This window comes from Cherax quadricarinatus, unplaced genomic scaffold (genome assembly GCF_038502225.1).
Source record: "Cherax quadricarinatus isolate ZL_2023a unplaced genomic scaffold, ASM3850222v1 Contig762, whole genome shotgun sequence".
Taxonomy (NCBI): Eukaryota; Metazoa; Arthropoda; class Malacostraca; order Decapoda; family Parastacidae; genus Cherax; species Cherax quadricarinatus.
In genome coordinates this window covers 8,981-81,069 of record NW_027195788.1, presented here as the reverse complement: position 1 = coordinate 81,069, position 72,089 = coordinate 8,981, and the positions used below count along the sequence as shown (strand labels likewise).

General features: G+C 43.8%; 1 protein-coding gene across 1 annotated transcript; it reads right to left on the bottom strand.

Annotated features, from left to right (window-relative positions):
- Positions 1–28,348: 28,348 nt before the first annotated feature.
- Positions 28,349–43,684, bottom strand: LOC138851481 (uncharacterized). The gene is made up of 2 exons (XM_070080652.1): positions 43,469–43,684; positions 28,349–28,628 (listed from the first exon to the last, which is right to left on the bottom strand). Exons 1-2 carry the CDS (start codon positions 43,631–43,633, stop codon positions 28,446–28,448), a joined length of 348 nt encoding a protein of 115 aa, XP_069936753.1. The 5' UTR covers positions 43,634–43,684; the 3' UTR covers positions 28,349–28,445.
- Positions 43,685–72,089: the final 28,405 nt, after the last annotated feature.

The following is a 72,089-nucleotide window of genomic DNA, read 5'->3' as shown; positions in this document are numbered from 1 at the left end:
TGTAGTGTGTGTGTGTGTGTGTGTGTGTGTGTGTGTGTGTGTGTGTGTGTGTGTGTGTGTGTGTGTGTGTGTGTGTGTGTGTGTATGTGTGTGTGTGTGTGTGTACTCACCTATTTGTACTCACCTATTTGTGGTTGCAGGGGTCGAGTCTTAGCTCCTGGCCCCGCCTCTTCACCGGTTGCTACTGGGCCCTCTCTCTCCCCGCTCCATGAGCTTTATCAAACCTCGTCTTAAAACTGTGTATGGTTCCTGCCTCCACTACGTCATTTTCTAGGCTATTCCACTGCCTGACAACTCTATGACTGAAGAAATAGTTCCTAATATCTCTCTGACTCATTTGTGTCTTCAACTTCCAATTGTGGCCTCTTGTGTCTGTGTCCCCTCCCTGGAACATCCTGTCTTTGTCCACCTTGTCTATTCCACGCAGTATTTTATATGTCGTTATCATGTCTCCCCTGACCCTCCTGTCCTCCAGTGTCGTCAGACCGATTTCCCTTAATCTTTCTTCCCCTAATCTTCTTGTGTGTGTGTGTGTGTGTGTGTGTGTGTGTGTGTGTGTGTGTGTGTGTGTGTGTGTGTGTGTGTGTGTGTGTGTGTGTGTGTGTGTGTGTGTGTGTGAGTGAGTAACTTATAGCTACAAACATTTATATGATAAAATTGGTTAACATATATAAGATAAAACTGGTTGACATGAATATTAAAGTTTACAATCTGTGACAATAACTCAAACAATTTGGGTTATGAGTGATTTTTTTTTCTTAACGAAAATTTTTTATGCATTTGGTGGCTATGGTGAATATTGAGATATATAAGTGGCAGAGAGAACAGAAATATACACACTAAAAATATTTAGATAAACACAGCTGATGCTGATAAATTGTGCTTTAACATAAGTCTATGTAACATATCTCCACTTCCCCCTCAAATTACAGCCACTGTACTTCTCACCTCCAGGAATCCAGCTAACTAGTTTCCCTGAATCCCTTCATTTAAAGTTACTTGCTCATACTCTAACAGCACGTCAAGTCACAGGAAAACATTTGCCTCCACTTGCTCCACACAATTTCAGAGAGTTTTCTAACTTTCTCCATCATAGAGTTCAGAGCTACAAATCCTAAGGGCTCTCTAAAACATAGAAGTGAATCCACTCTGTGTGGATATCTGCACATCATCCACATACCTAAACTATTTGGTGTTTGGAAGAAAGATATTTTTGAGTATTGTGGTTTCAAAATACTCCATGTACAAATAGGTGACAATGGATTACCTAGTGGGATGCCAGATTTATCTATGTAGAATTTGTAATTGAGCACAAATTTACAATCCAAAATGTACAATTTAATCAACTCAATTATTTCATCAGTGTTTAAGGGAAGATCATATTTTGGAAGGTTTCTGCAAGAAAATCCAACTGGTCATCTACTGGTATGTGAAGACTTACTCAGCCCTGTAATAACTTCAGACAGTATTACCCAGGCTGGCTCCTCCTCAGGAAAATTAATGAATAGAAAAAGAAATAATAACAGACAAACATAAACACTTTATTATATAGAAAATATAAAATATAAAACACTTAAATATGAAATATTAATCCTACATTAAATAAAATAAAAAATGAAAAATATAAATGATAACTGAATTCAACGCTAATTTAAAACTTGGGTGTCTGGTGTTGGTGACACTGCTTGTTGAAGTCGTAGCCGTTGCCGATGATGGGGGGGGGGGGGGTCGCGGGTGTTGGTTACAACTGGCTAGTTCTTCACAGTATAGCCTTGAGTATTCTATCCCGATGACAGGAAAGCAGGTTCTTTACCGCTGCAATGATGAGGGGTTACGTCCTGCAATTTCATACAGGTGCACAGGTAATTAAATCCAAAAAGGGGAAGTCTCAGGACGTTAGTCCATCTCCATCAGTTCTTCTCGTTGATTGACAGGTGACCCTCTCTGTCATCCAAGAGTAGTGCTGGGAGCTGTGAGTCTAGTGATTACTGTTTGGACCTGTGCCCCACACGTCACCTTTCGGGGGGGGGAAGATGGAGGGGAAGGGATAGCGGGAGCTAGACTGACCCTACCTTAACAAGCAGCCGGCAATCAAACTATCACTTTCGGGGTGGGGGAAAAAAGGCGGGAATAGCGAGAGCTTGACTTACCCTACCTTAACAAGTAGCCGGCAATGAAACTATTGTTACTATATACTCCTTCGCTACTCCTATCTATTGAACTTTTCCCTCACATGGTAGTTTAGTAAACAATGATGTAACATCAATGCTAATGAGTTTGAAATCATTAAACGTTGAAATCTAGAAGTATATTTAACAAAAAAAAAAAAAAAAAAGGCACAATACCGTGACTTTGTAAATGGTCCAAGTCGGACTGAAACGTAGTCGTAAGTTCCTCTCTTCTACGTGCGGACTATTTTTGTAGAAGTATATTTACCAAGAGGTGTAAATATCTTAGTGTACAGTATATATACAGATTGTTTGCTTTCTTTTTCTATGTTATAGGCGTTTTAACATTCTTCAGTTTTAGAATTAGGTAACTTGCAGACTTTATTTCCCCACAAACTGAAGACATAGAGTTTGTAGTCATAACTCTTGTGTTAATTAGACGTTGACGCATTTAACCCATTAAGAGGAACCACTGGTCTCCAGGTGGCAGGGTCTGGTAACTCAGAGATAACTAACTCTGACAGTGGTCGCAAACTTGTCTTTGTCACTTTTAGATTGCTTGTGATGAGTTATCAATAATACCTCTTCTGATTCCCTTCAAATTTTAAAAGGTCATATTTTTGTCGCACTAGCGTTCAATGATGTCCAAGTGACAGAGGTTATGAAACACTGGGATATCTTTCTCCGATCCCACTGAAACCGAAATTAATCTATTTTTTGTTATGTTGGTCCCTATTTCCTTTTTTGTTTAATAGATGAATCTGTCAGCATTTTGATACAGGTTTCTATGCGATAATTTATAATTTCATTGTTAAACTGCCTTCACCTTTCAGTGCTGGTAACATTGTAATTCAAATTGTGACTGACTTCAAACTTAATAACTTGAGTATTTTAGTATATTGATCACTTTGAGATAAAAGTAAAATTTCTCTTAAAGTTGACGACAAAGTTGCTGTTACTTAGAGTAAGTTAAGCTGAGAGTTTTATCTCTCCTAATTCGCATATTTATTGAACAAAATGACTTACAGATTTCTGGAGTTATGCAGTACGAGGACCGAAATACATCTGGTTAACATAAGTTGTAGATTCATTATCTTAGTTCTTGAGTAAAGTGAACGAAAAGCAAAAAACTGGAGGGAAAAATTCTGGCATTTACTGGACGGTCCGTATTGATAATACCCAAGTGTTACTGTCGGACACAACAACGTCTTCAAATGTTGGTACATAGAATTCTGCAGCTACAATGCTTGAATGGTTCACTTTCCTTAATGGCAACTGCCCACCTGTGACGTAACCTCCAGCTACTTCACCTTACCTGTCCCCAGTACATAGCTTCTTTCCCCTGCATATGCTCACATGCTAATTATCCGAAACTCCAGTATCACATCTTCCACAATTTTTTCTCTATTTTCTATTGATAAAGTCATTGGTTGTCAAAACATTTCCACAATAAAGACACCAAGTGCTGCACAATTGTCTCTTTCTTCTACTTAAGGATTTTATAAACAATTTATATACATGTCTGTCATCGAACAGATTTAAAATATAAGATAGTTTGCCTGGAAATAATAGTGAGAAGCACTGTAGCCTAACAGGCGCACACCAGGTAACTCATAAGATGTTGAGAAATGTTTGAATTGAGTCAACAGATATCAGAACCTACTAGAAGTCTGCTACAACTGGAACAGTTGCCCAGTCTTCTGACATGACCTACTGCCACTAGTGAACTCTGCCCACCTGTGATGCCGCCTCCACATGCTGTATCTAATATACAAGAACTTTCCCTGAGTAAATGCTGTATTTTTTTTCAAGACTCAAGTAGTTCGGATATTACCGCAAACTTTCTTCTAACATCCATCATCGTCTTTCTCATGGGTATCTTCACTGTGGAAACGATTCGCTAACCAGTGGCTTTATTTGTTTTAATAAAATCAAGCAATTTGGATAAAGCCAAACATTTTTTTATAATAATTCCTGTCTAATATGGAGCATCTTGGAAAGTGGACAGAGAGAATTCTTTTAACAACTCCCGTGCATATGTTACCTACTACCATAACTTACTTTCACTAGTTGACTATCAACCCATAACGCCATTTCCAACTGCTTCGCCTCAACAGACTTCAGCATATAAGCCCCTTCCTGGTGGATATACTGTTCTTTTATCAAGACTGGTGGACTGATTACCTCATCTCAAGGCTAAGTGACTGATTACCTCAGGTTCCTTCTTCACGTTCTCGATAATTTTTCCCTGTATAGAAGTGATAAATCCTCTGGTTGACGAAACCAGTGATTCATTCTTCTACTTCCCCTTGTCACAACCACTTAATAATATCTACATAACAAAGAGTCTTTGAATCTTGGTACAGAGATATTTGCCTAACGTACTGGCATAACTTCTGCTAATGGACTGTGTCCACCTGTGACGCGCCGCCTCCACTGCCTCGCCTCATTTGTCTCCACTATATAAGTCGTTACCGTCAGCATTTACTCTACTTTTATCTAGGATGATGGACTGAACACCTCAAACTCTCTTTTCACATCTTCCAACGTTTTCTCTGCAATAGACTGATAAAGTAGCTTGCAGGCGAAACGTTCTCTCAGGAGAGCAACAGAGTGTTGCACAAGTGTTTCAGTTACCTACTTGTCGGTTTTTTAATAATTTAAATAATAATACCTGTCTGACATAGGCATATCTTAAAATCCTGGAAGAATGAATTTTTCTTCGTCTCCAGCTCCTGTCTTAGTATATAACAAGATCTTCTTCCACTAATGGACTCTACAGATCATTGACTCCGACGTCAACTGCTTCTCAACATCTGTCTCCAGTATATGAGACCTTTCACTGTGCACGTGACGTTCTCTTATCTCGAGGCTCAGGAAATTATTTACCTCAAAATTCCCTTTTCATATTTTACTATTTTTTCTATGTATTGCACTGACACAGCTGCTTGATGAAACGTTTCCACATTGAAGATTCCCAATTGTTGCACTAGCAACATGTATGTCAGAAAATATCTTCTCAGTCTTAGAGTGGTACGTAGGTGAACTGAGCCAGTGTGAGTGGTGGAGGAAATCTCCGCACTCAGATACAAGGACACATATGATTAGCAACAAGACTCCAGTGAACCACAATTAAGAGATAGGGCCAGGATCTGAAACTCAGCCCCCGCACACACACACACACACACACACACACACACACACACACACACACACACACACAAAATGGTGGGGACTCGACACAGCATATGAAGCTGCGAGGCTGAACAGGAAGGAAGGAATTATGAATTATGCTAAGGTCACATCAATCTGCCAAGGAGGACCAAGGAGTGAAAGGGAAGATCAACTGGTTGCAGATGGAGAGGGTGATAGGTCGAATGCTGAGGCACAACAAGGCTATCAAGAGCCACTGGAAAAATCAAGGGAGAAACTGACCACATACAGGCAGGATCCAGAGCCACAGAGGGTGAGGCAATGCGAGGAAGAAAGGGCAAAATCAGTGTTTATCCATGGGCTTCAGGAGAGAGAGGAAAGGACACACACTGAAAGGAAGCAGGAAGAAAGGAAGGAGATTGAGAAAATCATAACAGAAATAGGTGAAGAGAGGGACGAGATTGTAAATTTTCAGAGAATAGGGGGGTACTCGAAGGTGAGAAACCGACCAATCAAGCTGATTCTCAGGACGGAAACAGTGCGGAACAGGATCCTCCAAGAGAAACCACGATTGAAATACTCGGAAGAGTACAAGAGGGTGTTCCTAGACAGAGACAGAACAAAATCAGAACGACAGCAGCTGAGGGAGAGGACAAAAAAGCGAAAGGAGCTAGGAAAAGAGACAAGGAGGGAACCAGCAGAGGTCAGTCAGAGCAGGACAGAACAGCAAGGGCAAGCACACACACAACTACTCTCAGAACCATACAACCTATCACACCATCCCAACACACCCTACAATCCATACCCACAGCCTCCACCCAACACCAAGCTATAGAACCCCACAGTATGCCACCAGGTCTCCCACCCTCACAGGCCCCCCAAACCACAGTGTTGGAAAGGAAACTGAAGGTATGGTACACAAACGCTGATGGAATAACAAATAAGTGGGAGGAGTGGCAAGAAAGAGTCAAAGAAGCATCACCGGACATCATAGCTCTCACAGAAACCAAGCTTACAGGTATGATAACAGATGCCATCTTTCCAACGGGATACCAAATCCTGAGGAAAGACAGAGGGAACAGGGGGGGTGGAGGAGTGGCGTTGCTGATCAAAAATCGCTGGAATTTTGATGAGCTGGAGAGAGAAGATAGCGGAGAAGAAAGTGATTACATAGTGGGAACACTTCACTCTGGAGGTCCCAAGGTGGTAATAGCAGTGATGTATAACCCACCACAGAACAGCAGGAGGCCAAGGCAAGAGTACGACGAGAGCAATAGAGCGATGGTTGACACACTGGCTAGAGTGGCCAGAAGAGCTCATGCATGCAGGGCAAAGCTCCTGATCATGGGTGACTTTAACCACAAGGAGATAGATTGGGAGAACTTGGACCCACATGGGGGCCAAGATACTTGGAGGGCTAAGATGATGGAGGTGGTACTGGAGAACTTCATGTACCAACACGTAAGGGACACTACAAGAGAGAGAGGAGAGGATGAACCAGCAAGGCTGGACTTAGTATTCACCTTCAGTAGTGCAGATATCGAGGACATCACATATGAAAGACCCCTTGGGGCCAGTGACCATGTGGTTGTAAGCTTCGAATACACAGTAGAGCTACAAGTGGAGGGAGAAGCAGGAAGGCCAGGACGAATGAAGCCAAACTACAAGAAAGGGGACTACACAGGAATGAGGAACTACCTGAACGGGGTTCAGTGGGACAGAGAACTGGCAGGGAAACCAGTTAATGAGATGATGGAATATGTAGCAATAAAATGCAAGGAGGCTGAGGAGAGGTTTGTACCCAAGGGTAACAGGAGTAATGAAAAAGCCAGGATGAGCCCATGGTTTACCCAAAGGTGCAGGGAGGCAAAAACCAAGTGTGCTAGGGAATGGAAGAAATATAGAAGGCAAAGGACCCAGGAGAATAAGGAGAACAGTCGTAGAGCCAGAAATGAATATGCACAGATAAGAAGGGAGGCCCAAAGACAATATGAAAATGACATAGCAGCGAAAGCCAAATCTGACCCGAAACTGTTGTACAGCCACATCAGGAGGAAAACAACAGTCAAGGACCAGGTAATCAGGCTAAGGAAGGAAGGAGGAGAGACAACAGGAAATGACCGGGAAGTATGTGAAGAACTCAACAAGAGATTCAAAGAAGTGTTCACAGAGGAGACAGAAGGGACTCCAGAAAGACGGAGAGGTGGGGCACACCACCAAGTGCTGGACACAGTGCACACAACCGAGGAAGAAGTGAAGAGGCTTCTGAGTGAGCTAGATACCTCAAAGGCAATGGGGCCAGATAACATCTCCCCATGGGTATTGAGAGAGGGAGCAGAGGCGCTATGTGTACCCCTAACAACAATATTCAATACATCTATCGAAACAGGGAGATTGCCTGAGGCATGGAAGACAGCAAATGTAGTCCCAATCTTTAAAAAAGGAGACAGACATGAAGCATTAAACTACAGACCAGTGTCACTGACATGTATAGTATGCAAAATCATGGAGAAGATTATCAGGAGAAGAGTGGTGGAACACCTAGAAAGGAATGATCTCATCAACAGCAGCCAGCATGGTTTCAGGGACGGGAAATCCTGTGTCACAAACCTACTGGAGTTCTATGACATGGTGACAGCAGTAAGACAAGAGAGAGAGGGGTGGGTGGATTGCATTTTCTTGGACTGCAAGAAGGCGTTTGACACAGTTCCACACAAGAGATTGGTGCAAAAACTGGAGGACCAAGCAGGGATAACAGGGAAGGCACTACAATGGATCAGGGAATACTTGTCAGGAAGACAGCAGCGAGTCATGGTACGTGGCGAGGTGTCAGAGTGGGCACCTGTGACCAGCGGGGTCCCGCAGGGGTCAGTCCTAGGACCAGTGCTGTTTCTGGTATTTGTGAACGACATGACGGAAGGAATAGACTCTGAGGTGTCCCTGTTTGCAGATGACGTGAAGTTGATGAGAAGAATACACTCGATCGAAGACCAGGCAGAACTACAAAGGGATCTGGACAGGCTGCAGAACTGGTCCAGCAATTGGCTCCTGGAGTTCAATCCCACCAAGTGCAAAGTCATGAAGATTGGGGAAGGGCAAAGAAGGCCGCAGACGGAGTACAGTCTAGGGGGTCAGAGACTACAAACCTCACTCAAGGAAAAAGATCTTGGGGTGAGTATAACACCAGGCACATCTCCTGAAGCGCACATCAACCAAATAACTGCTGCAGCATATGGGCGCCTAGCAAACCTCAGAACAGCATTCCGACATCTTAATAAGGAATCGTTCAGGACCCTGTACACCGTATACGTTAGGCCCATATTGGAGTATGCGGCACCAGTTTGGAACCCACACCTAGCCAAGCACGTAAAGAAACTAGAGAAAGTGCAAAGGTTTGCAACAAGACTAGTCCCAGAGCTAAGAGGTATGTCCTACGAGGAGAGGTTAAGGGAAATCAACCTGACGACACTGGAGGACAGGAGAGATAGGGGGGACATGATAACGACATACAAAATACTGAGAGGAATTGACAAGGTGGACAAAAACAGGATGTTCCAGAGATTGGACACAGTAACAAGGGGACACAGTTGGAAGCTAAAGACACAGATGAATCACAGGGATGTTAGGAAGTATTTCTTCAGCCACAGAGTAGTCAGTAAGTGGAATAGTTTGGGAAGCGATGTAGTGGAGGCAGGATCCATACATAGCTTTAAGCAGAGGTACGATAAAGCTCACGGCTCAGGGAGAGTGACCTAGTAGCGATCAGTGAAGAGGCGGGGCCAGGAGCTCGGACTCGACCCCCGCAACCTCAACTAGGTGAGTACACACACACACAGCAACCACTATCTACCACCTGACTCAGCAGTGTTGCAGCAACCACTATCTACCACCTGACTCAGCAGTGTTGCAGCAACCACTATCTACCACCTGACTCAGCAGTGTTGCAGCAACCACTATCTACCACCTGACTCAGCAGTGGTGCAGCAACCACTATCTACCACCTGACTCAGCAGTGGTGCAGCAACCACTATTTACCACCTGACTCAGCAGTGGTGCAGCAACCACTGTCTACCACCTGACTCAGCAGTGTTGCAGCAACCACTATCTACCATCTGACTCAACGGTGTTGCAGTAACCACTATCTACCACCTGACTCAGCAGTGTTGCAGCAACCAATATCTACCACCTGACTCAACGGTGTTGCAGTAACCACTATCTACCACCTGACTCAGCGGTGTTGTAGCAACCACTGTCTACCACCTGACTCGGCAGTGTTGCAGCAACCACTATCTACCACCTGACTCAGCAGTGTTGCAGTAACCACTATCTACCATCTGACTCAACGGTGTTGCAGCAACCACTGTCTACCACCTGACTCGGCAGTGTAGCAGCAACCACTATCTACCACCTGACTCAGCAGTGTTGCAGCAACCACTATCTACCATCTGACTCAACGGTGTTGCAGTAACCACTATCTACCACCTGACTCAGCGGTTTTGTAGCAACCACTATCTACCACCTGACTCAGCAATTTGGTGTTGCAACAACCGCTAGCTACCACCTGACTCAGCAGGTTGGTGTTGCAACAACCACCATATGGTGGTGGTTGCAACACCAAACTTGAGTGATCAGTTAGGAGATGCAACAATCACTACCACTTGACTGAGCAGTTAGGTGTTGCAACAACCACTATCTACCACTTGACTGAGAGGTTAGGTGTTGCAGCAACCGCTACACCACTATCTACCACCTTTGGACTCACAGGTAGTAGATAGTGGTTCCTGCAACACTGGTGAGTCAGGTGTTATATAGTGGTTGCTGCAACACTGCTGAATCAGGTGGTAGATAGTGGTTGCTGCAACACTGCTGAGTCGGGTAGTAGTGGTTGCTGCAACACCGCTGAGTCAGGTGGTAGATAGTGGTTGCTGCAACACAACTGAGTCAGGTGGTAGATAGTGGTAGCTGCAACACTGCTGAATCAAGTGCTAGATAGTGGTTGCTGCAACACTGCTGAGTCAGGTGGTAGATAGTGGTTGCTGCAACACTGCTGAGTCAGGTGGTAGATAGTGGTTGCTGAAACACCGCTGAGTCAGGTGGTAGACAGTGGTAGCTGCAACACTGCTGAGTCAGGTGGTAGATAGTGGTTGCTGCAACACTGCTGAGTCAGGTGGTAGATAGTGGTTGCTGCAACATTGCTGAGTCAGGTGGTAGATAGTGGTTGCTGCAACGCCGCTGAGACAGGTGGAAGATAGTGGTTGCTGCAACACCGCTGAGTCAGGTGGTAGACAGTGGTTGCTGCAACACTGCCGAGTGAGGTGGTAGACAGTGGTTGACGCAACACTGCTGAATCAGGTTGTAGATAGAGGTCGCTGTAACACTGCTGAGTCAGGTGGCAGCGGTTGCTGCAATACCGCTGAGTCAGGTGGTAGAGAGTGGTTGCTGCAACACAACTGAGTCAGGTGGTAGATAATGGTTGCTGCAACATAGCTGAGTCAGGTGGTAGATAGCGGTTGCTGCAACACGGCTGAGTCAAATGGTAGATAGTGGTTGCTGCAACACTGCTGAGTCAGATAGTAGATAGTGGTTGCTAGTAGATAGTGGTAGTAGATAGTGGTTGCTGCAACACTGCTGAGTCATGTGGTAGATAGTGGTTGCTGAAGCACTGCTGACTCAGGTGGTAGAGAGTGGTTGCTGAAACACCGCTGAGTCAGGTGGTAGATAGTGGTTGCTGCAACACTGCTGAGTTAGGTGGTAGATAGTGGTTTCTGCAACACTGCTGAGTCAGGTGGTAGATAGTGGTTGCTGAAACACCGCTGAATCAGGTGGTAGATAGTGGTTGCTGCAACACCGCTGAGTCAGGTGGTAGAGAGTGGTTGCTGCAACACAACTGAGTCAGGTGGTAGATAATGGTTGCTGCAACATAGCAGAGTCAGGTGGTAGATAGTGGTTGCTGCAACACTGCTGAGTCAGGTGGTAGATAGTGGTTGCTGCAACACTGCTGAGTCAGGTGGTAGATAGTGGTTGCTGCAACACTGCTGAGTCAGATGGTAGATAGTGGTTGCTGCAACACTGCTGAGTCAGATGGTAGATAGTGGTTGCTGCAACACTGCTGAGTCAGGTGGTAGATAGTGGTTGCTGCAACACTGCTGAGTCAGATGGTAGATAGTGGTTGCTGCAACACTGCTGAGTCAGGTGGTAGATAGTGGTTGCTGCAACACTGCTGAGTCAGGTGGTAGATAGTGGTTGCTGCAACACTGCTGAGTCAGGTGGTAGATAGTGGTTGCTGCAACACTGCTGAGTCAGATGGTAGATAGTGGTTGCAGCAACACTGCTGAGTCAGATGGTAGATAGTGGTTGCTGCAACACTGCTGAGTCAGATGGTAGATAGTGGTTGCAGCAACGCTGCTGAGTCAGATGGTAGATAGTGGTTGCAGCAACACTGCTGAGTAAGATGGTAGATAGTGGTTGCTGCAACACTGCTGAGTCAGATGGTAGATAGTGGTTGCAGCAACACTGCTGAGTCAGATGGTAGATAGTGGTTGCAGCAACACTGCTGAGTCAGATGGTAGATAGTGGTTGCAGCAACACTGCTGAGTCAGATGGTAGTTAGTGGTTGCTGCAACACTGCTGAGTCAGATGCTTCACACTTACAACACTCTACAGTTTTTCCAACAACTTCTCTTCCTGTGATATAGATAAACATAAATGCATCCTCTGTTTTTTTCATTATTACATATATGTGAATACTGACCATAGAGCACTCACATATATGTGAATACTGACCATAGAGCACTCACATATATGTGAATACTGACCACAGAGCACTCACATATATGTGAATACTGACCACAGAGCACTCACATATATGTGAATACTGACCACAGAGCACTCACATATATGTGAATACTGACCACAGAGCACTCACATATATGTGAATACTGACCACAGAGCACTCACATATATGTGAATACTGACCACAGAGCACTCACATATATGTGAATACTGACCACAGAGCACTCACATATATGTGAATACTGACCACAGAGCACTCACATATATGTGAATACTGACCACAGAGCACTCACATATATGTGAATACTGACCACAGAGCACTCACATATATGTGAATACTGACCACAGAGCACTCACATATATGTGAATACTGACCACAGAGCACTCACATATATGTGAATACTGACCACAGAGCACTCACATATATGTGAATACTGACCACAGAGCACTCACATATATGTGAATACTGACCACAGAGCACTCACATATATGTGAATACTGACCACAGAGCACTCACATATATGTGAATACTGACCACAGAGCACTCACATATATGTGAATACTGACCACAGAGCACTCACATATATGTGAATACTGACCACAGAGCACTCACATATATGTGAATACTGACCACAGAGCACTCACATATATGTGAATACTGACCACAGAGCACTCACATATATGTGAATACTGACCACAGAGCACTCACATATATGTGAATACTGACCACAGAGCACTCACATATATGTGAATACTGACCACAGAGCACTCACATATATGTGAATACTGACCACAGAGCACTCACATATATGTGAATACTGACCACAGAGCACTCACATATATGTGAATACTGACCACAGAGCACTCACATATATGTGAATACTGACCACAGAGCACTCACATATATGTGAATACTGACCACAGAGCACTCACATATATGTGAATACTGACCACAGAGCACTCACATATATGTGACTACTGACCACAGAGCACTCACATATATGTGAATACTGACCACAGAGCACTCACATATATGTGAATACTGACCACAGAGCACTCACATATATGTGAATACTGACCACAGAGCACTCACATATATGTGAATACTGACCACAGAGCACTCACATATATGTGAATACTGACCACAGAGCACTCACATATATGTGAATACTGACCACAGAGCACTCACATATATGTGAATACTGACCACAGAGCACTCACATATATGTGAATACTGACCACAGAGCACTCACATATATGTGAATACTGACCACAGAGCACTCACATATATGTGAATACTGACCACAGAGCACTCACATATATGTGAATACTGACCACAGAGCACTCACATATATGTGAATACTGACCACAGAGCACTCACATATATGTGAATACTGACCACAGAGCACTCACATATATGTGAATACTGACCACAGAGCACTCACATATATGTGAATACTGACCACAGAGCACTCACATATATGTGAATACTGACCACAGAGCACTCACATATATGTGAATACTGACCACAGAGAACTCACATATATGTGAATACTGACCACAGAGCACTCACATGTATGTGAATACTGACCACAGAGCACTCACATGTATGTGAATATCATATAAATATGTCTCATAATTGTATCTCAGAAATGCTTAACCTCAGACACAATCTAACTTTGTAATTTTTTAATTACATTACCTAACAGAATACTCTATTCCAATGATTGCTCAGCAACACAGTAAATGACCATATGATCTGTCTTTGTAATACTCATTTGTGTTTAATTGTTATCTGTTTACAATAATATTTTACCACTGAATATATCATTGCTTAATTAATCTTAAGTTAATTTTAAGCCTGCCCATAATGCTCTGTATACAAGGGGCTTTGGCATGCTGCACTTTACTGTATTCCTTTTTTACTTCTCTGTATCATGTTCAAATTAATAAATAATTAAAAACAAATAAATATAAAAATATTGACCACAGAGAACTAGCATATATGTGAATACTGACCACAGCGAACTCACATATATGTGAATACTGACCACAGAGAACTCGCATATATGTGAATACTGACCACAGAGCACTCACATATGTGTGAATACTGACCACAGAGCACTCACATATATGTGAATACTGACCACAGAGAACTCGCATATATGTGAATACTGACCACAGAGCACTCACATATGTGATTACTGACCACAGAGCACTCCCATATATGTGAATACTGACCACAGAGCACTCACGTATATGTGAATACTGACCACAGAGAATTCACATATATGTGAATGCTGACCACAGAGCACTCGCATATATGTGAATACTGACCCCAGAGCACTCACATATATGTAAATACTGACCAGAGAGCACTCACATATATGTGAACACTGACCACAGAGCACTCACATATGTGTGAATACTGACCACAGAGAACTCACATATATGTGAATACTGACCTCGGAGTACTCACATATATGTGAATACTGACCACAGAGCACTCAAATATATGTGAATACTGACCACAGAGCACTCACATATATGTGAATACTGACCTGGGAGAACTCACATGTATGTGAATACTGACCACAGAGCACTCACATATATGTGAATGCTGACCACAGAGAACTCACATTTATGTGAATGCTGACCACAGAGCACGCACATATATGTGTGTGCTGACTACAGAACATTTACATATATGTGAGTGCTGACCACAGAGCACTCATATATGTGCGTGCTGACCACACAACTACACACACACACACACACACACACACACACACACACACACACACACACACATACACAAATAGGTGAGTACACACACACACACACACACACCTACACACAGACACACACACACACCTACACACAGACACACACCTACACACACACACACACACACACACACACACACTCACACACACTCACACACACACACACACAGAACACAAGAAGAAAGGACTTCACTGAAAGAGAGGGTACAGAGACGCAAGGAGGAACGATAGGCAATGACGAAAATGAGCAGGACCCAGACACAGGAGGAAGGGCAAACACACCCCACAGAATATCCCACCAAAAGACTCCAACCGCGACATTCCCAACGCAACTGAGCAACCTATACTACAACCCACTCACTGTTCCCTCTGCCACCAACCCTCATATCACAAACCTCTGCCCAACAGCTGTCCTTTATGGGCATTCTGACCCCACCCCCATCATCACAAACCCCACCTACACCACAGCCCCATATAGGCCCCCACCAAGGCTCTCGCTCCCCCAACCCCAATATTCTTGCATGACCACAATGATAGAAAAGAAACTGAAAGTTTGGTACACAAACGCGGATGGAATAACGAATAAACATGAGGAGTGGAACGAAAGAATCAGTGAAAAATCCCCAGACATCATAGCAGTCACAGAAACAAAACTCGCTGAGACAATAACAGACACAATCTTCCCAACAGGATATCAGATCCTGAGGAAAGATAGAAGGAGTAGAGGGGGAGGAGGGGTTGCACTGCTCATAAAACACCGATGGGGATTTGAGGAAATGGAAGGCATGGACATGATTGGAGAAAGAGACTACATTGTAGGTACAATTCAGTCCGGAGAACATAAAGTAGTCATTGGAGTGATGTATAACCCACCACAGAACTGCAGGAGGCCAAGAGAGGAGTACGAAGAAAACAACAGGGTGATGGTGGACACACTGGCTGAGGTGGCAAGAAGAGCTCACTCGAGCAGAGCAAAGTTACTGGTAATGGGCGATTTCAACCACAGGGAGATCGACTGGGAAAACCTGGAGCCACATGGGGGTCCCGAAACATGGAGAGCCAAGATGATGGATGTGGTACTTGAAAACCTCATGCATCAACATGTCAGGGACACAACCAGAGAGAGAGGGGAGGATGAGCCAGCAAGACTGGATCTTGTGTTCACCCTGAGCAGTTCAGACATTGAGGACATCACTTACGAGAGGCCCCTTGGAGCTAGCGATCACGTGGTTCTGAGTTTTGATTATATAGTAGAGTTACAAGTGGAGAAGGTAACAGGAACTGAAGGGGACAGGCCAAACTATAAAAGGGGGGACTACACAGGTATGAGAAACTTCCTGCAGGAGGTTCAGTGGGACAGAGAAATGGTAGGAAAATCAGTAAACGAGATAATGGAATATGTGGCAACAAAGTGCAAGGAGGCAGAGGAAAGTTTTGTTCCCAAGGGAAACAGAAATAATAGGAAGACCAAAACGAGTCCTTGGTTTACCCGAAGGTGTAGGGAGGCAAAAACTAAGTGCAACAGAGAATGGAAAAGGTACAGGAGCCATAGGACCCAGGAAAACAAGGAGATTAGTAGAAGAGCCAGAAACGAGTATGCACAGATAAGGAGGGAGGCCCAGCGACAGTATGAAGAAGACAACAGTCAAGGACCAGGTGATAAGGCTGAGGAAAGAAGGTGGAGAACTCACAAGAAACGATCAAGAGGTATGTGAGGAGCTCAACACGAGATTTAAGGAAGTATTTACAGTAGAGACAGGAAGGACTCTGGGGGGACAGGCCAAATGGGGACACCAGCAAGGAATACACCAACAAGTGTTGGACGACATATATACAGATGAGGAGGAGGTGAAGAAACTGCTAAGGGACATCGATACCTCAAAGGCAATGGGACCGGACAACATCTCCCCGTGGGTCCTTAGAGAGGGAGCAGATATGTTGTGCGTGCCACTTACCACAATCTTCAACACGTCCCTGGAAACTGGGCAACTACCTGAGGTATGGAAGACGGCAAATGTAGTTCCCATTTTTAAAAAAGGAGACAGAAAAGAGGCACTAAACTATAGACCTGTGTCATTGACGTGTATAGTATGCAAAATTATGGAGAAGATTATCAGGAGGAGAGTGGTGGAGCACCTGGAACGGAACAAGAGTATAAATGCCAACCAGCACGGATTCACGGAAGGCAAATCCTGTGTCACAAACCTTCTGGAGTTTTATGATAAAATAACAGAAGTAAGACACGAGAGAGAGGGGTGGGTTGATTGCATCTTCTTGGACTGCAAGAAGGCCTTTGACACAGTTCCTCACAAGAGATTAGTGCAGAAGCTAGAGCATCAGGCGCATATAACAGGAAGGGCACTGCAATGGATCAGAGAATACCTGACAGGGAGGCAACAACGAGTCATGGTACGTAATGATGTATCACAGTGGGCACCTGTGACGAGCGGGGTCCCACAGGGGTCGGTCCTAGGACCAGTGCTATTTTTGGTATATGTGAACGACATGATGGAAGGGTTAGACTCAGAAGTGTCCCTGTTTGCAGATGATGTGAAGTTAATGAGGAGAATTAAATCTGATGAGGACCAGGCAGGACTTCAAAGAGACCTGGACAGACTGGACACCTGGTCCAGATAATGGCTTCTCGAATTTAATCCTGCCAAATGCAAAGTCATGAAGATAGGGGAAGGGCACAGAAGACCACAGACAGAGTATAGGCTAGGTGGCCAAAGACTGCAAACCTCACTCAAGGAGAAAGATCTTGGGGTGAGTATAACACCGAGCATGTCTCCGGAAGCACACATCAATCAGATAACTGCTGCAGCATATGGGCGCCTGGCAAACCTGAGAACAGCATTCCGATACCTTAGTAAGGAATCGTTCAAGACACTGTACACCGTGTATGTCAGGCCCATACTGGAGTATGCAGCACCTGTTTGGAACCCGCACTTGATAAAGCACGTCAAGAAACTAGAGAAAGTACAAAGGTTTGCCACAAGGTTAGTTCCAGAGCTAAGGGGAATGTCCTATGAAGAAAGATTAAGGGAAATCGGCCTGACGACACTGGAGGACAGGAGGGTCAGGGGAGACATGATAACGACATATAAAATACTGCGTGGAATAGACAAGGTGGACAAAGACAGGATGTTCCAGGGAGGGGACACAGAAACAAGAGGCCACAATTGGAAGTTGAAGACACAAATGAGTCAGAGAGATATTAGGAAGTATTTCTTCAGTCATAGAGTTGTAAGGCAGTGGAATAGCCTAGAAAATGACGTAGTGGAGGCAGGAACCATACACAGTTTTAAGACGAGGTTTGATAAAGCTCATGGAGCGGGGAGAGAGAGGGCCCAGTAGCAACCGGTGAAGAGGCGGGGCCAGGAGCTAAGACTCGACCCCTGCAACCACAAATAGGTGAGTACAAATAGGTGAGTACACACCTACACTCACACACACCTACACACACACTCACACCTACACACACTCACACATACACACACACACACACACACACACACACACACACACACACACACACACACACACAAACACACACACACACACACACAGGGTGAGTATAACACCGAACACATCTCCTAAGGTGCGCATCAATCAGATAACTGCTGAGGCATACGGGCGACTAGCAAACCTAAGAACAGCATTCCAACATCTCAGTAAGAGTCGTTCAGGACCGTGTACACTGTGTACATCAAGCCCATGTTGGAGTATACAGTACCAGTATAGAACCCGCACCTGACCAAGCTAGTCAGGAAATAAGAGAAAGTGCAAAGATTTGCAACGAGACTAGTCCCCGGAGATAAGAGGTATGTCCTACGAGGAGAGGTTAAGGGAATTCGACGTCCACAGGATGGATATGAGGTGCACAATAAACTAGCCACTACCATCCACAGGATGGATATGAGGTACACAATAAACTAGCCACTACCATCCACAGGATGGATATGAGGTACACAATAAACTAGCCACTACCATCCACAGGATGGATATGAGGTACACAATAAACTAGCCACTACCATCCACAGGATGGATATGAGGTACACAATAAACTAGCCACTACCATCCACAGGATGGATATGAGGTACACAATAAACTAGCCACTACCATCCACAGGATGGATATGAGGTGCACAATAAACTAGCCACTACCATCCACAGGATGGATATGAGGTACACAATAAACTAGCCACTACCATCCACAGGATGGATATGAGGTACACAATAAACTAGCCACTACCATCCACAGGATGGATATGAGGTACACAATAAACTAGCCACTACCATCCACAGGATGGATATGAGGTACACAATAAACTAGCCACCATCCACAGGATGGATATGAGGCCATCCACAGGATGGATATGAGGTACACAATAAACTAGCCACTACCATCCACAGGATGGATATGACAATAAACTAGCCACTACCATCCACAGGATACACAATAAACTAGCCACTACCATCCACAGGATGGATATGAGGTACACAATAAACTAGCCACTACCATCCACAGGATGGATATGAGGTACACAATAAACTAGCCACTACCATCCACAGGATGGATATGAGGTACACAATAAACTAGCCACTACCATCCACAGGATGGATATGAGGTACACAATAAACTAGCCACTACCATCCACAGGATGGATATGAGGTACACAATAAACTAGCCACTACCATCCACAGGATGGATATGAGGTACACAATAAACTAGCCACTACCATCCACAGGATGGATATGAGGTACACAATAAACTAGCCACTACCATCCACAGGATGGATATGAGGTACACAATAAACTAGCCACTACCATCCACAGGATGGATATGAGGTACACAATAAACTAGCCACTACCATCCACAGGATGGATATGAGGTACACAATAAACTAGCCACTACCATCCACAGGATGGATATGAGGCCACTACCATCCACAGGATGGATATGAGGTACACAATAAACTAGCCACTACCATCCACAGGATGGATATGAGGTACACAATAAACTAGCCACTACCATCCACAGGATGGATATGAGGTACACAATAAACTAGCCACTACCATCCACAGGATGGATATGAGGTACACAATAAACTAGCCACTACCATCCACAGGATGGATATGAGGTACACAATAAACTAGCCACTACCATCCACAGGATGGATATGAGGTACACAATAAACTAGCCACTACCATCCACAGGATGGATATGAGGTACACAATAAACTAGCCACTACCATCCACAGGATGGATATGAGGTACACAATAAACTAGCCACTACCATCCACAGGATGGATATGAGGTACACAATAAACTAGCCACTACCATCCACAGGATGGATATGAGGTACACAATAAACTAGCCACTACCATCCACAGGATGGATATGAGGTACACAATAAACTAGCCACTACCATCCACAGGATGGATATGAGGTACACAATAAACTAGCCACTACCATCCACAGGATGGATATGAGGTACACAATAAACTAGCCACTACCATCCACAGGATGGATATGAGGTACACAATAAACTAGCCACTACCATCCACAGGATGGATATGAGGTACACAATAAACTAGCCACTACCATCCACAGGATGGATATGAGGTACACAATAAACTAGCCACTACCATCCACAGGATGGATATGAGGTACACAATAAACTAGCCACTACCATCCACAGGATGGATATGAGGTACACAATAAACTAGCCACTACCATCCACAGGATGGATATGAGGTACACAATAAACTAGCCACTACCATCCACAGGATGGATATGAGGTACACAATAAACTAGCCACTACCATCCACAGGATGGATATGAGGTACACAATAAACTAGCCACTACCATCCACAGGATGGATATGAGGTACACAATAAACTAGCCACTAGCCACTACCATCCACAGGATGGATATGAGGTACACACACCATCCACAGGATGGATATGAGGTACACAATAAACTAGCCACTACCATCCACAGGATGGATATGAGGTACACAATAAACTAGCCACTACCATCCACAGGATGGATATGAGGTACACAATAAACTAGCCACTACCATCCACAGGATGGATATGAGGTACACAATAAACTAGCCACTACCATCCACAGGATGGATATGAGGTACACAATAAACTAGCCACTACCATCCACAGGATGGATATGAGGTACACAATAAACTAGCCACTACCATCCACAGGATGGATATGAGGTACACAATAAACTAGCCACTACCATCCACAGGATGGATATGAGGTACACAATAAACTAGCCACTACCATCCACAGGATGGATATGAGGTACACAATAAACTAGCCACTACCATCCACAGGATGGATATGAGGTACACAATAAACTAGCCACTACCAGGATGGATATGAGGTGCACTATACCGGAGGGGTTCAAGGAGGCCAGAGTTACTCCTATCTTCAAGAAAAATAATAGGTCTGATGTAAGCAACTATAGACCTGTTAGTATACTCAGTATAATATCTAAAATTCTGGAGAGGGCGGTGTATTCTCAAGTAGTTAAGTACCTTAATGACAACAGCATTCTCCATAGCTATCAATCGGGCTTTAGAAGATCCTACTCAACCGATACCTCCCTTATTAATCTGATGGATTACCTGAGAACTGAAATGTCAAAAGGGAACCTCATAGGTATGGTAACCTTAGACCTGCAAAAGGCCTTCGATACTGTCAACCACAATATATTATGTAATAAACTTCAATCTATCGGTATAGGTTCTGTAGACTGGTTTAAGTCCTACCTTAGCAACAGGAGACAAATAGTCAAAATCAACAAAACGGAATCAGAACCCCTGCCGATAACATGTGGAGTTCCCCAAGGTAGTATTCTGGGTCCCTTACTATTCTTATGTTATGTCAATGATATGCCTATCAGTGTCAAGTGCAAACTCCTACTGTATGCAGATGACAGTGCTCTGTTAGTGACAGGTAAAGACCCACAAGATATTGCTAATGTTTTAACACTGGAACTGGAGTCCTGCAGCAAATGGTTAGTAGACAACAAACTATCATTACACCTAGGGAAAACTGAAGCCATTCTCTTTGGAACGAAACATAAACTGAGAAGGGTAAATAATTTTAATGTTCAGTGTAATGGGGAGTCCATCACTTTGGTTTCATCAGTTAAATATCTGGGAATCCCCTTTGACCCATGCATGTCAGGAGAATTGATAGGGAACAGTGTAGTAAAGAAAGCGAATGCCAGACTGAAGTTCCTGTATAGACAAGCACAGTGTCTACCTACTGAGGCTCGCAGGACCCTATGTCTAGCCCTTATACAATGCCATATGGATTACGCTTGCTCTTCTTGGTACTCTGCCTTGACAAAAAAACTGAAAGATAGACTGCAAATCACCCAGAACAAAATCGTAAGATTCATCCTGGGGCTGGGACCAAGAGAACATGTAGGCCAGGATGAATTACAGCAGTTGGATATGCTGAATGTTGAAGACAGAGTAAAACAACTGAAGCTAAATCATGTTTATAAAATTGCTCACAAACAGTGTCCAGAATATCTTGCTGTCAATTTTGTCAAGGTTGGGAACCAAAGCAATCATAGTACTAGGGGGAGAGAGCACAACTTTGTAGTACCCACAGTCAGTGGCCAGGCTTCAAACACCTTTTATTGTACAGCAATAAAGGAATGGAACAGACTACCCACAAATGTCAAGGCCAGTCATAGCTTGAACCAGTTCAAGAAGACTGCCAAAAAGTGTCTGATGAATGAAGCAACAGAAAGGGAGGGGAATGATTTTCTATTTTTTAGCTAAAATACGTGTAAATTTTACCTTATCCCTAGTAATGACCCTCGTATTGTAGATAGTCGTAATGACCCTCGGGTAGTAGATAGTCTTAATGACCATTAGAAGTGATGTAAATAATGAATGCGAGCATCACTCCATCGCCCTGGACGGGGAATCCAGTCCAGGGCGATGGAAAATGAGAGGGAAACCTTTCCATGGGGGAGGAATATGACAGGGAAACCCGTCCAGAACGATTGAAAATGACAATAAAACCCGACAGGGGCGATGTAATATGAGAGGTAAACCCGTCCTGGGTGATTGAATATGACAAGGAAACCCATCCAGAACGATGAAAGATGACAGGAAAACGCGTCCAGAGCTATGGAAAATGATAGAAATAACCTTCTAGAGCGATGGAATATGACAAGGAAACATGTTCAGGGCAATAGAAAGTGACAGGAAAACCCTTCCATGCCTATGGAATATGACAAAGAAACACGTAAGGAACGATCGAATATGACGGGGAAACCCTTCAACAGCGATGGAAGATGACAAAGAAACCCGTCCAGAGCGATGGAAAATGAAAGGGAAACTCTTCCAGTGAGATGGAATATAACGGAGAAACCTGTTCAGGGAGATGGAATATTACACACGGCGATGGAAAATAATAGAAACATGTCCAGAGCGGTGGAAAATGACTTGGAAACCCATCCTGAGTGAAGGAAAATAAAAGGAAAAACATTGAACAAATGCGACACCACCTACGACTGCTGCGCCTCCCCTGCCTACGGTATATAAGCTGCTTCTCCGCACGTATGTCGTATTCTGTTCAAGATTGATGGACTGACCACATCGACTCAAGGTTGAGGGACTGATTACCTCATTCTCCTCCTGTTCTTCAAGATTCTCCTTTGTATGGACTGATGAAGCCACTGTGTGGCGAAACGTTTCCTCAATAAAGATACTCAAGAGTTGCACTTGTGTCTAATTCATCAACGTGTCGGTTCTCTGAACCATTCACCTACAAACCCTTCCAGGGAGATTAAATTTGACAAGGAAATTCGTTCAGGGAGATGGAATATAGCGGAGAAACCAGTGCAGGAAGATGAAAAATGACAGAGAAAACCATCCAAGGAGATGGTATATGACAGGTAAACCAGTCCTGTGTGATGTAATATGACGGGGAAACCTGTCCAGGACGATGGAAGATGACAAGGAAACCAGTCCAGATTGATGGAAAATGACAGGGAAACCCGTCCTGGGTGATGTAATATGACGGTGAAACCTGTCCAGGGCAATGTAAAATGACAGAAAAAAAAGTCCAAGACGATGTAATATGACAGGGAAAACCGTCAAGGGCGATGGAATATGATGGGGAAACTCGTCCAGGATGATGGAATGTGAGAGAGAAACCAGCCCAAGACAACAGCAAATCATAGGGAAAAACCTTCCAAGGCTATTCAGAATGACAGTGAAACCCGTCCTGGGCGATGGAATATGACATGGAAACCCGTCTAGGGCGATGGAAAATTAAATAGGAAAACATTTAGGGCAATGTAAAATGACAGGCAAACCGTTCCATGGCCATGGAAAATGACAAGGAAACCTGTCCAGGGTAATGGACAAATGACAGGGAAACGCGGGCAGGAGACCTGGAGAGGGCCGCGGAAGTCAACGCCCCCGCGATCCGGTCTGAGACCAGGCCTCGTGGTGGATCAGGGTCTGACCAACAAGGCCACAAGCAAACTGACGTACGAACCACAGCCTGGCTGGTCAAGTACTGGCTTTAGGTGCCTGTCCAGCGCCTTCTTGAAGACAGCCAGAGGTCTATTGGTAATATCCCTCATTTACTGTGCTGTCTCTTAGCGTACTCGTGGTACCCCTGCTTTTCATTGGGAAAATGTTGCATCTCCTGCCGAGTCTTTTGCTTTCATAGGGAGTGATTTTCGTGTGCAAGTTTTGTACCAATCCCTCTAGGAATTTCCAAGTGCATATTATCATGTTTCTTTCTTTCTTGCATTCCAGGGAATACAAATCAAGGGACTTCAACCGTTCCCAGTAATTTAGGTGCTTTATCGTACGTATGTGTGCCGTTAAAGTTCTCTGTAAATTCTCCAGGTCAGCAATATCGCCTGCCTTGAAGGGGGCAGTCAGTCTTCAGCAGTATTCCAGCCTAGAGAGAACAGGCGGTTTGAAGAGAATCATCATGGGCTTGGTGTCCCTAGTTTTGAAGGTTCTCATTATCCATCTTATTATTTTTCTAGCAGATGAGGTAGATATATTGTTGTGGTCTTTTAAGGTGCTATCCTCTGACGCTATCACTCCCAGGTCCTTCACATTAGTTTTTCGCTCAACTGAGTGGTTAGAATTTGTTGAATACCCAATAAAGTTTTAATTTCCTCAAGTTTTTCATATCTGAGTAGCTGAAATTTCACTGAACTTCATATTGCTTTCTGATGCCCATTTAAAGATTTGGTTGATGTCTATTTGGAGTCTGGAAATGTGTTCGATGGAGGACAATGTCATGGTAATTCGGGTGTCATCCGCAAAGGAAGACACGGAGCTTTGGTTTACATCTCTGTCTATGTCAGATATGATGATGAGGAACAGGATGGGAGCGAGTGCTGTACCTTGTGGAACAGAGCTTTAAACTGTAGCCACCTCAGGCTATACTCTGTTTATTATTACTCTTTGTGTTCTATTTATTAGGAAGTTATAAATCCATCTACCAACTTTTCCTGCTATTCCTTTATCACACATTTTGTGCGCTATTACACCGCGGTCGCATTTGTCGAAGGTTTTCGCAGTCTGTTTATACTACATCTACACTTTGTTTATCCTCTAATGCATCCAGGTTCTTGCCATAGTGGTCCAGTAGCTGGAACAATCAGGAGCGACCTGCTCTAAACCCGTGGTGTCCTGGGTTGTGTAATTGCTGGGTAGTTAAGTGGTTGTAGATCTTGCTTCTTAGAATCCTTTCAAAGATTTTTATGATGTGGTATGTTAGCGCTATCGGTCTGTAGTTCTTTGCAATTGCCTTACTCCCACCTTTGTGGAGTGGGACTATGTCTGTATTTTTTAGTGACTGTGGGACGACTCCAGTGTGCATGCTCCCTCTCCATAGAATGATGAAGGCCCCTGACAGGGACTTCTTGCAGTTGTTGATGAACACAGTTCCACGAGTCCGGGTCGGGGGCAGAGTGCATGGGCTTGTCATTAATTGCCCTTTTTAAGTCTTATGGTGTTAAGATAATGTCAGAGATTCTTGAAATGACGAAATTTCGGGAATCTGTCGTCATAAAACTTATTTAGTTTGTCATTCCTTAGTCTGTTTAACGGCTCGCTAAATCCCTGAATCGTATTGGGACTTTAGTATTTCACTTCTTTGCTATCATCTGTGTAGATCCAATGTCGTCTAAGCAGGGGTCCAATACTGGAAGTTGTTTTCATCTTAGGTTTGGCATAAGAGAAGTATTTTTTTTTCACTTTCAATAATGCTTTAAGTTCTTTCTGAGATTTGTTTTATAACCTGATAAAGTTTCCATTTCCTCAAGTTTTCCATATCTGAGTAGTTGAAATTTGTCCTCATTGAACTTCATATTGTTTTCTGCTGCCCATTTAAAGATTTGGTTAATGTCCGCTTGGTGTCTTTCAGTGTCTTCGATGGAGGACGATGTCATGGAAGTTCGGGTGTCATCCGCAAAAGAAGACACGAAGCTATGGCTTACATCTCTATGTCTGATATGAGGATAAGGAACAGGATGAGAGCGAGTACTGTACCTTGTGGAAAAGAGCTTTCCACTGTAGTCGCCTCAGACTTTATTCTGTTTACTATTACTCATTGTGTTTTGTTTGTCAGAAAGTTATAGATCCATCTACCAGCTTTTCCTGTTATTCTTTTATCACGCATTTTGTGCACTATTACCAAGTGGTTGCACTTTCGATGGCTTTCACAAAGTCTGTGTACTTCACATTTGCATCCATAAGCAGTTTCTTGATGTAAGGCATTTTGTTTGTTGATGGCAAAGATAAATGTAGTTAAATTGTTGGAATTTAGAGGGGCTTTGTTTGCTGGCATTAATATCTGTTGTTTTCAGTTGGTGTAGGATTTCTGTCATTTGTTACCAGTCTTTTTTCCTTCCTGGCAGTAAAAAAATCTTCTCTGTAGAGGTTTCGGCTCCCCTCTTTTCGTTCCCATGGTCTGGATGATCTCTATTGTCTTGTCCCCTTTAGACTGCATGCACATGCATTAGTTGCTACACTGATTGAGACCCATGCTATGGACTCTGGTGATCACGTGATCCAAGCGTTCTTGGTCGACAACCAAGACCACGTATGAAAACCAAATCGAACAAATCGGCTCGAAAATCGATTTGTTCGACAACTTGTCGTTCAACAACCGAGGTTTTACTGTATATTGTTAGTTGTCTTGACAGTGTCAAGAGTGGTATTAGGAACATTCCTGTTATCTGTCTCAGTGCTGGGGGCAACGAAATTGGAATGTGTAGGAGGACCTGATTAACAGATTATGGTCAATGATAGACGTAATTAGAAAGAAGGGAAGGCACCCTGTAATATATGGCATTTTGCAAGGGAGAGGAGATGGAAATGAATGGTTATCCAGGGCAACCAGTGTACACTGTTGGCTGGACAAGCACTGTGAGAACATAGAAGTATATTTATAAGCAATTGGGACCTCTTCTATGACAGAAATGACATGTATGCCAGGGATGGGGTTGACTAATCTAGGGCTGGTGTGAAGATAATTACAACAGAAATTGTGAAAAAGGAATGATAAAAAGGCAAAAAAAAAAAAAAGGATGAAAAATAATTACATCAGTAGTGAAAATAGAAACCATTCAGATGAGTCATCCTCCAGTTATGGCGCGGATTCCATCGCATCATCATATTTACCTTAATGGAAACTAAACATATTAGGTACTATCCTGGCCCTAAGATGCTTCAGCCATTAACCAAAAAAATACACTATTTTACACATAAAATAGCCTAATCCGCAGCTTCACAAGTGAATTTTGTACCCTGGCGTCTTTTTTTTTTTTTTTTTTTTGGCACCTGTTTCAAGGGTTTCAAAGTACACCTCAGAGGGTTTCCGAGGCATTCCAGTATGCTGGAATGGATTCTACAATTTTGGATACACTGAACATCAACATTACAACTGATAAAAAGTACAATTGGTTCCGGTTACCTTACAAAAGTGTTGAAAATTTGAAGGCGTTCTCGAGTTATGAGCGAAATAAAATCGAGAAGTTTTAGGAAGAAACAAGAGAAAAACAACTCTCAGACAGCATCTTAAAGATATCTTTTCATGAATACTTAATCTGTCAAGTTACAATTTTTTTTATTGTCTCACTGTAGGTGGGTTAGATATAGTGTCTAAGTGTTAAGCTGGAACCAAAAACATTATTAACTAAAAAAAAATATTTTTGCAAACAGATTTTTGAAAACATAATTTGTTGCATTTATTCATAATGAATATTAGAAAAAAAAAACTTGGTGTGGAAGTAGACTCGATGATGTTGGATAAAGTGACTGCTGATTTGGACTCAAAATAATTAACGCCTAAATCAGAAATTTCACACATTTATTCTGGACACTCTAATCAGAACACAGTCTGGTAAGATGATGGTAGTAAAGGATGGAGACTGGTCAAGTGGTAATAAACACGACCTTCACAGTATGATTCAAGTGGCAATGATTACTGGGATGGCTTGCTGCAAGCGTAAAGTCGTTATTCGTGAGTATAAGCCCTAGCCAGCCTGCTGCAAGCGTATTCCAGCACTGTGGGAGGCTCTTCAGTGGAAGATTCCCTGGGCCTTATGGGGATGTGGCCATCAGCGTGGACGAAGTAAGCGACGGAGGTGAGAGGCGCCTTTCGTTGTATCTCCTCGGCAGGAATCACCACTTGGTGAACCTACTAACAAAAATGAAGAAAAAACATTAGTAAAAAGACCTAACTTCATTACCATAAGAATCGTTAAATGGATATTTTCAAGAAAATGGTTTAAACTGAAGTAAACTTTTTTGTTTGTCTAAATAGAAAATTATTTAAGTGTTTTAGGCTCGTGTGTTTTGGCTCAAGATGAGCTTGCAATAAATTTATTATACACTGAGAAAGTAATAAAAATTAACAGCTTTATTAAATGCTGTTTTCTTTCTTATGTTCAGGCTGACATGCGAGTGCCCCCCACACACACACATTCACAAGAGAGTGCTAAGAGAACTAGATATATAAAAAGCGATGGGACTCGGTGACATCTCTCCATGGGTCCTGAGAGAGGGAACAAAGGCGCTCTGTGTACCACTAACAACAATCTTCAACACATCTATCGAGACAGGGCGACTACTCATTAAATGTAGTCCAAATTTAAAAAAAAATGAGACAGACATGTAGCATTAAACTACAGACCAGTGTCACTGGCATGTAAAGTATGCAAAGTCATGGAGAAGATTATCAGAAGAGTGGTGGACGACCTAGAAAGGAATGAGCTTATAAACGACAACTAGCACAGAATCAGAGATAGGAAATCCTGAGTCACAAACCTACTAGAGTTCTATGACAACGTGACAGCAGTAAGGGAAGAGAGAAGGGGAGCTGGGTAGACTGCATTTTCGTGGACTGTGAGAAGGCTTTTGACACAGTTCCACACATGAGATTAGTGCAAAAGCTGAAGAACCAGGCAAGTATAGTGGGAAGGGCACTGCAATGGATCAGAGAATACCTGACGGGAAGGTATCAGCGAGTCATGGTACGTAATGAGGTGTCAGAGTGGGCGTCTTAGAAGAGCGGGGTTTCACAGGGATCAGTTTTAGGACCAGTGCTGTTTCTGGTATATGCGAACGACATGACGAAAAAAATACTCAGAAGTGTCCCTGTTTGTAGAGGATGTGAAGATAATGAGGAGAATTCAGTCAGAGAAGGGCAAGTGAAGACTACAAAATGATCTGGACAGGCTGCAGGCCTCGTCCAGTAACTGGCTCCTGGAGTTCAACCCAACCAAGTGTAAAATCATGAAGATCGGGGAAAGGCAAAGAAGATCACAGATAGAATACAGTCAAGGGGTCCAAAGACTATAAACCTCATTCAAGGAAAAGGATCTTGGAGTGCACATAATGCCAAACACATCTCCTGAGGTGCACATCAATCAAATAACTGCAGCAGCATATGAACGACTAACGAACCTAAGATTAGTATTTCGGCATCTCAGTAAGGAATCGTTCCGGTCCCTGTACACCGTGTACTTCAGGCCCATATTGGAGTATGCAGCTCTAGTTTGGAACCCATGTCTAGTCAAGCACTTCAGGAAACTAGACAAAGTGCAAAGGTTTCTAGAGACTGGTCCCGGAGCTAAGGGGGATATCCTACGAGAAGAGGTTAAGGGAACTCGAACTGTCGACACTGGAGGGCAGGAGAGACATAGAGGACATGATTATGACTATTAAAATACTGGGAGAAGTCGACAAGGTGGGCAAAACAGGATGTTCCAGAGATGGGGCACAGCAACAAAGGGTCACAATTAGAAGTTGAAAACTCAGATGACTCACAGGGATGTTAGGAAGTACTTCATCAGTCGTAGAGTTGTCAGGAAGTGGAAAAGTTTGGAAAGTGAGGTAGTGGAGGCAGGTACCATACACAGCTTTAAGGAGAGGTATGATAAAGCTCGTGGAGCAAGTGGGCCTATTGGCGGCCAGTGAAGAGGAGGGACCAGGAACTATGAATCGACCCCTACAACCACAATTAGGTGAGTACAATTAGGTGAGCACACACACACACATCACACACACACACACACACACACACACACACACACACACACACACACACAAACACACACACACACATAAACACACGCACGCATGGGAAATCCTGCGCCACAAACCTACTGGAGTTCTATGACAGGGTGACGGCAGTAAGACAAGAGAGAGAGAGAGAAGGGTGGGTAGATTGCAACTTCTAGGATTGTAAGAAGGCGTTTGACACAGTTCCACACAAGAAATTAGTACAAAAGCTGGAGGACCAGGCAAGGATAACAGGGAAGGCACTATAGTGGATCAGGGAATACCTTTCAGGAAGACAACAGAATCATGGTTCGTGACGAGGTATCGGAGTGGGTGTCTGTAACGAGTGGAGTGCCACAGGGATCAGTCATAGACCGGTGCTGTTTCTGGTATTTGTGAACGACATGATGGAAGGAATAGACTCCGAAGTGTCCCTGTTTGCGGATGATGTGAAGTTGACCTGTACTTAGGATGTTGTGTGACCTGTACTTAGCTCACTGGTGACCTGTGTGCTCTCTGTGAATCTGAACCAAGATGTCCTCTCTTGAGCAACTCTACCAGCAGCTTAGGGTTGCTAAGCTGGAGATACGGCGATTAACGGAGGAGAACAAGAAGATTCGTAGTAATCCTCCTGTTGTGAGTCCTCAGGTTAAGAGTGGAACCTGGTCAGTGGCCGGGCAACATGGAAACAAACTGAGGATCTAGAAGACTGTTGGAAAGGCAAAAACAACAAAGAACCAGAAGACTATTGTGGAAATTTCCAACCCATTTTCGGTACTACCTGACGAATGTGGGTTGTCTACTGGGAACGTCACAACAAGCACCAAGGAAGCATTGGCAGACGTGAGTGAGACATCCCTTGAAAATCCAGCGAAGACCATCGAGAACGTCACGACGAATTCTACAAGTGAAGGTAAGAACATTGTTTTAGTTGGAGACAGGTTAAGTTTATGGATAGTGCCTTTTGACTTGAGGACAGGAAGAGGAGGCAGAGGGTATGTTTTCCTGGGGCTGGGATGGGGGATATTGTTAGCCGTCTGGACGACATCATGAAAGGTAATGGGAGTAATCCTATTCTCTTCCTCAGTGCAGGAGGCAACGATGTTGGCAGACATAGGAGTGAGGACCTGATTAGCATGTATAGGTCAGCAATAGAGATAATTAGTAAGAAGGGTGGGAACCCTGTCATATGTGGTATTTTGCCAAGGAGAGGAGTTGGAAACGAATGGTTGTCCAGGGCAATTAGTGTTAATTGCTTGCTAGACAAATATTGTAAGGAAAATGCAGAAACATTCATTGACAACTGGGACCTTTTCTATGGCAGAAATGACATGTATGCCAGGGATGGGGTTCACTTATCTAGGTCTGGGGTGGGGGCACTGGCAACGGCAGTGGAGGGAGCTGTTAGGACTTTAAACTAGTAATAGTTAGTGGTATGGGTTTTGGCGGGAATACAGTGAAGTCGAGGTGTAATAATATTATGAGTTCTAGGGAAACTAGTAATAGGCAGAATGAGGTGGATATTGGAAAGCCAGTATCACTAGGTGACAAGGACAGTAATAGGTTTAGTGGAAAAACAGAAATGAGCAGGAAGGGTAAAGAGAAAGGAGGGTCTTTAAAAATATATTATGCTAATAGCCGTAGTTCCAGGAATAAGATGGACGAGTTGAGATTAGTTGCTAGTGCAGGTAACATTGATGTATTTGCCATCACTGAGACATGGTTTAATTCCAAAAGTCGGGACATAACTTCGTAATGTCACATTCAGGGTTTTAAATTGTTCCAGGTAGATAGAAATATCGGTAAGGGGGCTGGGGTGACACTGTATGTCCGAGATCACTTGAACTGTTGCATAAAAACTGGTATTAAGTCTGAAGCAATACATACAGTCTGTCTGGATAGAATTTTCAGAGGGGCATGAAAAATTGATTTTAGGAGTGATTTACCGTCCCCCAAACTTAGATAGGGACCAGGGGAGATTACTATGGGAGGAAATTGTTAAGGCCACAAGGCACGATAATATAGTAATTCTAGGGGACTTTAACTTTAGTCAGATTGATTGGAAATTCTTGACTGGGAATTTAGAATCAAGCGACTTCTCAGAAGTAGTTCAGGATTGTTTTTTGAAGCAGTTTGTGACAGAACCTACAAGGGGTAATAACCTGCTTGATTTGATTCTGGCAAACAAGGAAACTCTTGTTAATAATTTAAAAGTTGCAGAGGAACTTGGCACAAGCGATCACAAATCAGTTACCTTTAGCATAGAATGGAAATATGACAGTAGGAATAATTCAGTAACGGTCCCAGATTTTCGCTTAGCATATTACAATAGGCTTAGAGAACACTTATCTATTGATTGGGGTAACGAAGTGAGCTATCAATAAGTACATTTATCCCGTATAAAGAAATTAGATCGAATAAAAATGACCCAAAATGGATGAATAATAGGCTGAAATATCTTTTAGGGCAGAAGAAAGGAATCTATAGGCGTATCAAAAGAGGTGAGGGCCATCTTATGAATCAATATATTGACATTAAGAGGGAGGTTAAAAAGGGGATAAGAAAAGATTAACGGGAGTATGAAATTAAAGTTGCTAGGGATTCGAAAACTAACCCAAAAAGTTTTTTCCAGGTGTTAAACAAAAGTTAGAGATAAGATAGGTCCCCTTAAAAATAACTATGGGCATCTTACTGACAAAGAGAATGAAATGTGCTTGATTTTAAATAATTTTTTTCTCTCAGTTTTTACACAGGAAGACACTAACAACATCCCAGTAATTAATTTTTATAGTGGGCTAGAAGAAGATAAATTATGTAACATCACAGTCACTAGTGAAATGGTTATGAAACAAACAGACCGACTGAAACAATATTAATCGCCGGGTCCTGATGAGGCTTTTTCAAGGGTTCTTAAGGAATGCAAAATGGAACTCTGTGAACCATTAACTAATATTTTTAATTTATCTCTTCAAACAGGTGTAGTGTCTGATATGTGGAAGATGGCTAATGTAATTCCTATTTTTAAAGCAGGAGACAAGTCGTTACCGTCAAATTACCGCCCAATAAGCCTGACCTCAATTGTAGGCAAATTGCTAGAGTCAATTATAACTGAGATTAGAAGAAGCTATCTGGTTAAGCATAATCTGATTAATGATACTCAGCACGGATTCACGAGAGGCCGTTCTTGTCTAATTTATTAACTTTCTTCAGTAAAGCTTTTGAGGCTGTTGATCACGATAAAGAATTTGATATTGTTTATTTAGATTTTAGTAAGGTTTTTGGTAGAGTACCGCACCAGAGACTGTTAAAGAAAGTGGCAGCTCATGGCACTGGGGGAAAACTTCTCTCATGGATCAAGTCATGGCTCACAGACAGAAAGCAGAGAGTGTCCATAAATGGGGTTAAATCCGAGTGGGGATCTGTAACAAGTGGCGTTCCAAAGGGATCAGTCTTGGGCCTGTTGTTGTTTTATAATATATATCAATGATCTTGATGAGGGTGTTACTAGTGATATGAGCAAATTCGCCGATGACACAAAGATAGGTAGGATAATTGATTCAAACGTAGATATCAGGTAACTTCAGAAAGATTTAGACAAACTTAATACCTGGTCAGAAAAGTAGCAGATGCAGTTCAGTGTAGATAAATGCAAGGTTCTGAAGCTCGGGAGTGTTCATAACCCTAGCACTTATAAGTTAAATAATGTAGAACTTAGCTAATGATGTATAAACTTAGATAAGATTGAGAGGGGGGCTCCTTGGCATGGTGAAGAGGCTCTTGGTCTGAGGATTTAGACCTGTTGGTCTCCTTTCTCAGACCGAACCTAATTACCCCCAATCCCCCCTTCCCTATCCCATCCTCCCCTTTTCCTTTCCTCCTCCTCCTTCCCACCCCTCCCTTTTGCCATTCCTCTTTTTGGCCTTTGGGATTTTTCCCACAGGCACACTAGTTCATAGGTAGGGGGAAGAGTACCGGGGTCCATCCCATTCCGTTGAGGTTCTTGGCGGTGGCGTAGTTTGCCGTGGAATCTGGATCGCCTGGGGATGTCCCGATCCCTCTCCGGTATCCCGGAGGGTGGCTTTGGGTGTCTTTCGGGCGATGGGTGTATCTCTGGAAGCCACCTTTCGGATTCCGGGGGTGGTGGCCGAAGGAGGTATGCTTTGTGGCGGATATCCGGCCGCCCTCTCTTTTGTCCACCGAGGTAGCTCGGCAGATGTGAGGTTGCTATCCCAAATTGCTGGTTTACTGGCATGAAGGGTAGGGTATGGCACGGGTTTCATGCTGCATCTGCGCTACTTGCAGTGTTGAGGTCCTCTTGGGCGAGGAGGGAGATTTCTGGCCCTTTCATTCCTCCTAGGAATAATCCCTCCCCGGTCCCCCCCTTTTTTTTTTTTTTTTAATTTTTATTTTCTTTCTTTTTTTTTCTTAAAAACAAAAAGAAAGAAGTAACCTAACCATGGAGTCCCAAATCCATGACCCCGCTACCCCCGAGCCCCTTATTGCTACCGCACCCTGTTCTGACCTCGCTTCATCTTTTGGCCACTCTTTAGACACTCCTAAGGCCCCTATACCTCTTGCTGGTGCTGTTTCCTCACCCGCTTCAGGTGCCGGGGCTTTGACTGACTCCTTCGATTTGTCTGGCCTTCGCTGTCCTTTGACTATGCTTCCTGCCTCTCCCTCTATGGTGCGGCAATTTTCGAATCGCCAGCCCGTCCCGCATCGGACCAACTCTGGTCCCACTTCTAAACGCCAACGACAATCTCCTGATGATGTTACTTCGTTACCTTTCCATTCTACTCGGAAAAGACCGACACGTCATGCACTCCCTCTCCACGCTCAGTTTCGGACCACACAATGGACTAAATTCTTTACTTTAAGACCAACTTCTTCTACTGCCTATCTTTCTGGCCATAGTATTGGCAAAGCGCTCCTATGCCACGTTGGTAGAGATATTTCCTTTCATGCTCTTAAGAGTGGTACATGCATCATCACAGTCCAGAATTCTACCTAAGCTCATGATCTTTCTCTTCTTTCACATATCGATACTATCCCTATCACTATCGAAAAACATCATTCCCTCAATTCTTGTAGTGGTACTGTTATTCTGCCCAATACCATAGTCCAACAGAATTTCCAGACATGTGGCAATGACATTCTCGAATAGCTGGAACTCCAAGATCTCCCAATTCTCACGGTAGACACTTATGCTCTTCCTGCCCGCGTGCAAAGACGATTCCCTTCCAATATGGCTCGTTTAACTTTTCACAGCCGTGAACTCCCATCCTCTGTTTATGTAGCAGGACATCGGTTACAAGTTCGGAAGGTGATCCCTACACCGCAACAGTGTAGGAATTGCTGGTGATTTGGCCACCCAGCAAAATATTGCAGATCTATAGCCGAATGCCCAGTCTGTGGTGCCGATGACCATTCTAATACGTCTTGCAGTCGACCTCCCTCTTGCCTTAATTGTCATGAGGCTCACCCTTCGTACTCTCGCCGTTGCCAGGTCTACTTAAATGAGCGGGAAATTCGTTGCCTCAAAGAGGCAGAAGGTCTCCCTTATGCTATGGCAGTTTCTCATCTCCGCCTCCAAGGGAGACTACCCCGTGTTTCTTATTCTCGTGTTTCAAAACGTCCCCCCACTTCTGGGGTCCCATCTTCTGCAGCCTCCTCTGCGGTTGCCAGTCCCATAGTCACTCCTGTATCTAATTCTTTTGCTGTCCTGGGCTCAGACGTCCCTACTTCAACACCTCAGTCTGTCCTCACTTCTTCGTGTTCTCCCTCACAAACCCCGGTATCGACAAGACCTCGTACGACACCTCCTCCCAATCGTCCCTCTACTTCTCAGAGGTCCAAAAAATCTCCTTTAACCCCTCCTTCCCTTCATCCACCTCCACATTTTACCTTCCCGGTCTCTGTACCTGGGTCTTCCCCTTTCACTGGCTCTGTTACAAGTGTGGAGGTTCATCCTCCTCCTCGTACTGTGCCTTCCTCCCCTGTCCCCTCCCAAGTTTCTTCCTCTTCTGCCACCTCCCAGGTTTCTGCCTCTTCTGTCCCCTCCCACACTTCTCCAGTTCCCTCCACCCTTTCGCCCCCCCCCTTCCCTACCTTGGTACAGTCCATTAGAGTTCCAATCTTTACTCAAACTCCTCCTCCTTCCATCTCCAATATTGTCTCCCATACGACGTCTCTGAACTCCGAAACACTTGAAGCAATCTCTGAATATATTGCAGAGACCAAACCATCAATGGACACTGATCCACCCTCTGTTCCTTCTCTTTCCTCTTCTCCATCTGCACAACTCCTTTCTTCACAGTGCACCGTTCCTTCGCTGCTTGAACGTTTTCCTTTACCACCACATGTGGACTTTTCTAACCCCTCTAGTCTGTAGGTACCCTTACCTGCGAACTTCAGGTATCTTTATCGCTGCCAATCATGGCCTATTTACAGTGGAATATACGCGGCCTCATGGGTAATCGGGGTTAGCTTCAGATGTTGCTCTCCCAGTTTTCCCCTGTTGGTGTTTGCTTACAGGAACCAAAATTACACTCTGCTGTTATCTATCCCATCTCAGGCTATAATTTATTGTATTCTTCAGATACTTTTCCTGATAGGACCTTTAATGAAAGTGCCCTTCTTCTACGCACTGGTATTCCGTATAGTCGGTTATTTGTTCGTACTTCGCTGGATTACACAGCAGCCCATATCCACTTGCTTAGGTGGTATACACTCTGTTCTTTGGTATACACTCTGTTCTCGGGCATTATCAATCCCGGATATTGCCTTTCTTGTTTCGTCATTACTGCCACCACTTCTGTTACTTGGCGATTTTAATGCCCATCATTTCCTCTGGGGGGGGGTGTCTCATTGTGATTCCCGTGGCATTCAGTTAGAGGCTTTTCTTGCTACCCACCCCCTCCATGTTTTAAATACAGGTCCTCGCACCCATTTTGATCCTCGTACTCATACTCTCTCTTGCATCGATCTCTCAGTCTGCTCTTCCTCCGCCGCATTAGACTTCACCTGGTCTGTTCTCCCGGATTTACATGACAGCGATCATTTCCCAATCATTCTTACTTCCCCTTCATATTCACCACCTCTTCGTAACCCACGCTGGCAATTTGATCAGGCAAATTGGAACCTTTACTCACAACTAACTGTTTTTAGTGAGGTTCCTTCTTCGTCCTCCATTGATGAGCTTTTACACCTCTTCTCGTCCTCCGTTTTAACCGCAGCTTCTCATTCTATACCCCAAACTTCGGGCAGGCATTCTCAGAAATGCGTGCCTTGGTGGTCTCCTGCTTGTGCTCGTGCAGTACGTTTGAAACGCGCTGCGTGGGGCAGGTACCGGTACAATAGAACCACGGAGAGACTTCTTGATTTTAAGCAGAAGCGTGCGATCGCTCGCCGTGTCATCCGTGACGCTAAACGCACTTGCTGGCGAGATTGTCTCCACCATCACCTCTGCTTCCTCTATGAGTGCAGTCTGGAAAAAAGTACGAAAACTGAGTGGTAAATATTCTCCTGACCCGGCTCCTGTTCTGCGGGTTGCCGGTGTTGATATAGCAAACCCACTAGATGTTGCCAATGAAATTGGCAATCATCTGGTCCATATTTCTCAGGGGCTCCATCTATGCCCCTCGTTTCTTTCCTCAAAGTCTGCCAGAGAGTTAGCACCCTTGGACTTTTCTTCTCTCAGAGAAGAACAGTATAATGTGCCTTTTACACTTCAGGAACTGGAGGCAACACTCTCAGCTTGCCGATCATCGGCAGCTGGGCCCGACGACATTCATATTCGTATGCTACAACATTTACATCAGTCAGCCCTTGCAGTCCTATTACGCCTTTTCAATCTTATTTGGTCACAAGGAGTTCTTCCACAGCTGTGGAAATCTGCCATTGTTCTCCCTTTCCGCAAACCAGGTACTACGGGACATGAAGCCTCCCACTATCGTCCCATTGCTCTTACCAGTGCAGTTTGCAAAGTGATGGAATGCCTGGTAAATAGACGTTTAGTGTGGTATTTAGAGACACACAACAGTCTCTCCACTCGTCAATATGGCTTTCGTAAGGGCCGTTCTACCATAGACCCCTTACTACGCTTGGATACGTATGTTCGTAATGCCTTTGCGAATAACCACTCAGTTATTGCCATATTTTTTGACCTTGAGAAGGCATATGACACAACTTGGAGGTATAATATTTTGGCCCAAGCCCACTCCTTAGGCCTTCGAGGCAATCTACCATCCTTCCTTAAGAACTTTTTAACTGACAGACATTTCCGTGTTCGGGTTAATAATGTGCTCTCCCCGGACTTTATCCAAGCTGAAGGTGTCCCCCAGGGATGTGTTCTGAGCACAACACTTTTTCTCCTTGCTATAAATGATTTGGCCTCTAGTCTTCCATCCAATATTTGGTCATCACTCTATGTTGATGACTTCGCTATTGCCTGTGCAGGCGCTGACTGTCACCTCATTACAGTTTCTCTCCAGCATGCGGTCGACCGTGTTTCCAATTGGGCCACCACACATGGGTTTAAATTTTCCAGTACCAAAACTCACCAAATTACTTTCACTAGACGCTCTGTCATCTCCGATCATCCTTTGTACCTCTATGGCTCCCGTATCCCTGAACGTGATACAGTCAGGTTTCTAGGCCTCCTCTTTGACCGTAGGTTATCCTGGAAACCTCACATTACCTCTCTGAAGGCAACTTGTCACAGCCGGCTGAACCTTCTTAAAACCCTTGCTCATCTTTCATGGGGAGCTGATCGTCGAACTCTCCTTCGCCTACATTCCACCCTCATTTTATCGAAACTTGATTATGGTGACCAGATCTATTCAGCTGCCTCTCCTGCTACTCTCTCTAGCCTTAACCCCATTCATCACCAAGGATTACGTTTATGCCTTGGTGCTTTTCGCTCTTCCCCTGTTGAGAGCCTCTATGCAGAAGTGAACGTTCCATCCTTATCCGATCGCCGTGATGCCCATTGCCTTCGCTACTATGTACGCTCTCATGATCTCCGCAATCCTTCCATTTATAGAATGGTCACCGATATTAGTAGACATTCTTTATTTGTTCGCCGCCCCTGTTTGCTCCGTCCCTTCTCTCTTCGCCTACATTCGCTCTTGTCTTCTCTTCAATTACCACCTTTCTATGTTCATGTAGCATCTCACTTTTCCCTACCCCCCTGGGAAGTTCCAGCTGTTCGAGTCTGTTCTTTCTCACTCCCTTGCTCGAAAGCCCAACTGTCTATGGTAGCTTCCCGCTCTCTTTTTCTTGACCACTTCCACTCTCATTCTCATGCCATTGCAGTGTACACAGATGGCTCTAAGTCTTCTGACGGCATAGGATTCGCAGCAGTGTTTCCGGACAGCGTCATACGAGGGCATTTACTATCTTCGGCTAGTATTTTTACTGCTGAATTGTATGCCATTCTTGCAGCACTTATCCGTATTGCATCTATGCCTGTGTCATCATTTGTGGTTGTCTCAGACTCCCTTAGTGCTTTACAGGCTATACAGAAATTTGATACACCTCACCCCTTAGTCCTCCGTATCCAACTTTGGCTACGCCGCATCTCTACCAAGCATAAAGATATTGTTTTTTGTTGGGTCCCTGGTCATGTTGACGTACAGGGCAATGAACAGGCAGACACTGCTGCACGGTCAGCAGTACATGACCTACCAGTTTCATATAGAGGTGTTCCATTTACGGACTATTTTGCTGCAATAGCTACCCACCTTCACACCCGTTGGCAACAACGTTGGTCTACTCTGCTCGGTAACAAACTTCAATCTATTAAACCGAGTATAGGTTACTGGCCGTCTTCTTGTCACCAGTGTCGAGGTTGGGAGACTACTCTCTCCCGTCTTCGCATTGGCCATACTCGTCTTACTCATGGATATCTCATGGAGAGGCACCCTGCTCCTCTCTGTGAGAATTGTCAGGTTCCATTATCAGTCAGCCACATTCTGTTAGACTGCCCACTTTATCAACGAGCATGCAGAATTTACCTCCAACGTCGTCTTCGCTCCGCTGCTCTCTCTTTACCTTCCCTTCTTGCTGATGGACCTACCTTTCATCCAGACTCTCTCATTGACTTTTTGACAACAAATGACTTACTTCACAAACTCTGATGATGATACCTTTGGCACTCCTCTCGCCCTTTCTACCTCAATCTCTTGCTACCCTCTACCCCTGCACTATCCCCTGCCCCGCTGTTTTCTGTAACCTAATCATCCCTCCCCCCTTTTGCCGCCCAATACCCTCGCTTCCTTCCCTGCCCTGCAGCGCCGTATAGCCCTTGTGGTTTAGCACTTCTTTTTGATTAATAATAGTAGTGCACCCTTGGATGAAACTGAGTCATTCATATGACTTAAGAAATCGTAATGACACGATTGCAAATAAACCATACCCCCAGCCGGGATTGAACCCGCGGTCATAGAGTCTCAAAACTGCAGCCCGTCGCGCTAGCCACTAGACCAGCTAGATATTTCTACACCATAGGAAAGTTAGCACAGGCACCTCTGTGACCACAAATGCAAGTTTTTACAGACGAATCTCCATTTGTGGTCACAGAGGTGCCTGTGCTAACTTTCCTATGGTGTAGAAATATACCTAGTTGGATGAATCTTATTGTGGCTAGCTGGTCTAGTGGCTAACGCGACGGGCTGGAGTTTTGAGACTCTATGACCGCGGGTTCAATCCCGGCCGGGGGTATGGTTTACAGCTACCTGAATACTAAGAAAGAACTCTGAATGTTCGAAACATGGTTTAATGCAAACTTTCAGTGAAGTTGCATAGAGAGATTAACACTTTTAAATATTACGTTCATAAGACATCCTTGAACCCGTAGGGTTCATAGAACTCATAGAGGATGGGAGGTAATCAGGTTTGATCAGAGAAAATACATGACTCACCCTCCTAGTGGGTGTGAGAGGGACATATTTTAGTGTATAATTGTTTAAACTGTTATCATTTAATTGAAGCCCCGCTACTGAGGTCATGATGGGCATTTTGTATTTTTATCGTAAATATTCAAAGCCCATGTCATTGCCAAATGATGTTTGTTGAGTAAAAGCTTCTATATATTCTTGAAACAAGAAAATGTTCACCTGTAATTAACACATATCATCCCAGAACATATGAACCAGGGTAAAAAAAAATTGAGCGTCATTGTCATTCCATAACTATGTTATACATACTTGTGGAGGATTAAATTACCTGCATGAGCCTCATTATATTCATTCCAGTAATTTAATAAATGCAACAAAGATAACTATTTCTTGCCAATTGCTACAACTCTGAGGCATGTAGGAATATTTTGAGACACACTAAGTCACAAGACGAATGTCTCTCTGCGACACCCATTACCCTCATACAATCCCACAAGTTACTCTGGACCTATAAATAATAACTTTAAATTTAATAAACACAACCAGTAATTCTGGTATTAATATTTACATTAAAATTATGTGGACTGTATAAATGGGATATAATGACGGAAGTAGGGCAAATTACCACGCGCGCTCACCCAAAAATCAAAAAATTATGGAAATTGAGTTATATATACCGAAAAATAGCTTAACTCTTTGGCAACACAATGGTACCAGAATGAATGTTCTACGACGTTTCTACAAGAAATTATAGTCATTTATATCAGGTATGGTGACGGTGATATTGGTAGCGAGTCTGCTCACGGCCCGTATATTTTTTGGAGTTTTTTCCTTGTTTTTTATCGCTTTTTCTTGCATTATTCTTTCTAATATAATAACTGACTATTTGGCATCATAAAACAGTAGGCGGAGCTTATCCGTAGACTTAGAGACAACCAGGAACCATATGGGAACGCTCGGCAGTGTTCCCGCTCCAGAGAGTGCCAGGAGAAATCACTTCATTATTACGCTTACATATCAACTCTATGGCTTATTTGTCTATCAGAATTGATCTAATATGATATAATAAACACTATAAATAACATACAAACATGTTATATACTCTAGACTGAATAAAATAGGCCATAATATGGCGAGACTATTTGGAATATTTCGATATTATTGAGCTACTCCTCTCCATGTCGTATTCTTTGGTCTCTGAGTAAGAGAAAACGGTGTTTTGAAGAGGATAACTACACTAGAACATCAGTTTACTAAGAAATACACCCAAACAAACGCGATTTTCGCGATTTTTTTTTTTTTTTTTTTTGAGACGGGGGCCGGCCGGCGCTCCCGGCCGATATCTCGCAAGTAACTTATTCACCTAAAGTCCATAATTCTTCCTTTATTACTTAATTAAATGGAATAATATTCACAGAAATTGTAGAATAATGATTTCTCTAATTTCCAATAAGAAATTTTTGGAAATATTCCAAATACTTTGGGAGTTATGTGGGAGTAAAGGACAGATTTTTTTGCAATATTCCAGGAACTAACAAACTTTATTTTTTTGTGAAATAAGGATAAGTTATTTAGAGAAAAGGTCATAGGGAAAATAAGTATTAGCATTGTTCTCTCGGCACCAAGTGTCCAAACAACCTTACGTAGTCCCATATAAGAATAAATTTGGGCACAAGGGCATTTTCAGTAAATCAGTCTTTTCTCAGTTGTTGTTTGAGGTATATTTTTGATAAATATTTTCAAGAAAGAGTGAAAACACTTTGTCTTGTGCACCAAAACTGGAGAAAATCGGACGGTAAACAAATGAGTTACAAATTTTGCCCTACTTCTCAACCTGTCTCTCGGTCTACTCAGCAAATTTCTCGCTTTATCATAACTTGAATCATAATCCAGGACGAATCGAAATGTTATGATAATTTTCCTGTTCTATGTTTGGTCTACTTGAAAACTAATGCTTCCTGGTAGAGCATAAACATGTTATGTAACAACATAAAATTAGTTGCATATAAAAACAAAGTATATGGATGGGTACAGAGTACCGACACGGTGGACAATATTTTCTAATCCATGAGACTACCTGAAGGCCACCCATGTCATCCTGAAAGATGAATGTGAAGGTGGTGTAGTCAGTGTGGGCACTGAAGCGGGTAGTGGTGCCCTCGGGCAGTGTAGAAAGGACGGGCGGGTAGTGGTTCACACGCAGGCAGGGTACGCTGTTCTCCGTGCCCACTTCCTGATGCATGGATACGAAGTAGTCTCGCTCCTTCCCTGCAGGCACGAGAAAGATCAAATTACAAGTCTACAGAAATGCTTTTGAATGAACAGAAGCCTAGCTGAAAATTTAAGTTCGGATAAAACACACGTAGAAAAATATTTTTTTCTTGAGACTATGCTTCGTTCCGTGAAGAGCTTTATCAAGTCACACGAGTGAAGCTTTATGTCAATAAAAGCTTGTTCTTCAACATGTGTCTTTGATGAATATATGTATCTCATTTATCACCCAACTGACTTCTGACAACGTCTTCAACAGCTGCAGATCGATACATCTTCTGCAACTTCTTCGCTAAATCCGAGGCCTGACCTACTTCCATTAATGGGACCACTATTTATTTTTTAAATAGTGGTCCCACCAGAAACCTAGATAAGTGAACCCCATGCCTGGCATACATGTCATTTCTGCCATAGAAGATGACCCAGTTGTCTATGAATGTTACTGCATTTTCCTTACAGTGTTTGCCCAGCCAGCAATTGACACCAGTTGCCCTGGGCAATCATTCATTTCCAACTCCTCTCGAATAAATGTGTGTGTGGAAAGGATTTTGGAGCCACATTCATGGAGTGAGCCTACTGCAATGTTCCTTTTTTCTTTTTTATTAGCTTATAGCCTGATATGTTTAATTTGAATTGCCTATACACGATTTTCTTGCTTATCTATTTAGAGGTTTGAATTATCTGCAATTTACCATCGTATTGGACAACCTTTACCATTATTATTAAAAGTGCGGACAAGTAGACGTCATTGAAATTGGGTACATTTACCAGTAGGTCTCCTACAGCGTATTTTGCCTGACTGAGTTAGGTATCACCTAGCTGGGAGAAATGTCAGCTTTGAGTGAAGTGTCACCTCAGTATTTAAAATAAAATGTGCTCCTCTTGCCTCTTCTTCCTATTCCTTTGCAAATATGTATTTAAGCACATCAGGTTTGTTGGTGTTTATCCTGGTAGGTGATGTTGATAGCAAGTTATTGTGCCATAACCTCGCAGAGGGAGAGAAGGCAAAGGTCAGTTTAAGTCATAAGTGTTCTGAATATTAAAACATCTAACAAAATAATTGAGAAAAATATGTATCTATTGAAAATTAACAGGAACTATTATTCGTGTTTGGAATGTGAATAAGGCCGACTGAACAAGACGACGTCTATAAAAGGCTAAAAGAGTAGATAGGTTTACTATTTAGTATATGGATTATTATGAGCTGTACCATGAGAGTAAAGAACGTTGTTAGTGTCAGTAAAGTGAACACTGTTTTGTGTTCTATAAGGCTATCATTAAGAGAGCAGCCATTTTCACCAAGGTATTGAAGGTGGTAGCTGAAGCAGGAAATGAAACAGACACAGAAAATACCATTAACCGTGGTATGAACTAGACTGTTAAGAAGTATATTAGTCTGGTGAAATGCAAGCTTGATATCGAGAGGAGGGTGGATGTTAATAAGATATTGAAACAGAAATATATGGAAGGCAAAGTACACGAGGGATTTGCTGAAGTAATGGGTTTAGGAGAAAAGAAACTCGTTTAGCATAGGAGTAGGCAGAGTTTATGAAACTGGTAGGGCAGTTTAGACGCAAGAATGGCCTGATAACTGTTTTAATTTCATAGTCGAGAAATTGAAAATCACAGCTGCGAGGAGCACCGAGATTAACAAGAATACTCTTCTTAACAGGATAATGATAAGAAAAAGCAGTGATTGAATATGTACTGTACAGAGGATTTTAGTAGACGAAACGCGAAATGCCTGTCACAGAATGAACATGTGTGTGGGTGTGTATGTACTCATTTATTTGTAGTTGTAGGGGTCGATTCATAGCTCGTGTGTGTGTGTGTGTGTGTGTACTCGCCTAATTCTCACCTAAATGTGACTGCATGCGTCGATTCATAGCTCCTGGCCCCGCCTCTTCACTGGTCCCTACTAGGTCCAATCTCTCTGGTCTAGAGCTTTACCATACCTCTTCTTAAAGCTATGTATGGACCCTGCCTCCACTACATCACTCTCCAGACTGTTTCACTTCCTGACAACTGTATGACTGAGAAAAAGTTCTCACATCATGTGGCTCATCTGAGTTTTCAACTTCTAATTGTAACACCTTGATGCTGTGTCCCATCTATCAAACAACCTGTCCCTATCCACCTTCTTAGTCACACCTCCTCTCAGTATTTTATAAGTCGTTATCATGTTGTCCCTGTCTTTCCTGTCCTCCATTGTTGTCAGGTCGATTTCCCTTAACCACTTCTCCTAGGACATTCCCCTTAGCTTCGGGACTAGTCTTGTTGCTAACCTTTCTCTAATTTCTTGATGTCCTTGACCAGGAGCGGGTTCCAAACTGGTGCTGCGTATTCCAGTATTAGCCTGACGTACACGTTGTACAGTCTTGAACAATTGTGTGTGTGTGTGTGTGTGTGTGTGTGTGTGTGTGTGTGTGTGTGTGTGTTTGTGTGTGTGTGTGTGTGTGTGTGTGTGTGTGTGTGTGTGTACTACCTAATTGTACTCACCTAATTGTGGCTGCAGGAGTCGATCCATAGTTCCTAGCCCTGCCTCTTCACTGGTCACTACGTGTGAGTGTGTCAAGACACCTTTATATATACATTTACGTGTGTCGAGACATTTCCCATATGTACAGTGATTTTTTGTTGTTAGAGACTCTTGTGTCCTAGTGTACATTTTTGTTCTTAACTTCCGCGTGTTACATGTGACTCGTTGATCTCAAAATATTTCCCACTGCCGTATTATCGTTCATTTTTTAGTTGAATTTTTTATATGTTTGTTATTATTTCCAATTCTCTCCAACCTAAAGTAATATTTTCTCTTGTACACGTTTTATTATTATTTGTCTGTTGTGTGGAGTATTTTTTTTTAATTTATCAATCATTCACTCCTTGTGAACTGTATATGTTTACCATTTGTGTTCTTTAAGTGTTATGAAATCTATCTTATTTCATTATTATGTACTATTATTTTTCTTGTGTTTTGACATATTTTCATTGCATTTTCCTGTGTTTCTCTGCTAATTCTGTGATTTGTTTCATTAATTACTCTTTCTCTAATCTGCTAAATTACCATTTTCATCCTGTGTACCATTATTTTTGTGTTAAATATTTTATATATGCAGTGTCTCATTTGTTTCAACTTTGGCAGCCGTAGTGCCATTTCTTGTATGCCAAGCATGACAATTAACTAATTTTTTTTTCAAAGCAAGACCACAGTCCGTGAAAACTTACACAATAAGTGTAGTGAGTGAACATTGATGTTTTATCTGCAGCTTTGTAAGTGTTTAATTCCCAGTTCTGTATCTTGTATCACTGATAATTCTTTGAACAAATTCACTCTTAGTATAATTCCTTAAGTATTATCATTGCTCTTTTTTAAGTAATTTGTTTTGCTTACTTGAGATTAACACTTAAATGTTCAAACAAGTTATTTCTTGATGTTTTATTATCTTTCTAAGTTATATTTTTCTGTGTGTGCAATTTTTATTGATACATTGACTAATTATTTTAATTGTGCAATTTGTTTGTCCTGCATTTGTACTCTGTTATTTCTGTGTTCTGTTTTTTTCAGTAATTAATAAGTATTTTCATAAGATAATCCAGTGCAATGTTTTCAATATATTACTAATTGACTGTCTTGTTTTTCATCATATTATTTTATTTTGCGTTCATCATTGCATAATATTTTTTGTTTTCGTGTTATCTTTAGAAAAATTATTTTCTCAGCATATTTGCATTTGCATACAATTTATTGATTTTATTTTATTATTTTTTCCTTGCTCTACAATTTTATTAGCAAATTCCCTTTATTGAATTGAGAGTAAAGTTAACTCACTTTTGAAATTAATTAAAAAAAAAAAAAGTTACAGTATCTTTACCAAGAAAATTTCAGTGAGTTTTTTTTTTCTCATTCAGTGTGTCTTATATTTTTTATTTATGCAGAGTTAGTTAAGCATCTTTAATTTCAATTTAAGTAAACTTTGTGTCATACACTTTTCTTTCATTATTCTTTGCTTTCATTGTCTTCGTATAAGTTCTCAGAAATCATGTCTGAACTATCTTTGAGCAATGCCATCAATGCCTCAGTGAATAACGTCGGTCAGGCCATTGTTGTACCTGTGCAAAATCCTAATGGTCCCTTACCGACTGATAGACCACATCTGACTCCAAGACAATTTAGTTTTTCACGTGACTCTCTAGATGCTTTGCATTTATTCGATGGCAAGCTAAATAATCTTGAAGCATGGTTTATTGTCATCCGTTCTAGAGCTAGGAAGTCTTGCTAGTTCTTATTCTGCTGTAAACATCGTTAACCTTCTTACCGTGCGTGACTCCGAGACTTTTACTAAGTGGTTAGAGTATGAGAATTTGATCCATTCTTTTCTTGCGCCAGTGACAGATTCTGATCCGTATATCACCCTTAAGGAAATAGTGATTGCAACACCTATGTCAGGTGAATCATCAAATGACTTTGCGATTCGATTATCGAAACTTTTATCATCATTCATTAAAGCAGCACAATCTTCATCTGAAGAGTGTAAACATGCAACTGCAGAATCTGGTATATTGGCAGCTTTTGGTGCTCTCAAGGAATTAATGCAGCCTGCTTCCTTATATGCTTATAACTCAAATGCTCCAACTGTGAATATGGAATTGCTAGCAGTCCTTGTTCATGCATGTGCCATGTGTGCTCCTGGTACTTTCCCGTCCGTCAATCCTACATTAACTAATTCCATGAATCCTTCAGCACCCTTCCCCTTTGTTTGTGTAACAACGAAAGGTCCTGATAAAAGTTAGTCACGTCAGTTGTCCAAGGCCAGTGTAACGAGAAGTTACTGTGCTCGTAGTGCTGGTAGTGCATTCAGTAACTATAGTACTAGAATTAGCTATAACTGTGGTTACCGAGGTCACACTGCAGCTAATTGTACGAGTCGTCAAAGTAAAAAGCCTAACACTGAATATAACTCTTAAACCAACCTGCCATACTGCACTGTGAGGGAAAAGTTCAATAGATAGGAGTAGCGAGGGAGTATATAGTAACAATAGTTTCATTGCCGGCTACTTGTTAAGGTAGGGTAAGTCAAGCTCCCACTATTCCCGCCTTTTTTTCCCCCTCCCCGAAAGTGATAGTTTGACTGCCGGCTGCTTGTTAAGGTAGTGTCAGTCTAGCTCCCACTATCACTTCCCCTCCCTCTTCCCCCCCCCCCCCGAAAGGTGACGTGTGGGGCTCTGGTCACACAGTAAATCACTCGACTCACAGCTCCCAACACTACTCTTGGATGACAGAGAGGGTCACCTGTCAATCAACGAGAAGAACTGATGGAGACGGACTAACGTCCTGAGACGTCCCATTTTGGATTTAATTACCTGTGCACCTGTATGAAATTGCAGGACGTAACCCCTCATCATTGCAGCGGTAAAGAACCTGCTTTCCTGTCATCGGGATAGAATACTCACGGCTATACTCTGTGAAGAACTAGCCAGTGGGTTGTCACCAACACCTGCGACCCCCCCCCCCATCATCAGCAACGGCTACGATTTCAACAACACGTGTCACCAACACCAGACACCCAAGTATATATATTAGCGTTGAATTCAGTTATTTTATATTTTTCATTTTTCATTTTCTTTAATGTAGGATTAATATTTCATATTTAAGTGTTTTATATTTTATATTTTCTAAATAATAAAGTGTTTATGTTTGTCTGTTATTATTTCTTTTTCTATTCATTAATTTTCCTGAGGAGGAGCCAGCCTTGGTAATACTGTCTGAAGTTGTTACAGGGCTGAGTAAGCCTTCACAAGTGGCGACCTTGCCAGGATCAACTCTACTGAATCAAGATTCAACTCCATCTCGAATCTACCATTGGAACTTCAACGCCGCATACCACAGACGGTTACCACCAGCCATGAGTAATCATTCTCTATGGTAGGACTACAGTACAGGTATTTAAAAGATTTGGTGATTGTTATAGTCTCAATTTATTGTAAGTCAAGTCAGGCAGGATATAATATTTAATTCTGCCACCTATTTTTTTTTTTTTTGTCAGCTTGAAACACTTTGGAGGATTAGACTCTAGGGACCCGAGATTTTCCAGTGACAATTTGTTTCATTGAGCTCTTTATTATATCAAGGGAACTGTCATAGGACACTCTTGATTTGTTGGTGAGAAGATTGGATGGTCAAGTGACCCCATTCTACTTACTGTTTGCTCGGAGCCGGCATAGAACCCTTCGTTTTCATTAATACATATTGTTTAATTGAAGCAGGGATCGAGCCCTCTGGTTTATTTACAGTTTGAGCGGAGCAGGAATTGAACCCTCCGTTTTCTTTAATACCCGTTTCATTTCCCCTGATAGTTTAAGTTATTCTTGCAAGTATGGAGGAATACCAGTTTTGGATGAACGCTGGAAGTAAGTTAGGAATAACAGGGAAAAATTTAGAATCTTTCATTAGTGCTAAGATCCAGGAAAGACTTGAAAGAGAGAGAATTGAGAGAGAAGAAAGACAGTAAGAAAGAGAAAGAGAAAAAGAGAGAGAGAGAAAAAGAGAAGAGAAGGAGAAGAGAGAACCTTGAAAGACAAGAGAGAGAAGAATTGAGAGAGAAATCCAAGAAAGACAGTTAGAAAGAGAGAGAGAGACAAAAAGGAGCGTGATAGACTTGATCGTGAGGAGAGAGCTGAAGTACGTGAGGAACAAGCTAAAATACGTGAGGAACAAGTTAAATTAAGAGAACTTGAGGAAAGAGCAAAGGATAGAGAAGTTGAGGAAAAAGCTAGAGAACGTGAGGAAAAAGCTAGAGAACTTGAGTTAATAGAGAGAGAAAAGGATCGCGAGCTCGAAAAAGCTCGCCTTGAATTAGAGAATAAAAAGTTAACTTTTACACAACAACAATTAGAGGAAGGAGTAATGGAACAACGTGCAGTCAGTGCACATATTCCAACACCTAATTTACCTCCCTTCACAGAGGGGGAAGACATAACTTCATACATTATCAGGTTTGAAAATACCGCTACCCTCTGTGAATGGCCTGCTGACACCTGGGCTACCAGGTTAGGAATGTTATTTTCTGGTACAGCTTTGAATATCTATGCAACTTTGTCGCAGGATATCATATGTAATTATAACCTACTGAAGAAGGCAATCCTTAAAGCATATCAAAAAACCACTAATTCTTACAGGAAAGATTTCAGGTATGCCACCTTACAGCCTGGCCAGAACTTTCAGCAGTTACAGGTAACACTCTTTCGTTTGTTCGACTTTTGGATAGAGAGTTCAGGAATTGATCACAGTTATGAATCTCTTAGAGACTTCATGGTTGCTGACCAGTTCCTGACAGCTCTTCCCCACCAGATACGAACATTCATCAGAGAACGTAACCTGATTAAAGCTGAGGAAGTTGCTGAGGCTGCTGACCTGTATGCTGAGGCTCACAATTCCTATAAAGACCTAAAGGGATCGAACCCTAAGGGCAAGGGTTCATCAGACCTTAAGAAATCAAAGCCTCTAGTGGAAAGTAAAATGACTTCTTTTATTCCTGTTTGTCATTTGTGTGGTGTTAAGGGACATAAACGTCCAGATTGTCCTTCTAAGAAGGTCCAAAAAGTTGGAAGATGTTTTAAAGACTGTAATGACCAAGCACCCTTCTGTTCAGGAACAGTTAATGGACTTAATGTATCTACCATTTTACGAGACACTGGATGCACATGTATAGTCATTTCTGATAAGCTGTTCCCTAACCTTAAAGAAACTCATTCCTCTGCTATACTTTCAGACTACTTGGGCCGTACGGACACTTTTCCTACCATCCGTTGTTACATTAGGTCTAAATGGTTCACAGGTTGGTCTGAAGCCGTACTAGCTCCCATCACTTCTTGCTCCGTACTAATAGGTAATGTAAAAGGTGCCATTCTTCCTTCTGAGGTTGACCTTTCATCACCAAAGATGGACATAAGTGTTTCAGATCCTCTTCCTGTAGAGTCAGAGAAGCCCCTCGAAAGTTCAGATGAGACAATGTCTCGTGAGATTCATGTGGGATTAAAAACCAGTGATGCTACTCTCGAAAGCGAGGTAGTAGGATCACCGGTTCACTTGTTAGATGAAAGTGAAGATATCACCTCCGATACCATAAATGTCTTGACTAGGGCTCAGACCAAAGCCCAGGCTTCTCCTACTGTCCATCCTTTGATTTTCCCTGACTTTAAGCCTTTAGATATATCGAAGGACTCCTTTGTCAATTTACAACGTAATTGCCCTTCTCTTCAGAATTGCCATAATGCCGCTAAACAAAATCAAGTTATCCAAAGGAAAAACTTTTCATATAAATTTGAATATATAAAAGGTATCTTGTACAAGTCAGTATTCAAATTAAATTCAGATGAGATAGACTATTCCATCTTAGTTGTTCCAAGTCAATGCAGAGAGACTGTTCTTAAAATGGCTCATGACCTGCCAGTGGCCGGACATTTCTCGCATCGTAAAACCTTAAATAAAATTAGGGAAACCTATTTTTGGCCAAAAATGTCCTCAGATGTCACTACCTATTGTAGATCGTGTAAAGTTTGCCAACTGTCATCCTCCCGAGGTACCAGGCGAGTACCTATGGTCAAAATGCCAGTCTTTACGGTACCTTTTGAAAGAGTAGCTATTGACATCGTTGGTCCTTTATCTCCACTTTCATCTGGGGGACATAGATATATATTAACATTAGTTGATTATGCTTCGAGTTTCCCTGAAGCCGTACCCTTAAAGACCATAACTACTACAGAGGTGGCTGAAGCCCTTTTGTCCATCTTCTCCAGAGTGGGCATCCCTAGAGAAATTTTGTCTGACCGTGGGACACAATTCACATCTGACTTAATGCAACATCTATACCAACTTCTGGGAGTGAAGCCTCTCTTCACCACACCCTATCATCCCAGCTGTAATGGGAGGATTGAGCGCCAGCATTCGATTCTCAAGTCCATTTTAAGGAAACTTTGCTCCCTTAAACCTAAGGAGTGGCATCGTTACCTACCCTGTGCTTTGTTTGCCATGAGGGAAGTTCCCAGTGACTCTTTGGGGTTTTCACCTTTTGAACTTCTCTATGGTAGACAGGCCAGAGGCCCATTGTCCATCCTTCATGACTTATGGACTAATGAGGAGGTAAATGCTGAGGTTCAGTCTTCTTACCAGTTTCTCCTTGACCTTAGATCCAAACTTGAGGAGACCTCTGACATAGTTTCGAAAAACCTAAGCTTGTCAATGGACCAGTACAAAACCTATTTTGATTCCAAAAGTCAGAGGAGAAGTTTTAAAGTAGGGGATGAAGTTCTTGTACTTTTGCCTATCAAGTCAAATAAATTATTAGTAGCATGGAAAGGTCCATATAAAGTATTAAAAATTTGTGGGAAAGTTGACTACCTCATAGAAGTCAAGGGGAAACCTAAGCTTTATCATATCAACATCCTTAAGAAATATTACCGAAGAAATTCGGTTAACTGCCTTAATAACTTTGACTTAGTTTTTCCACACGAACTTGATAAGACAACTGAAGAATGTAAGGTGTGCGTAATTGACACCTCTAACTTAGACTATGATGAAGAACTACATGACTTGGTGACTCTTGACCACTCGGACGCAACCAACATTAATATTAATGAATCTTTGGATGACCATAAGAGACATGAACTACTTCAATGTGTGAGTAACTTTTCAGACGTCTTTACTGATATTCCAGGTGTTACCTCCACGGTAGTCCATAAGATTGACTTAGTGACGGACAATCCTATCAAACGAAAATTATACCCAGTTCCAGTTCACCTTAGGGATGCATTTGACCGAGAGGTAGACAAATTATTAAAACTAAAGATCATTGAACCTTCAGTATCTGCATATTGCTCACCAGTAGTCATGGTTAAGAAGGAGGATAATTCATATAGACTTGCTATTGACTTCAGAGGCCTTAATGCTATAACTCGGTGGGATGCTGAGCCTATGCCCTTAATAGATAGCGATCTACACAAATTTTATGACGCTTCCTTCTTTTCAGAGATTGATATTGCGCAGGCATATCATCAAGTAATGTTAGATCCTTCTTCTAAGCAGTACACCGCTTTTCCTACACACCAAGGACTGATGCAGTATAGAACTATGCCCTTCGGTTTGGTAACTGCCTGTGCTACCTACGTGAGACTGATGAGAAAGGTCTTGGGTAATATGCCAAATGTTTCAGTTTATTTTGATAACATTTACGTAATGACATCCACGTGGGGCGAACATATCCAAACATTAACATCAGTTTTGCGTAGGTTACGCTCACATGGCCTCACTGCCAAGCCGAAGAAATGCTTCCTTGGGTATAACAAGATTAGATATCTTGGACTGATACTTTCTAATAACTCTCTGCAGCCTCTCCCCAGTAAGATCAAAGCTTTATTAGAATTTAAATTCCCCAAAACCAAGAAGCTCATGCGTAGCTTTCTTGGTTCTGTAAATTTTTATGCACGGTTTATCCCGAACCTTACTGATCTTACAGGCATCTTATCCGACTTCCTTAAAAAGTCTGTGAAGGAACCTCTTGAACTTTCCGACGTAGCTCGGGAAAAGTTTAATGAGATTAAAAGTATCTTTTCGAAAGACCCTATACTTAAGATTCCAGATATTAATAAAACATTTTGTTTAAGAACTGATGCCTCCAATACTGGCTTAGGTGCGGTGTTACTACAATACCATGATGGTACTCCCTTCCCTGTATGCTTCCTAAGCCGGAAACTCCTTCCCGCAGAAACGAGATACTCCACCATAGAAAAGGAATGTTTGGCCCTTGTGTGGGGTATCTCCAAACTTAAATTTTATTTGCTGGGAAAAGAATTCATTTTAGAAACGGACCACAAACCTTTGATATACCTAGAAACTTTTAAGGGAACCAACAGTCGCCTCTTGAGGTGGACATTGGCACTCCAGGCTTTTAAGTTCCATATTGTGTATATCAATGGTTCATCCAATTATTTCTCTGACTGGTTAAGTCGTGACAGTCAGTAGAAGATTTGTTGCCTTACGCGACTTCCACATGTTAGAACTTTTTCCTCGCCTATTCTTCTTATACTCCTTGACTATAAGTCTTGGTATGGGGGAGTGTGAGGGAAAAGTTCAATAGATAGGAGTAGCGAGGGAGTATATAGTAACAATAGTTTCATTGCCGGCTACTTGTTAGGTAGGGTAAGTCAATCTCCCGCTATTACCGCCTTTTTTCCCCCTTGTTAAGGTAGGGTAAGTCCCCCGAAAGTGATAGTTTGATTGCCGGCTGCTTGTTAAGGTAGGGTCAGTCTAGCTCCCGCTATCCCTTCCCCTCCCTCTTCCCCCCCCCCCCCCCCCCCGAAAGGTGACGTGTGGGGCTCTGGTCAAACAGTAAATCACTCGACTCACAGCTCCCAGCACTACTCTTGGATACACGCCTGATAGTGAATTTATTGGTTGAAAGCAGAGAGGGTCACCTGGTATTGTACTTATCAATCAACGAGTCTAGAACAGAGAGGGTCAGAATCAACGGACTAACGTCCTGAGACGTCCCATTTTGGATTTAATTACCTGTGCACCTGTATGAAATTGCAGGACGTAACCCCTCATCATTGCAGCGGTAAAGAACCTGCTTTCCTGTCATCGGGATAGAATACTCACGGCTATACTGTGAAGAACGAGCCAGTGGGTTGTCACCAACACCTGCGACCCCCCCCCCCCCATCATCAGCAATGGCTACGATTTCAACAACACAGTGTCACCAACACCAGACACCCCTATATATATTAGCGTTGAATTCAGTTATTTATATTTTTCATTTTTCATTTTCTTTAATGTAGGATTAATATTTCATATTTAAGTGTTTTATATTTTATATTTTCTAAATAATAAAGTGTTTATGTTTGTCTGTTATTATTTCTTTTTCTATTCTTTAATGTACTCACCTATTTGTGGTTGCAGGGGTCGAGTCATAGCTCCTGGCCCCGCCTCTTCGCTGATTGCTACTAGGTCCTCTCTCTCCCTGCCCCATGAGCTTTATCATACCTCGCCTTAAAACTATGTATGGTTCCCGCCTCCACTACGTCACTTTCTAGGCTATTCCACGGCCTGACTACTCTATGACTGAAGAAATACTTCCTAACATCCCTTTGATTCATCTGAGTCTTCAACTTCCAATTGTGACCTCTTGTGTCTGTGTCCCTTCTCTGGAACATCCCGTCTTTGTCCACCTTGTCTATTCCGCGCAGTATTTTATATGTCGTTATCATGTCTCCCCTGACCCTCCTGTCCTCCAGTGTCGTCAGGCCGATTTCCCTCAACCTTTCTTCGTAGGACAATCCCCGTAGCTCTGGGACTAGTCTTGTTGCAAACCTTTGCACTTTCTCTAATTTCTTGACGTGCTTGACTAGGTGTGGATTCCAAACTGGTGCTGCATACTCCAGTATGGGCCTGACGTAAATGGTATACAGAGTCTTGAACGAATCCTTACTGAGGTATCGGAACGCTATCCGTAGGTTTGCCAGGCGCCCGTATGCTGCAGCAGTTATCTGATTGATGTGCGCCTCAGGAGATATGCTCGGTGTTATACTCACCCCCAGATCTTTTTCCTTGAGTGAGGTTTGCAGTCTTTGGCCATCTAAACTATATTGTGTCTGCGGTCTTCTTTGCCCTTCCCCAATCTTCATGACTTTGCATTTGGCAGGGTTAAACTCAAGGAGCCAGTTGCTGGACCAGGCTTGTAGCCTGTCCAGGTCTCTTTGTAGTCCTGCCTGATCCTCATCCGATTTGATTCTTCTCATTAACTTCACATCATCTGCAAACAAGGACACTTCTGAGTCTATCCCTTCCGTTATGTCGTTCACATATACCAAGAACAGCACAGGTCCTAGGACTGACCCCTGTGGAACCCCGCTTGTCACAGGCGCCCACTCTGACACCTCGTCACGTACCATGACTCGTTGTTGCCTCCCTGTCAGGTATTCTCTGATCCATTGCAGTGCCTTTCCTGTTATGTGTGCCTGATCCTCTAGCTTTTGCAGTAACCTCTTGTGAGGAACTGTGTCGAAGGCCTTCTTGCAGTCCAAAAAAATGCAGTCGATCCACCCCTCTCTCTCTTGTCTTACTTCTGTCACCTTGTCATAAAACTCTAGTAGGTTTGTGACACAGGATTTTCCTTCCCTGAAACCGTGCTGGTTGTCAATTATACACTTGTTTCTTTCCAGGTGCTCCACCACTCTCCTCCTGATGATCTTCTCCATGACCTTGCATACTATACACGTTAGTGATACAGGTCTGTAGTTTAGTGCCTCATGTCTGTCTCCCTTTTTAAAAATTGGGACTACATTTGCCATCTTCCATACCTCAGGGAGTTGCCCAGTTTCAAATGATGTGTTGAAGATCTTTGTTAATGGCACACACAGTATCTCTGCTCCCTCTTTAAGGACCCACGGAGAGATGTTGTCTGGTCCCACCGCCTTTGAGGTGTCAAGTTCGCATAGCAGCTTCTTCACCTCCTCCTTGGTTATATGTACCTCATCCAGCACTTGCTGGTGTACCCCCCTGTTCTGATTTCCTGGAGTCCTACTGGTTTCCACTGTAAATACTTCTTTAAATCTCGTGTTGAGCTCCTGACATACCTCTCGGTCGTTTCTTGTGAACTCCCCATCACCCTTCCTCAGTCTGATTACCTGGTCCTTGACTGTTGTTTTCCTCCTGATGTGGCTGTACAACAGCTTCGGGTCAGTCTTGACTTTCGATGCTATGTCATTTTCATATTGTCGCTGAGCCTCCCTTCTTATCTGTGCATATTCGTTTCTGGCTCTTCGGCTAATCTCTTTATTTTCCTGAGTTCTCTGTCTTCTGTACCTTTTCCATTCTCTAGTACACCTAGTTTTTGCCTCCCTACACCTTTGGGTGAACCAAGGACTCGTTCTGTTCTTCCCATTATTTCTGTTTCCCTTGGGAACAAACCTCTCCTCTGCCTCCTTGCATTTTGTTGCCACATAGTCCATCATTTCTTGTACTGGTTTTCCTGTCAGTTCCCTCTCCCACTGAATGTCTTGAAGGAAGTTCCTCATGCCTGAGTAGTTCCCCCTTTTGTAGTTTGGTTTTTCCCAACCTATTCCTGCTACTCTCTCCACTTGGAGCTCAACTATGTAGTCGAAGCACAGAACCACATGATCACTAGCTCCCAGGGGCCTTTCATACATGATATCCTCGATGTCCGAACTACTCAAGGTGAATACAAGGTCCAGTCTTGCTGGTTCATCCTCTCCTCTCTCTCTGGTAGTGTCTCTAACATGTTGATGCATGAGGTTTTCCAGTACCACATCCATCATCTTGGCTCTCCATGTTTCGGGACCCCCATGGGGCTCCAGGTTTTCCCAGTCAATCTCCTTGTGATTGAAATCACCCATAACTAGTAACTTTGCTCCCCCCATGTGTGCTCTCCTGGCCACCTCGGCTAGTGTGTCGACCATTGCTCTGTTGCTCTCATCGTATTCTTCTCTTGGCCTCCTGCAGTTCTGTGGTGGGTTGTACATTACTGCAATTATCACCTTATGTCCCTCAGACTGGATTGTTCCTACTAAGTAGTCCCTTTCGCCCGTGCCATCCATTCCTTCCATTTTCTCAAAACCCCACTGGTTTTTAATGAGCAGTGCAACTCCTCCTCCCCCTCTCCTCCCTCTGTCTTTCCTGAGGATTTGATATCCGGATGGAAAGATTGAATCTGTTATTATTCTGGTGAGTTTTGTTTCTGTGAGTGCTATTATGTCTGGGGATGTCTCCTTGATTCTTTCATGCCACTCCTCATACTTATTTGTTATTCCATCTGCATTTGTATACCACACCTTCAACTTCTTTTCTAAGACTGTGGTCTGGGAGGTATATTGGGGTTGGGGAAGTGGGAGACCTGATAAGGAACTATGGGTGGTTGCTGTGGGGGTGGAGTTTGTAATGCAGTGGGTGGGGGCATTGGATGTGGCATGGGTGTTTTGGTTTAGAGTGTTTGGTTGCACTGGGGTTGACCTGGTTGGGAGGCTTCTATAGGAAGTTGTGAGGGAGGCTGTATTTGATCTTCTTCCTGGGTCTGGGATCTCCTGTCTGTCTTCTCCATCCCCTCTCTTTCCTCCTTTCGCCTTTGTACCATCTCTCTCAGTTTCTGCCTTTCTTCTTGTGTTCTGTCGCGGTCGAGATACACCTTCCTGTATGCCGGCATGTCCCTTAATCGTGCTTTCTCCTGCAGGATCCTGTTCCGAGTCGATTCTGCCTTGAAGGTCACTTTCACTGGCCGGGTTCTTTTTTTTACAAACCCCCCTATTCTCCGAAAATTTTCCAGCTGGGTCATGTCGTCTTCTCCTATTGCTTTTATGATGCTTTCAATTGCTTTTTTTCCCCTTGTTTTCTTGCTTCATATGTTTCCCCTTCAACTTCCTGGAGCCCATACACAAAGACTGACCTCACCCTTTCATTCTCCCACTGCATATCCTTGTGTATCCCCTCATTCAATTTGATTTCCTCCATTGCAGCTTTCCTTTCTTCAGTTTCACTAGCTAATGTACTTGGGCTCAGTGGCCTGTCATTTTCCCTTCTCGGCTTTCCCTGGGCTCTGCTGTGGTCTGTTAGGGCCTCCACATATAGCTTAGCTCTTTCATTTACTACAGTCTCCTCTGATAGAGCTTCTACATGCAGTTTTGCTCCTTCTTTCCCTACAGTCCCCTTATTTGTGACTGAGGTAGCAGTCTCTGATGTCAATCCCAAAATGTTCTTTAGTTCTTTAGGCTGTTTCAGATTTTTCAGTTCCTCTTCTAAACTCTGTATCCTAGCCTCTGCTGCTTTGACTTGCACCTCCCACTTCCTGCTTTCCATATCTATCCTCTCTTCCATTCTCATGCTAAGTTCTTCTAGTTTCTTTTCCCATTCATGTTCCCTTTTTATGAGCTCTGCTGCCCAATCTTCCTTTGCAGCTTCCTCCTCCTGTCCCTTGGTTTTTCTTCCTGCTCTCTGGCAACCCATTTTTGTTTTATCCTGATTGCCTCAGAGTGGGAAACCTATGTAATTCTGTGTGTTAGGTTAGTAGTGTGTATGTCAGAGTGTGGGTGGGGGGGAGGTAGTGGAGACTCTGTGGCTATGTGGGAGAGGAGTGGGGAGGGGGATTTAGGGAGGAATATGGGGAGTGGGAAGGAGGGAGAAGCAAGTGGGTGAGTGGGAGAGGGAGAGGGGGAAGGAGGGAGAGGTGGGGAGGGGGAGGGTGAAAGAGGGAGGGGTGGGATCAGGGGAAGGAGTGAGATGTCGGTGGGGAGGGGGGAGTGTATGTGTGAGTCTGGATATGTGTGTGTGTGTGTGTGTGTGTGTGTGTGTGTGTGTGTGTGTGTGTGTGTGTGTGTGTGTGTGTGTGTGTGTGTGTGTGTGTGTGTGTGTGTGTGTGTGTGTGTGTGTGTGTGTGTGTGTGTGTGTGTGTGTGTGTGTGTGTGTGTGTGTGTGTGTGTGTGTGTGTGTGTGTGTGTGTAATTATGTGTGGGTTTATTATTGTCTGAAAAGTAGGTGACTTGTGCATTGGAGTGTAATGTGGAGTTTCAGTGGTCGTTTGACTGACCATAACCTCTTGTGACCTGACCCCCACCCTCCTGGGACTTGACCCACACCTACTTACAATGTTGCCCTGCCACCTAGCTTATAGTAACTTACTCGCCTTGTTCAGTGGATTACCAAATGCTATTCCTTATTGAATACTTGAGTGCCTATTCTTTATCGTGCTATGAGAGACCATTCACAATCAGCTTGGCGGTTAATTGGAACCTGGAACCCCACACCCAAACAACCACTCATAGGTGAATACAGTACTTGCAATGCAGCTGTAGCAGCCTGTAGATTGTCCAGCTCGATGTGACGTCCTGGCGTAGATCCACCTCAATTTCTTCTCGTTAATAATGTACCCTATTCACTGTATTTCTCTCACTGGTCACACGATTGTTTCACTTTATTATCTTTCTTGGGTGACACGTGACAACGTCGCCTTACCACCCACACTAGCCTGCCCGCTCTGACTGCGCCACCACGTTTTACTTTCTAGATCACTTACAAAATTGTGGCTCTCCCCACACTTATGTGGCTCAGGCAGATTGTAAATCGCTTCTAGGATTGTTCACTACCCTAACACACTTTGCAACCCTTGCAGAACACTTGGGTAGCCCTCAAAAACACTTATATTCCCGGAACACGGAAGGCGTGACTCGCGCTCGGTGTCCCTACTGTGTGTGGGTGTGTGTGTGTGTGTGTGTACATGTGTGAATGTGTGTGTGTGTGTGTGTATGTGTATGTGTGTGTGTGTGTGTGTGTGTGTGTGTTGTACTCACCTAGTTGAGGTTGCGGGGGTCGAGTCCGAGCTCCTGGCCCCGCCTCTTCACTGATCGCTACTAGGTCACTCTCCCTGAGCCGTGAGCTTTATCATACCTCTGCTTAAAGCTATGTATGGATCCTGCCTCCACTACATCGCTTCCCAAACTATTCCACTTACTGACTACTCTGTGGCTGAAGAAATACTTCCTAACATCCCTGTGATTCATCTGTGTCTTCAGCTTCCAACTGTGTCCCCTTGTTACTGTGTCCAATCTCTGGAACATCCTGTCTTTGTCCACCTTGTCAATTCCTCTCAGTATTTTGTATGTCGTTATCATGTCCCCCCTATCTCTCCTGTCCTCCAGTGTCGTCAGGTTGATTTCCCTTAACCTCTCCTCGTAGGACATACCTCTTAGCTCTGGGACTAGTCTTGTTGCAAACCTTTGCACTTTCTCTAGTTTCTTTACGTGCTTGGCTAGGTGTGGGTTCCAAACTGGTGCCGCATACTCCAATATGGGCCTAACGTACACGGTGTACAGGGTCCTGAACGATTCCTTATTAAGATGTCGGAATGCTGTTCTGAGGTTTGCTAGGCGCCCATATGCTGCAGCAGTTATTTGGTTGATGTGCGCTTCAGGAGATGTGCCTGGTGTTATACTCACCCCAAGATCTTTTTCCTTGAGTGAGGTTTGTAGTCTCTGGCCCCCTAGACTGTACTCCGTCTGCGGTCTTCTTTGCCCTTCCCCAATCTTCATGACTTTGCACTTGGTGGGATTGAACTCCAGGAGCCAATTGCTGGACCAGGTCTGCAGCCTGTCCAGATCCCTTTGTAGTTCTGCCTGGTCTTCGATCGAGTGAATTCTTCTCATCAACTTCACGTCATCTGCAAACAGGGACACCTCAGAGTCTATTCCTTCCGTCATGTCGTTCACAAATACCAGAAACAGCACTGGTCCTAGGACTGACCCCTGTGGGACCCCGCTGGTCACAGGTGCCCACTCTGACACCTCGCCACGTACCATGACTCGCTGCTGTCTTCCTGACAAGTATTCCCTGATCCATTGTAGTGCCTTCCCTGTTATCCCTGCTTGGTCCTCCAGTTTTTGCACCAATCTCTTGTGTGGAACTGTGTCAAACGCCTTCTTGCAGTCCAAGAAAATGCAATCCACCCACCCCTCTCTCTCTTGTCTTACTGCTGTCACCATGTCATAGAACTCCAGTAGGTTTGTGACACAGGATTTCCCGTCCCTGAAACCATGTTGGCTGCTGTTGATGAGATCATTCCTTTCTAGGTGTTCCACCACTCTTCTCCTGATAATCTTCTCCATGATTTTGCATACTATACATGTCAGTGACACTGGTCTGTAGTTTAATGCTTCATGTCTGTCTCCTTTTTTAAAGATTGGGACTACATTTGCTGTCTTCCATGCCTCAGGCAATCTCCCTGTTTCGATAGATGTATTGAATATTGTTGTTAGGGGTACACATAGCGCCTCTGCTCCCTCTCTCAATACCCATGGGGAGATGTTATCTGGCCCCATTGCCTTTGAGGTATCTAGCTCACTCAGAAGCCTCTTCACTTCTTCCTCGGTTGTGTGCACTGTGTCCAGCACTTGGTGGTGTGCCCCACCTCTCCGTCTTTCTGGAGCCCCTTCTGTCTCCTCTGTGAACACTTCTTTGAATCTCTTGTTGAGTTCCTCACATACTTCACGGTCATTTCTTGTTGTCTCTCCTCCTTCCTTCCTTAGCCTGATTACCTGGTCCTTGACTGTTGTTTTCCTCCTGATGTGGCTGTACAACAGTTTCGGGTCAGATTTGGCTTTCGCTGCTATGTCATTTTCATATTGTCTTTGGGCCTCCCTTCTTATCTGTGCATATTCGTTTCTGGCTCTACGACTGCTCTCCTTATTCTCCTGGGTCCTTTGCCTTCTATATTTCTTCCATTCCCTAGCACACTTGGTTTTTGCCTCCCTGCACCTTTGGGTAAACCATGGGCTCATCCTGGCTTTTTCATTATTCCTGTTACCCTTGGGTACAAACCTCTCCTCAGCCTCCTTGCATTTTGTTGCTACATATTCCATCATCTCATTAACTGGCTTCCCTGCCAGTTCTCTGTCCCACTGAACCCCGTTCAGGAAGTTCCTCATTCCTGTGTAGTCCCCTTTCTTGTAGTTTGGCTTCATTCGTCCTGGCCTTCCTGCTTCTCCCTCCACTTGTAGCTCTACTGTGTATTCGAAGCTTAAAACCACATGGTCACTGGCCCCAAGGGGTCTTTCATATGTGATGTCCTCGATATCTGCACTACTCAAGGTGAATACTAAGTCCAGCCTTGCTGGTTCATCCTCTCCTCTCTCTCTTGTAGTGTCCCTTACGTGTTGGCACATGAAGTTTTCCAGTACCACCTCCATCATCTTAGCCCTCCATGTATCTTGGCCCCCATGTGGGTCCAAGTTCTCCCAATCGATCTCCTTGTGGTTAAAGTCACCCATGATCAGGAGCTTTGCCCTGCATGCATGAGCTCTTCTGGCCACTCTAGCCAGTGTGTCAACCATCGCTCTATTGCTCTCGTCGTACTCTTGCCTTGGCCTCCTGCTGTTCTGTGGTGGGTTATACATCACTGCTATTACCACCTTGGGACCTCCAGAGTGAAGTGTTCCCGCTATGTAATCACTTTCTTCTCCGCTGTCTCCTCTCTCCAGCTCATCAAAATTCCAGCGATTTTTGATCAGCAATGCCACTCCTCCACCCCCCCTGTTCCCTCTGTCTTTCCTCAGGATTTGGTATCCCGTTGGAAAGATGGCATCTGTTATCATACCTGTAAGCTTGGTTTCTGTGAGAGCTATGATGTCCGGTGATGCTTCTTTGACTCTTTCATGCCACTCCTCCCACTTATTTGTTATTCCATCAGCGTTTGTGTACCATACCTTCAGTTTCCTTTCCAACACTGTGGTTTGGGGGGCCTGTGAGGGTGGGAGACCTGGTGGCATACTGTGGGATTCTATAGCTCGGTGTTGGGTGGAGGCTGTGGGTATGGATTGTAGTGTGTGTTGGGATGGTGTGATAGGTTGTATGGTTCTGAGAATAGTTGTGTGTGTGCTTGCCCTTGCTGTTCTGTTCTGCTCTGACTGACCTCTGCTGGTTCCATCCTTGTCTCTTTTCCTAGCTCCTTTCGCTTTTTTGTCCTCTCCCTCAGCTGCTGTCGTTCTGATTTTGTTCTGTCTCTGTCTAGGAACACCCTCTTGTACTCTTCCGAGTATTTCAATCGTGGTTTCTCTTGGAGGATCCTGTTCCGCACTGTTTCCGTCCTGAGAATCAGCTTGATTGGTCGGTTTCTCCCCTTCGAGTACCCCCCTATTCTCTGAAAATTTACAATCTCGTCCATCTCTTCACCTATTTCCGTGATGATTTTCTCAATCTCCTTTCTTTCTTCCTGCTGCCTTTCAGTGTGTGTCCTTTCCTCTCTCTCCTGAAGCCCATGGATAAACACTGATTTTGCCCTTTCTTCCTCCCATTGCCTCACCCTCTGTGACTCTGGATCCTGCCTGTATGTGGTCAGTTTCTCCCTTGATTTTTCCAGTGGCTCTTGATAGCCTGGTTGTGCCTCAGCATTCGACCTATCACCCTCTCCATCTGCAACCAGCTGTTCTTCCCTTTCACTCCTTGGTCCTCCTTGGCAGGCTGATATGACCTTAGCATAATTCATAATTCCTTCCTTCCTGTTCGGCCTCGCAGCTTCATATGCTGTGTCTTCTCTGGTCACTGCCCCTGTAACTCGCTTCAGCCTATTTATCTCAACTTCTAGGACCCTTATCTTGGCTACTGCAGTTTCGACTTGTGCCTCCCAATTCTTTGTCTCCTTCTCCAACCTCTTTTCCAATTTCACAGAGAGCTCTTTCTCCATTTTTTCAGAAAGCTCTCCTAATTTTCTCTCCCACTCTTGTTCCATCCTTTTCCACTGCTCCTCCATCCACTCCTCCCTACCAGAACCATTCTCATCTGATCCTTGGTTCCTGCGAGTCCCCACCATTTTTTTTTTTTTTTTTTTTTTTTTTTGTGAGAGAGAGGGGAGAGAAGAAGGGGAAAGGTAGAGGGGGAGAGAAAGTGAAGGGAAGAGTAGGAGAGGGGAGAGTTAGAAGGGAAAATGGGGACGAGAGAGAGCAAGAGAGAGAGAGAGAGAGAGAGAGAGAGAGAGAGAGAGAGAGAGAGAGAGAGAGAGAGAGAGAGAGAGAGAGAGAGAGAGAGAGAGAGAGAGAGAGAGAGAGAGAGAAGGCAAAGAGGGAGAGAGAGAGCGGGGAGAGAGGGGGGAGATGGAAGAGCGAGAGGGGAGAGAGGCTAGGGGGTGAGGTAGGTGAGGATGGGAGAGAGGTGGGGAAAGGGAGAGGGGAGAGATAATGGGAGGGGCCAGATGTGAGAGGGGGAGAGATGTTAGAGGGGGGGAGGTGTTAGAGGTAAGAGATGTTAGAGGGGAGAGATGGGAGAGGGAAGAGAGAGAGAGAGAGAGGTAGAGAGAGAGATATAGGTAAAGAGTGAGAGAGGTAGAGATAGGTCTACTTAGGGTAGAAAGCCGGGGGGGAGAGGAGAAAGGTTCAGATGGTCAGTTCACAGGACGGTGTGAAATCCTGTGTATGTGTGTGTTTGCGTGTGTACTACAGCTTACAAGTGCTTGTTCCTGTGTGTGTGTGTGTGTGTGTGTGTGTGTGTGTGTGTGTGTGTGTGTGTGTGTGTGTGTGTGTGTGTGTGTGTGTGTGTGTGTGTGTGTGTGTGTGTGTGTGTGTGTGTGTGTGTGTGTGTGAGTGTGTGTGTGTGTGTGTGTGTGTGTGTGTGTGTGTGTGTGTGTGTGTGTGTGTGTGTGTGTGTGTGTGTGTGTGTGTGTGTGTGTGTGTGTGTGTGTGTGTGTGTGTGTGTGTGTGTGTGTGTGTGTGTGTGTGTGTGTGTGTGTGTGTGTGTGTGTGTGTGTGTGTGTGTGTGTGTGTGTGTGTGTGTGTGTGTGTGTGTGTGTGTGTGTGTGTGTGTGTGTGTGTGTGTGTGTGTGCCCCCACTTCTAAGTATTCATACTGCTAATAAATACCGGTAGATACCAGTAATTCTAAGCTTACCAATACTTGTAACACTTATCGATTCTACTTCTAAAATTCAGAAAGTAGCTAGGTTGTAAAATTTAGCTTGTCTCAGCTTAAGTGTCTGACGTTATCCCTCACTACCGCTTTACTCCTTGCACTCTCCTCTATGCTATTTCTACTCTAATTCTGGTAATGGCTTGCAGGAGTGAGTGACCAGTATCTAACAGTGATGCAGGACCAGACTCAATCTTGCAAAATGCAACCTCAACAGGTGAAATACTTGCGCTGACAGCGGTGTGATGACAAGTTGCCAGAAGCTGATGACGTAGTCGTCGTACATAGGCCTTCTATCACTATTTTGTAACTCCTTCACCCGTGATGTTTATAACCATATATGCTCATGCATCCCGCGTTCCTCAAGTGATTTCACTTTTCACTTATTACAGAATACACTTCACATTCGGTGTTACACTTTATATGTATAATGGCATACAAACTGTTGTGACGTCACTGCTTCAGTAGGCCTACTGCCACCTTCCCTTGTTGTATATTTTATTTTTTCTTTCTCCTTTTGCTTATTAACTTTTTCACTCTCACATTACGGTGCCCCACATTTCACTTGTTAACCAAACGCTGGTAATTCTTGATCACCCGTTTCCACACTCACTTTGATCTTTTTATGTTTGTATCTGTGTGGCAACAGTGCCTAGTAGATCCACAACGGTTTGGCACTTTTAAAAGAAAATACTGAATTTAGGTTTCCCCTCGAATTTTTTCAACTAATAACTATAGTTATCACTCGTAGGTTTGTTCACTGACTTTGTCACTACCACTGATTACTGCTAGGGGTTATTGCACGCCTCAAAAACACGAAGGTTCTCGGAGCCTTGTGTACCCACGTCTGCACCCACCATGTGTGTGTGTGTGTGTGTGTGTGTGTGTGTGTGTACTCACCTAATTGTACTCACCTAATTGTGGTTGCAGGGGTCGAGACTCAGCTCCTGGCCCCGCCTCTTCACTGATCGCTACTGGATCCTCTCTCTCTCTCTGCTTCCTGAGCTTTGTCATACCTCTTCTTAAAACTATGTATGGTTCCTGCCTCCACTACTTCACTTGCTAGGCTATTCCACTTGCTGACAACTCTATGACTGAAGAAATACTTCCTAACGTCCCTGTGACTCGTCTGAGTCTTCAGCTTCCAGTTGTGACCCCTTGTCCCTGTGTCCCCTCTCTGGAACATCCTATCTCTGTCCACCTTGTCTATTCCCCGCAGTATCTTGTATGTCGTTATCATGTCTCCCCTGACCCTTCTGTCCTCCAGTGTCGTCAGTCCGATTTCCCTTAACCTTTCCTCGTACGACATTCCCTTGAGCTCTGGGACTAGCCTTGTTGCAAACCTTTGTACTTTCTCTAACTTCTTGACGTGCTTGACCAGGTGTGGGTTCCAGACTGGTGCTGCATACTCCAGTATGGGCCTAACATACACAGTGTACAGTGTCTTGAACGATTCCTTATTAAGGTATCGGAACGCTATTCTCAGGTTTGCCAGGCGCCCGTATGCTGCAGCGGTTATTTGGTTGATGTGTGCCTCCGGTGATGTGCTCGGTGTTATGGTCACCCCAAGGTCTTTCTCCCTGAGTGAGGTCTGTAGTCTTTGTCCACCTAGCCTATACTCTGTCTGCGGTCTTCTTTGCCCCTCCCCAATCTTCATGACTTTGCATTTGGCTGGATTGAATTCGAGAAGCCAGTTACTGGACCACATGTCCAGCCTGTCCAGGTCTCTTTGCAGTCCTGCCTCATCCTCGTCCGATTTAATTCTTCTCATCAACTTCACGTCATCTGCGAACAGGGACACTTCAGAGTCTATTCCTTCCATCATGTCGTTCACATATATCAAAAATAGCACTGGTCCTAGAACTGACCCCTGTGGGACCCCGCTCGTAACAGGCGCCCACTGTGATACCTCTTCACGTACCATGACTCGTTGCTGCCTCCCTGTCAGGTATTCCCTTATCCATTGCAGTGCCCTTCCTTTTACGTGTGCCTGATCCTCCAGCTTCTGCACTAATCTCTTGTGGGGAACTGTGTCAAAGGCCTTCCTGCAGTCTAGGAAAACGCAATCTACCCACCCCTCTCTCTCGTGTCTTACTTCTGTTACCTTGTCATAAAACTCCAGGAGGTTTGTGATACAAGATTTGCCTTCCATGAACCCATGCTGGTTTTCATTTATAATCTTGTTCCTTTCCAGGTGTTCGACCACTCTCCTCCTGATAATCTTCTCCATGACTTTGCACACAATACATGTCAGAGACACAGGTCTGTAGTTTAGTGCCTCGTTTCTGTTTCCTTTCTTAAATATGGGGACTACATTAGCTGTCTTCCATTTCTCAGGTAGTTGCCCAGTTTCAAGGGATGTGTTGAAGATTGTGGTTAGAGGCACACACAGCATCTCTGCTCCTTCTCTAAGGACCCATGGGGAGATGTTGTCCGGTCCCATCGCCTTTGAGGTGTCAAGGTCACTTAAGAGCTTCTTCACCTCCTCCTCAGTTGTTCGTATGTCATCCAACACTTGTTGGTATATTCCCTCTTGATGTTCCCTTCTGTGCTGTCTTCCCACAGCCCTTCCTGTCTCTACTGTAAAAACTTCCTTAAATCTCCTGTTCAGCTCCTCACATACCTCCTGATCATTTCTTGTGAGTTCTCCACCTTCTGTCCTTAATCTGATCACCTGGTCTTTGACTGTTGTCTTCCTCCTGATGTGGCTATACAACAGTTTCGGGTCAGTCTTGATTCTCGATGCTATGTCATTTTCATACTGTCGCTGGGCCTCCCTCCTTACCTGTGCGTACTCATTCCTGGCTCTGCGACTGATCTCCCTATTTTCGTGTGTTCTCTGCCTTCTGTACTTTTTCCATTCTCTATTGCACTTTGTTTTTGCCTCCTTACACCGTCGGGTAAACCAGGGGCTCGTTCTGGTCTTCCCGTTGTTACTGTTGCCCTTGGGAATAAACCTTTCCACTGCCTCCTTGCATTTTGTTGTTACATATTCCATCATTTCATTTACTGGCTTTCCTGCCAGTTCTCTGTCCCACTGGACCTCCCGCAGGAAGTTCTTCAACCCTATGTAGTCCCCTCTTTTATAGTCAGGCTTTTCCCATTCAACTCCTGTTATTCTCTCCACTTGCAGCTCTACTATGTATTCAAAGCACAGAACCACGTGGTCGCTAGCTCCTAGGGGACTCTCATACTTGATGTCCTCAATGTCTGAGCTGCCCAGGGTGAACACAAGGTCCAATCTTGCTGGTTCATCCTCCCCTCTCACTCTGGTAGTGTCCTTAACATGTTGGTGCATGAGGTTTTCCAGCACCACGTCCAACATCCTGGCTCTCCATGTTTCGGGACCCCCATGTGGCTCCAGGTTTTCCCAGTCAATCTCCCTGTGGTTGAAATCCCCCATAACCAGCAACTTTGCTCTGCTGGAGTGAGCTCTTCTTGCCACCTCAGCAAGTGTGTCCACCATTGCTCTGTTGCTCTCTTCATATTCCTCTCTTGGCCTCCTGCAGTTCTGTGGTGGATTATACATCACTGCAATGACCACTTTGTGTTCCCCAGACTGAAGTGTACCTGCTATGTAGTCTCTTTCTCCCGTCTCATCTATTCCTTCCATTTTCTCGAATTTCCATCTGTTTTTTACGAGCAGAGCAACCCCACCTCCCCCCCTGCCCCTTCTATCTTTCCTCATGATCTGGTATCCTGGTGGGAAGATTGCATCTGTTATTGTCTCCATGAGTTTTGTTTCTGTAACTGCTATGATGTCTGGGGACTTCTCATTGATTCTTTCTTGCCATTCCTCATGTTTATTCGTTAATCCATCTGCATTTGTGTACCAAACCTTCAACTTCTGTTCTAATACTGTAACTGTGGTGCGGGGGGTGGAAACAGAGGGATCGGTGTGTGATGGTTGGTTTGGATTGTTCAGTTGCCTTGGGGGTGTCGTGGCTGGAGTCCTTCTGCAGGTGTTTCTGGGGGGTGCGCTTGTCCTTCCATTTGATCCTGGGTTATTCTGCTCTCCTTTTTCATTTCCTCCCATTTCTCCTTTCGTTTTTGAACTCTCTCTTTCATTGTCTTCCTTTCGTCCTGTGTTCTGTCTCGATCGAGGTACACACTCCGGAACTCCTGCTTGCCTCTCAGCCGTGCTTTCTCCTGCAGGATCATGGTTCGGGTTGATTCTGCCTTGAAAATTACTTTGAGAGGCCGATTCCTTTTCTTTGTGAACCACCCAATTCTCCGAAAATTTGCCACCTGGGTCATGTCCCCCTCGCCTATCACCTTCATGATATCTTCAATCGCTTTTTTCTCCTCCTGCTTTCTTTCATCATAAGTTTCCCCTTTAGCTTCGTCTAGCCCATAGACAAACACGGATCTCTCCCTTTCCACCTCCCACTGTGACTCCCATTGCATCCTCTGATGTGTTTTAGTTCCTTCCCGTGGAGTGTTCCTTCCTTCAGTCCCTTCCCTAGTTATGGCCCCTATGCTTCTTGGTTTATCCTTCCTGCTCACCTGTTCCTGGCCCCCACAGGTATCTGGTAAGGTCCTTGCACATGTCCTAGTTCCTTCAATGTCTTCCAACCTCTCATTCTGTCCTAGTGTGCTCCCTGTCTTTGTTTTGGCCCCATGTGGGTTTGACAGGACCTCTGCATACAGTTTAGTTTCCATGCTTCCTTCAGACCTGTTGTCTGTGTTTGATGTAGCCATTGCCGATGCTACTTCTGTAATATCTTTGTCTCTGTGCTGTTTCAGATGTCTCAGCTCCTCTTCTAATCTCTCTATCTTGATTTCTGCTGCTGTGGCCTGTTGCTTCCACCTTCTGCATTCTGCTGCTAACCTCTCTTCCATCTTCCTTTCCAGCTCATCTAGTCTCCTTCCCCAGTCTTCCTCCCTTTTTTTGAGCTCTACCTCCCATTCCTCCCTCCCAGATTCGTCCTTGGAGCCCCTTGTCCTCATCCTGGTTAGGGGGAGGGGAATAGATGGTTAGGAGAGGGGATGGATGGTTGTGGGGGAGGGGGAGGATGGTTATTGGAGGGGTAGAGATAGTTGGGGGAGGGGGTTAGATGGTTTGGGGGAGAGAGGGGATGGATGGTTATGGGGGAGGGGGAGGATGGAAAAGTTCAACAGATAGGAGTAGCGAGGGAGTATATAGTAACAATAGTTTCATTGCCGGCTACTTGTTAAGGTAGGGTAAGTCCAGCTCCCGCTATTCCCCCCCCCCCCTTTTTCCCCCTCCCCGAAAGTGATAGTTTGATTGCCGGCTGCTTGTTAAGGTAGGGTCAGTCTAGCTCCCGCTATCCCTTCCCCTCCCTCTTCCCCCCCCCCCCCCGAAAGGTGACGTGTGGGGCTCCGGTCAAACAGTAAATCACTCGACTCACAGCTCCCAACACTACTGTAAGTACACGCCTGATCATATTTTAGTGGACTTATTGGTTGAAAGCTTCACTTTTGACCAATAATTAACTTAGTTCTTTCAGTCTTGATCGGTTAAATGTTTAATAATCACCACATCTTTTAGGTATTGTACTTATCATGGAGAGTGATTTCTTAAGCAGTGGGTAATCTGTCTCTCTTTACAGCTTGGAATGACAGAGAGGGTCACCTGCCAACCAACGAGAAGAATAGAAGGAGACGGACTAACGTCCTGAGACGTCCCATGTTTAATCTACTTACCTGTTATGTAAGCCAACACAGGACCTAACCCCTCATCATAGCAGTGGTAACGAACCTGTTTTCCTGTCATCTGAAGTAATTATTCACGGCTATACTCTGTGAAGAACGAGCCGGTGGTGGTCACCAACACCTGCTACCCCCCCCCCCCCCACATCAGCAACGGCTACGATTTCAACAACACGCAGTGTCACCAACACCTGACACCCCATTACCACGATATACCTATATTAGCGTTGAGTTCAAATGTAATTTTTTTCATTTCATTTTTCATTTTTCTTTCAATTAGGATACCCATTCATGTTTTATTGTTTTAC

What these genes read in the sequence shown, in the direction of transcription:
- LOC138851481 (XM_070080652.1), bottom strand. Translation starts at nt 43,633, where the DNA reads ATGCATCAGGAAGTGGGCACGGAGAACAGCGTACCCTGCCTGCGTGTG. An exon ending in ATGACATGGGTGGCCTTCAG is followed by an intron (nt 28,629 to 43,468) that starts GTAGTCTCATGG and finishes TTTTGTTAGTAG; the next exon opens with GTTCACCAAGTGGTGATTCC.